Consider the following 68683-nt stretch of genomic DNA (forward strand, 5'->3'; position numbering starts at 1 on the left):
GAGTGAGCACAGCCTTTTATTGCGACAAGTGCACTGATACTTGATGTAGAGAAGATGGTACTTACTGTCCACATCGTTTACCACTCGTTGCTTGTATTCCTTCAGCTGAAATGTGCACATGGGGCCAGTCGCTACACAGAAGGGCTTTTTTATAGGGGCTGATGCACTCCGCAACCCAGACGACGATTGGCCACGTATACAGAGTAGACAGGAGAAACTCTCCGAGCTTGGATTCTGGATACTGAACTCCCTGGCGTGGCTTCATTTGTGAGACGCTTCACTTCTTTCTGAGCTAAATACTCTCCATACGGTTGTTCAAGCTGTATCCTACTTCCTCCTTTAGCCGCCGTTTGGCAAGAAGCGTTGGCTCTGGGTGCTGGACACTCTGAGAGACTTCAAAATTAGTACATGCAATCGGAGCATCGGAGGTCGGAGATCGGTATCCTATAAACTTCAAAACTTTGTTGAAAAAAATAGGTCATGCGTCTTACGTATGCTCACAAACGGGCAGTTTGGTCTTACTAAAGTGGCTAAATCTGTCGCTGATTAGGAATCCAAGATACCGTGTAGACACACCTGTAGGCCAGCATTAGGAGATGTCTGCATTTGATGCCTTTACTTCCTTCTTGCCCCGGGCCATTTAGTGGTCGTTGTCCTCGTTGTCCCAGATGGGACCATTTTTGTCGAGATTTTTAGGTGGTATTACATGCAATAGTCCAGTGATATAGTACTACTAGTTTAATATTACTTCTCCCCATTACGCAAATAGCACTTGGGTACAGGTTATGTAATCGGTAATACTATTTTATTAAAATAGTCTAACGAAAAATCATTCTACTTAACGTTATTCCTGTTGGAGAATAAGAACTGATATGTTTTCTTACAGTAAAAGAGACTCTCAAACTATTTACACGATAATATATTTTGGCAAATTCGGATTATTGGTTAGATATTCCTTACTCCAACTACTATTCCCCCAAAGAACCCGTAATGGAGTCGTTCGAGAGTTGGGTGCAGGACACCTTTGCGCCAGTGGTGCTCACATGCACTACGTCAGAAGCCGAGCGTATCGCACAGAAGAACAATCTCTCTGTGGCCAATCTACTCAACGGTTTCGCACGCCTGGAGGACGCCGACACACCGCTGCGCTCCGTAACGCATCCGATCCAGCTCGCGCGCTTCAACTTCCGCTTCCTGACAGCTTCTCAGTTCCATACTCTTGGAGTCAATGAAGCCACTGAACAGCTCAACGCTACTATCAAGCGCCACCCGCCACAACACGACGCAGCCTCTGCTGTGGAGCTGGACATCCCACGCGTCACCAACGTCGACGATGTCCCCACGTACTTACGCGTCATCGGAGCAGACGCTGACGCAGAAGGCAGCAACGACCCCATGCCCTGGTACCGCTCGTTCAAGCACACACTGATGGATACATTCCGCTGTGAAGAGTACAGTCTTTTGTGTCATCCAGTAGCTATGCTAATGGTTGTTAGCTCCACCGACCCGAACCCACGCCACAGTTTCGAAGAACTGACCTCGCCCAGAAACCTCCCAGCCCCGTTTCAAATGGGTCTATATGATGCCACACTGGTCCCCAAGTTCTTTGTGGTTTTACACGATGTGCTGGAGACAGAAGGCACATCTATTGATCCTGACGCGATCTTAAGAAGCATGAACATTTCCACAGTCAACGGAGCCGTATTGAAGATTAATTCGTTACCAGTTGAAAGTGCTCCAGTACCGTCACAGTTCTCGACAGTGTGGACGGACAATCCGTACGTGAGGCCTCCTCTTTTTCCTCATCTATCGGAAACGTTCCCTCAAGTAACTGAGGGAATGGGTACATTATTGTCAAGAGATGATGTGGCACAAATCAAGACATTTGTACGTGATTTTGGACTGCGGTTCATGTTGTCGTCGCTTGAGGGACGTATCTTCCAGTTGAATGAGGTGGTTTCAGCCATGAAGAAAGGTGTGAAGAACGTGTTCAAGTCGTGGCTGCGTAAACCAAAGGACTTGCGCCCTTCGAACACTTCTTCGTCAGGTGGAGTTCTTTATAAAAGTGATTCAATTGAGTCGCAGACGCGTCTTCTGGCCGATACAGCGTTCCTCGTGCGAGATTACGAGCTGGCGTTGCAAATGTATCGCTTAGTACGTGACGACTTTAAATCAGACAAGTCAGTATTTCATTGCGCCAATGTGAACGAGATGATTGCGGTCTGTCTACTTCTCACGAAGGGATCACCTATGCAGATGACCAACGCTTTAGACGCGGCCAATGCGATCTATGCCAAGACACCTTCTCCTCTAACGCAACGCATGGCTATTCGTACTGCGGTGATTGCTGGCGAGATCTACCACGCGTTGAGCAAGTCAGGTCTGTTCACGGATTACATGGACAACGCGTCTGCTGCTTTGATCCGTGGCTCGACAATGGAACAAGGGATATGTGCGGCTGTGCTTATGGAGCGTGCAGCGTTGTGTGATCTCCGCGCGCGACTGCCGAAATTCCGCAAATACGGGTTTCGAATGGTTATGGCTGGCCATGTATACGACTCTCTGGGTCATGAACAGCACTCTGCGAGGTGCTACTCTTTGGCTCGTGCTATCTACGACTGCAGCGGCTGGTTCCTGGTCGAAGACCATATCAACTTCATGCTTGCCCAACAAGCGAACAAATTGGACGATCGCATGGCTTCGATTAACCTTTTCTTGAAGCTTATTGGCACTGGTCGTAACTCGGCTAGTCAGCAAGAAGCGATGCTGTACGATTTCGGTCTGATGGTCAAGGACTTCTTGGCGACAGAACGTGCTGACGCGTCTCCGTCTTCATTCTCTCGAGGTGGACCTGTCTTGATTAAGGATGGATACGGTAGCGCCCAGAAACTACTGGTGAGGGACTTGTGCATGCCTGAGCTGGATGACAAGTCCACTGTTGTGTTTGCAGCGACTAATGCGTTCGGGATTGATCGATCTATCGATGGAAATGCTTCAGAAGCGGAGACGTGGCAAGAGCTTAGCGACATGATTGACAAGCAGAACCGACTGCATCAATATGTTACGACTGGAAACAACGTGGAAGTCAAGAGCTGGTTTGCGCCTTCACATCTGTACGCTGGTTATCGCAGTAAAAAGAATGCTGCAGTTCAGAAACCCGACAACTACGTCTTAGGGGAACAGATCTATGTCGAGTTTGTGATGAAGAACGCGCTTTCTTGTGCTGTGGATGTCGAAGAGATTCACTTGTTCGGCAAGTTCGAGACCTCTGATGAGTCCTTTGATGTCCCCGAGAGTAGAGACACTGGAGAACAGCGTATTGTGATCGATAGTGTGAACCTACAGCTCCTTCCGTGCAGTGAAGAACGAGTTCGACTTGCGGTGTGTCCGAAGATATGTGGGAAGTTAAGCTTGACGGGCGTTCGCTGGTCGATATGTGGTGGCGATGTCCAAGGCGAGCACGCGTTCGATATCCCTGGACCTCTCTTGCAAGATACTCGAGCAAACCGAGAAGCTCGAGCTCGAGCGCCGAACATGAGTCTAATAGCCAATGTTGTCGAGTCCATGCCGTGGCTTGGAGTCAAAGTCGACGGCGTTCCTGTCGAATCTTTTGTCGGTGAGCTGATGGAGCTGAAGGTTTCTCTCGTCAACTCTGGCACTGCACCTCTTAGTGGATTGCAAGTCTGCTGTACCGATTTGCAGCTTTGTGCTTCTGGTACAGGCAACGTGAAAGATCTTTGTGGCTACGTTGGTGCGAATGGGCACGTTGTAAACTTGAGTGACGTCATTCTCGCCCCTGGAGAAAGCAAAGAAGTGGCAATATGGGCTCGTGGGGCAGTTCCGGGACGACGTCATGCGGCGCTGTTATTCAAATACGTAACCTCAACGGAGAACACCAAGTCTTCACTCTCGCGCACGGTGAAAATCAAGCTGGACCTGGACTTACTGCCGTGCATTGACGTGTCGTACTCTATTGAGCCAAGTTTTGGTGCCAGTGGAGAGTATACGCTTGGCCTTACAGTATCAAACCAGCGAGGTGACCATCACAACATGACGAATGCTCTAGACGGTATGGTTCGTCTGGAGGAGCTCCTATGTCTTAGCAATACTTGGACGGTTGAGAGATTGACCCGAACGCAGTCACATAATTCGACCAGTGTGCGGGATTCGCTGCGTCTCGGTTTCTTTGAAGCAAGCACGAGTTACTTCCGCGTGGTCCGACGACGCGATGTTTCTGCGACGGAATCGTGCAAGTTGGCTCTTAACTCGGAACAGAATGGAGCGGAGTTGTCAGCAAGCTTGCCGATCGAACAGTTTTTGTGCTTGGAAAACGCTGCAGAGCTCGTTCGAGCTGGTGGTGCTGGATCTGGCGATGGAAACGACAGCAAACGTGGCGGCTTCCGTACGATCCAAAGTGTGCGACGAGAGAACAAGGCGTTGAAAAATGCTGCAGGTGAAAACAGCAACGACCAGAAACCTCAACAAGAACCGCAGCCTATGTCGAAAGACGCGCTGCTCTCGCACTTAGATACCGACGGCCATCTTGTACTCGTATGGTCGACAGATTGCCATGTATCGTACGGCGGTCACGTGTCAATGCATCGAGCAATTGGCCAAGCGAATCTCACATCGGTGAAGATTCGTCCAGTGACGCAGGAAGCCTCGTGTCCTCTGACTGTAGCACTCAGTTACAGTGACTCTGTTGAGCTGCAGAGATCCACGTATCCTGGATCTAAATCAGGACTGAGTATTGCGGAGTTGGATATCTCGATGGAAGTCTGCAACGACTCGGTGCCTAGTTCCACACCTCTTGATGTCACAGTCGAGATGCTTCATCCAGAGGAGGCACAGGCTTCGCTTCCGTCTTCTGCTCCGTTGACTAAGCTGCAGTCTGTGTCTCATTCCGGCGCCTCTCCTCCGCTTGGGTCACCGCCACGTTTCCTTTGGACTGGAGTTACCAAGAAGAAGATTGCTCGATTCTCACCGAACAGCAGCGTGACAATCAATCTCAAGGCGTGCTTCATGACGTCGGGTATCTACAACTTGAACCGCTTCCGGTTCGTAGTGCATGCTGCCACTCCTGGACACCCCGCAAGTGTGTTCATGCTTCCTGCTGAATACCTCGTGTATGTGAAAGATTCACACGCCGGTGGATCATCATTACAGACAGAAACCAAGCACGCTATAAACGAGTTGCTTGTCCCGGTGCCGTAGATGCCAGGAGCTACTAAAGTAAACGGTTAATCTTAGTGTACCTACTGGACAAAGGTGTGCTACCTACGTGTTGGCAGGTTCAATCGTAGGCTCATGCTGCCATTAATCGCTTGTACTTCTGCTCGATCAAGCGGATCTCCTCGTCTTCTGAATCGGACATGGAGCACTCAGGCGTCTCCGTCGAAAACTTGATGCGAGGCACGCAAAAGCTGTGGAAATCGAGAGGTGGCGTCGTGAAGCACCCACCATGATGGTCGACAAAGCCTCCAACTTTCCGAAGGTAAGCGTCCGGTGACAGCAGCTTTTCGATTGCCAGCAGACCATCGCTTCCACGTTCATCATCACCCGCATCATTGCTGGCTGCTCTGTCTGGCTCGCTGTTGACTTCTTCTAGTGAAAAACTCAACTGTCCAATGGATAAGTTGAATGCACTGGGGTTCTTCTCCGCATCGTCAGACTCTTGGCCACTAGCAGACTCTACGTCAGCACCTGCACAAGCCTCAGCGGCAGGCTGTTGCATCGTCATCAGACTTCTCTTCGACACTTGGGATAGGCTTAAATTTTTCAGTATCTGATCAGCTTCTTTGACGTCGACCTGGTCTTTCTCGATTCGAGAAGAGCTGAGCTTGTTTGATCGTTTGCTAACAAGAGAAGACGATAGCGATGATAAGTCAGCGCCTGAGCCACTGCTGATCGATGACAAACCCAGCGAACTTAACGATAAGTCCTTGTCGTCTTCTTCACCACCTTCGTTATCTTGATGACTGTGCATTGAGACCGCGTCAGGGAGCGGACCATCATCACTACGTAGTGGTCCTGAGACGATCGATGACGGAGAACTCGCATTTCCATTCCCCTGCCGGCTAAACGTACTAGAGACATTGGAGACATCAGCCACTGCTCCAATGCTTGAACTGCTAGCGTCCGAGTCGTATCCTTCGTCATTTGGACGACCGTGCGCTTGCTTGGTATTACTGCTTCCACTTCTTGCCGCATGTAGGAGGCGATGGAGCTGAGCGATCTGCTCTTGCATTTCATGTAACTGCCTTTGCTGATTTTCAAGGATCTGTTGATGTTGAATTGTCAGCAGCTGCTGTGTTTTGCAGCAGCTTCGATAGCTACTGGTGTTGACAGCCCCGTGTTCGGTACGACCCGTCGCTTCTTCCATCTCATTCAGCGAGGCTGGCTGTGAAGCCTCTTTTTCAGCTTGCGCATCATGTTGATCACCACTGACCGGTGTTAGCATATTCTTTTCAACTACCGCTGGATCAGTTTCTGCGGAGATTGCCGTATCGATTGCTCCTTTTCCGCTCAATACCGAGACTTCGCTCTGTGCCGAAGAGAAGCTCTTCTGAATGGCATCAACTGTGATGGTCCAGCCACTTGTTCCATCCTCCTTTTCTTCTTCACTGACAGCGACTGAACACTCCGCAGTATCATCGATCTCTGCTGTCCGCGGCGCTGTAGGAATCTTGACTTGGCGTTTCGCCTCCTCCCACTCGTTTGTCGGCGCGACACACAACGTAAGCTCCACGTCACTCGAGAATTTCGACACGCCTACTAAGCAAGACCGTCGATGGGAATATAGTTCCATTGGAAGTGGCTTCGCTGGAGGTGACAGGAACTCGGAAAAGCTGCACTCGAAGAAACGTGGCAACGAACCAACAGCACCGTTGTCAGGATCATCAGCAGGATAGATTGCCACCAAGAATGTGTTCTTCTCCGGCCCCACTCGCTCTTTAATCGCCTCCGACATAAGGTATCCAATGCATGTAAAGTACAAGAACGGATCAGCCAGTTGTCGTCGCGCGGTCTCTTCGTCCCACGCGTCGTCGATCTGAACGCCATATACCCAAACGCCAACAACTGGCTGCTGCAGGACGAGAGGATCAACTTTCAGCAGCGGCACCGCCTTACGAGTCCGGTCCAGAGTGAGATAACCCGATCGCATATTTCCAGAGCGTGTAGAAAACTCACGCTTTGCTAAACTCGCAGCGAGTGGGGTCATGAGCAACGGTAAGTTGCGCACAAGGGAGAATTTAAGCAGCACGGGCGACGCTGCGCATTCAAGTTGGAAATCCAGCGCTGCAGCGTGCGGTGACGACCGGAACACCAGCAATTTCGGCTGGAGTTTCGAGGCGACGTTGTCAGCATATTCGTCGCGGTAACTGGAATGCACAGCTTTGATTGTAGACACGTAGGTCTCTTGTGACAGCCCTTGATTGTTCGCGATCGAGTGTACAGGGATAAACCACGTCCCAGCAGTCTTTGCTTCCTCCTTCTTCATCTTGACTCCCTCCAGTAGCACCGTCTTCCCCCTCGCTGACGTCGTGTCTCCATGTAGACAACACAGCGCAGCGCCACTATCGCGCACACCGCTTTTCTCGTTGAATAGCTTGTAAATCTCCTTCAGGGCCTGTGCTGACAGGATAAAACGTGGCAGAACCTGTTCCAATGACACTCCGATCGGTGCAGCTGATAATCGACGCCGATCCCAAAGCACCGAGCGAGTTGCTGGGAACTGGATGGCGCTAACATGGAGTCTGGGCACTTGAGTTATCCCTCTCTGGCCTTCTCTCGGCCCCGCACTCATGTGAAGCGGTGCTCTATTGCTACATGTATGTGTGGGTCGAATGGATGCACTCATAGAGAGCTGGGATCGGTCGGAGGTCATCGCTGCGGGCTTCGATACGTCGTCATCCGTCGTGTCGGCAAAAAAAGCGGACGTGGGGAATCGTCGACGCTGTAGCCTCCCACTGCTACTTCCACTGGCATCTGCGACGGTGCGAAGCCGCGTACGTGGCCTCAGATGCCGCGCAGGCGTCGAGATGGTCTGGTCGCTGTCCTGTAGCTCGCCATCGAACTGCGCGAAGTGATGCCGGGCAACGGAGCTGCTCGCCCGCATCGAGTTTGAATTTTGACCAACGGCCGCGGACAAAGATTTGCGCGCAGCGATTTGAATTTCTTCAGTGGTTTACTCTTCGACAACTATGATTGGTGGAAAAGCAAAATAACAAGCAAGAATTGGACAAAAACTCAATAAAATAGTCACGCGTTGTTTTAGCTGACATCAACTGCCTGCACCATGCATCTACACGCACTCGACTCCCTTACTGCGCTGCAGTGACAACCAGTCCGATGGTTTCCTCGCCGACCTTCGAGATGCCACACACATCGCAGAGTGTGCCCTTGCTCTCCGGATGGTACGCAGCAGCGCAGTACGGACAACGCACATCTTTCTCACTCAAGTAAATGGGCGTAAAGTTGCGTGCGTCCAGCACGAACGGCTTCGAGTCTTGGTAGTCCATTGCATGTTCATTGCGAGCCTCCTTTTCGGCCTTCTGCAACACCTTACGCGCAGTCAAGCGCAGCTTCTCGTGACGTGGATGCTGCGACACCTCCGGGATCTCCAACAACCGTCTGCAGAACGACGCCGCCGTGATGAAGTTGCCAGCCTTAAACGCATTCGTCATCGCGATCTTCAACGTCAACACCAAGTGCGGCAACTGCAGCTCACAGTGCGTAAAGTACGCACTCAGCTCGATGTTACGCTTCGGGTCGCTCTCCAGAGGCACAGCAGCCACCTCCGCACGGATACGACACGCCAGCAGGTATTCGCGACAGACAGTTAGCAATCCCTTCACCTTCTCTGCTTCTTCCTTGGAGTCTACAGCCAGGAACGGGATCGCATGTAAAATAGACTCACAGTGGGTCTTCACATCGTCAAACTTGGCTCCAGTGAATGAACGGTACGCGTTTTTGAGCTCTTCGACGAGAGCAGCGAACGACACAGCTACAGCTGGTTGGTTGACATCGTTACGCTGCAGCCACGCACGCAGTGGCGGGCAGTTGCCCTGCGTTGGCAAAGAAGCTGAGCCACCTGAAAACACCTGAAGGAATACAGGCTTAAGCGGCTCGAAGTTAATTACACCAATCTGGCGATGCAGTAGCTGCATGGCGGTCTGGAACGAGCCAGCAGCCACGTGATCAGCAGCCAACGACGAGTTGCGCACCCACTGCACAGCAAGACTCGTACCAGCCGTAGGAGCCGCCACAAAGCCAGCATCCGTACTAAGACCAGCGAAGTCGTTCTCCAAAGCAGTCGAGTCCATTCCCAGCGATTGATCATCGATCGTAAGCGAGTCGTCCAGGTCCAAATCGCCGTCCATACCCCAGGCATCTCCAGCGGCGTCCAGAGCCAGATCCATTGATGACTTACGTGCCGGACGCTCCTCAATGGAGCGACGGCCGGTTTCCTGCTGAGGCTGTAGACTACGTTCAGCTTCGCGCTTCTCAGCAGCAACAGCGTGGTCCTGGATTGTCGGCTCGTTGATCTCCACCAGCGCCCAGTTCTCGTTCTCAAGACGGCTCACGCACGGCGGAGGGGACAACAGCGTCGGGTTCGGAAGCATCTCACGCGCCAGGAAAGCATCCACATCGAAGTCAGGGTTCGTCTCCTGAAGCAGAGCACTCAGACGCTCCACGTGCTCGCTGAGACCGTGAGTGGCAGCTGTCAGGAGTGCTAGACCGAACTGACCGGCAGCTTCCAATGTCATGACGCGGACTTCGACGTCTCCCAGGTACAGTGCATTGTGGAAGCGAGCCATGATATCATTGCGTACTTCCGAGATCTTGAGCATCTTTTTCAGCTTGTCACGGTTGCCAGTAACCAGGTACAAGAAGCTCAGACGCTCAAAGTTCTTGGTACGTTGATATGCCATCTCCACGACTTGGATGTTACCTTGACGAAGAGCTTCGACACCCAATTGGTACCAGCACTTGCTGTCATCCAGTTCGTACGCCGAGTTCAGCGCCACTTCAAGGTTACCACACGAGATAGCGAGCTTGAAGCGCGTCTTTTCGTCATTAACGAAGTGCAACGCCACCTCCGGATAGCCCTTCTTCGTCAAGTAAGAGATAATGGCCTGGCCACACAGTCTCGAGTGACGAACCATCCGCATCACCTCAGTGTAGTTCTTCTTGTTCAGGGCAATCTTGAACTCGCACTCGGTAAGATCCACGGCCATTGTACGCATCTTGGCCTCACGGTCAAGACAGTAGAGCTTTGAGCCTTCCAAATGCGTTAAGTACACGGGTACATCCAATGTTCGAATAATACCAGCGTCACCATTTGTCAACGAGTACTTGATGTGGTTTAACGTCGTGTACACGAAGATCTCGGCAGGAGCGTTGGCCCAGATGCCGCTCTTAATACGTACTGACTCAGTAATAGTGCTCAGATGGTTCAGCTGCTTATCAGCTAATACGATAGAGTGCTTACTGATCAGAGCCACGTACTCGTAGTTAGGACTCCAGACAACGTACTTCACACGAGGGGCCTGTACGTCAGCCAATACACGACGACTCTGCGTCTCGTATAGCACCATCTTGTCGTCAATGTGAAGTAACACACGTCCCACCACTCCACCGAAGAACAGACCGTCGGCTGTACCGTTAGGTGGCGTGATCTTCTTAGTCACTTCATTCTGAAAGTTCTTGATCACAATGTGACGCGATTTGTCCAACACAGCGAAGCGGTTGCGGGCCACAAACACAGCGAAGAGACCAGGACCACGACTTGACTCAGAGGTGTCACCACTCGAGCCATGAGTGAACGTCACCAGCTCGTACGAACCTCCTTCAGCGTCACTAGTCATCAACACACTGTTGGTACCGGAGGTCTGGTCGTACGGGTTGTAGTTCAAGTGACGTGGGAAGTTGCCCATGCCCGTACCAGCAGTACCCGTACGACGTACAGCAGCGACAGGGACGTCACTGCCGTCAACGAACGAATACATGCGCACATAGCGCTCCTTGGCATAATAAGCGCGGCCTTCGTGGATGTCCATGGCGGGACGTTCACGTTCCAGCTTGAACACAATCATACCGGAGTCATGGCCGGCAGCGAGAAGGTTCTGCGTCGGATGCGCAGCGAGCATCCAGAAGCGGTCGTTCTCGCGACGGAAGGTCTGTAGCCCCATGCGCTTGGAGATATCCCACACGCGAATGGAACGGTCTTCACTGTTAGAAATAATGAGCTCATGGCGTGGGTGGAACAGCACACACGAGATGTTGTTGGTGTGTCCACGCATTGTGTCTACTTCCCAGGCCTTGGTCTCGTTCATACGCCAGAGCTTGACTTGACGGTCATCGGCACCGGAGACGATAAGAGGCAAGGTCGGGTGGAAGCTGGCCCAGTTGACACCGCGGTCGTGGCCTTCCAGAACGTACTTAACGATGGCGTCACTAGCGCCGAAGATGTCGTGGTTGTTGGAACGGGAAGAAGGAGGACCCACCATGTCGTCCATGGAGCTGGGAGCTCCACGCACCGTCTTCTTACGGAGACCCGTGGTGTCCCAGACTCTGACCGTCTGATCTAGTGAGGCCGAGACGATAAGGTCGTCCTTGGGATGGAACTGCGCGCACATGACGTAGTGGTTGTGGCCCGTGAGGATGGACACGCAGGAGCGCGACTGCCAGTTCCAGATGCGGATGGTCTGGTCGTCACTACAACTGAGGATCCACGGGTATTCGTGGTGGAACTGCACCGTACGGATGTAATCCAGGTGGCCCAGGAGAGTGAACAGGCAGCGGCGTAGCTTATAGTCCCATACTTTCAGCTTGTAGTCGTCACCACCAGAAACGAACAGCGGCTGTGTACGGTGGAAGTCCACGCCGCGCACGGGGCCGTCGTGCTCGTCGAAGCGGTCCAACAGGGTGCCCATGCGGTAGTCCCATAGCTGAATGACGCCGTTGTGTAGTGACGTGAGGATCCAAGGCCGGCTCACATGGAACGCCAGACCTTTGACGCGGTTGCTCTTGGACTCGAACTTGGTCAGCATGGCCGTCTGGGAGATGCAGCGCCTCCAGCTTCCGAGCTTTAGAATGAGGGGGCCGATCTACGTGGCATGTGTGTTTGAAGCGTATAAGGATTGGATGAAAAGATCTTGTTTTTAACGAATGAGGTACCTTATCGAAACTCGACTGAAAGAAAGGTGTGGTGCACATCGTACTGACTTATCGAAATTAGTCAGGATCACGAAATTGGTGTGGTGCACACCGAGCGTTCTCATTGGAGCCAGCGCAGCCGTCCAATCATTGCGTACGCCTTGAAGTTCCTGCGACGTGTGCACGCGGGTAGCTCACCTTCGTGTTGTGTCTACAGCAAGAAAAAACAATCTCGCAATAATGGAATCCGTCGAGCTGCACACTGAAGGTCAGGAACTGTCCGAGTCTCGGGCACCGACACAAGCCTTGGTCGACGTGCAGGCCGCGCAGATCGCTCTGTACCAGTCCCAGCAGTTGCAGTTTCTCCAGCAAATGGTTAGATGCTGATACTGAGAATTGTGCGTGAGTGAGAGTTGCGCTAATATTTTGTTTGCGACCGCGTCAACAGCAACAGCAACAGCCAAACAATGAACAGCTCCGGCAGCTGTACAGTAACCAAATGATGATGATGCCGCAGTTCCTGGTACGTGCAAATGGTGTAGACGTTGCTGTGTCTCGGCACACTAATCGATCGGCTCGAGCGGTCGCTTGCTTGCTGGCTTGCTTTATTGATTGGTCTGAACTCGCCCTTGTTGAATATTTTGACTACTTAGGGAGCGACAGCCCCCGCTGTGTCGGACGCGGTAGAGGCGGAGCCCGTCTACGTGAACGCCAAGCAATACCACCGCATTATGATCCGTCGCCAGCAGCGGGCAAAGCTGGAGGCCAAGCTAGGAAGCAACCGCCAACGCAAGGCATACTTGCACGACTCGCGGCACAAGCATGCCATGCGGCGACCGCGTGGACCTGGTGGTCGCTTCTTGACCCGTGCCGAGATCGCGATGATCAAGGAAGGTACGCTGCGCCTGGAAGATCTGCCTGCCAAAGCTGTCAAGTAGAGAAGCGAGCAACCTCCAGTGCCATCGTTCTGTAGTATAGTACTTCTTCATTCGTAAATGTCAAACACCTACCACCTAGAGCTTACTGCCGTGGAACGACATGTAAAGTTGTTGTTGCCACACTCGTGGATCGCTACCCTCGTAATCGCGTAAGGTGCTTGATTCTCGCTGAACTGCCTTCACATCGTTGTACGGTAACAGCAGCAAGTGCGTGGCTGTCTCGGCGCGTACAGTGAAGGCCACGGGCTCGTCATTCAGCGACTCACGTTCGCCAAACGTTTGACCCTCGCAAAGTGTGTACGGGTGAGCGGAATGCACGCGTACTCTTCCAGACCTATTATAGAGATATATACTCAGTAAGCTCTTCTTACTACAACCAGGATCCAGGCAAAGCAACATACGCAATAAAGTAGATAGCTGTGGGTAGAGATCCTCGCGCACTAATCACGTCGCCAGCCTGGAAAACTTTAGCAAACAGCGGCGTGTTACGCGTGTCCTTCAATCTCTCAAGCTCTTCAGAACATCAACACAATGGTAATAAGTAACCTCACAAACAACTAACCACCAGTTGCACTTACCGTCAAGAATGACGCTGTCTGCCGGCCAGACAAGTCGAGCTGTTGCAGGAGAAACTGCTGCCAGAGACTTGCGCTTGTATGAGATTGAAGTCACGTCAATCGATGTCATACAGTAGCGGTAGTTGATCATCATGCCCAACGCTGACATCAGCGCAGACGGCGTGGTGTCTGCCATGAAGTTGATTTGCTCGACCTGAGCTCCATTCTGCAGGTGAAAGTTTGCCACAGGGTCCAGGATCTTGTCCTTCTTTCGCTCAAAAAGGATGTAGCGCGCACATGCGGCTGTGATAATGTCACGAATGTTATCCACGAGCTCAGCATCTTGGTACCATGCAGGATCGCTAAGCTTTTTCAGAAGCCACTTGTGGAGCACCAGTTGGTTCACACCATATTTCATGTTAAGTCGCTGTGCTTGCTCCGAACTGAAGAAGCTTCGTTGTAGCGGCTCCAAGCGATGTAGTTTGAGGTCCTTCTTTTGCAAAACACTCTTCGCATCCGAAGTGGTTTGCGACTGCTGATCTCCACTAGCAAGAGCTGCCTTGAACCACCGAGCGAAACCAGGTACAGGAGAGAGCGTCGCCGCCGTCTTACACTGTGGAAACATGCTGCTCATGCGCTGAATGGTGAGAAAGAGTAAATGACTCGCTATGTTCAGTCCCCGGAGCCCGGTGTTAGACGTAGAGACCGAATAGAAGATGACGTGTGACGGGGTTTTCACCACTGGTGTGTCTTGTTCCAATATCGGTGTGATGTGGCTGCACAAGTGGTCCGTCACCACTGTCTGTACAAACACCAATGGAGCGTGCGGCATGTGCATGTGGAAAAGTCCGAAGCAGTAGCGTTGCCATCCTCCCAAGCGGCGCTGTAGATCGCCCCAGCCTCGAACTTGATGCACACGCTCATGTTTCAGCACGAAAGCAGCCAGAGCTTCAGAAGTCAGATCAATACGACGAAAACGCATGCTGCCTTGCGTTGCAAACAGGTCTCGCATGATCAAATCCAGGAGTCCCAGTGCCTCGACGCTGGATTTTGGTAGTTTCTCTCGATGACGCTCTATGAGGACACCCAAATCCACTCTCAAATTGAGCAGAAATAGTGGACCAGGCTGGATCGTGCCAACAAGAAGGAAGAACTGCTCTGCGAGTGGTACAAGCCCTCGCTTGACGCTCTTGGAGAGTTTAGGGTCGTTCTTTCGACTGAAACCCAGAGCGGCTGCTGCCACGTTCAATACCAGACCCGAGCGCTTGATAGAAGGCAGTGTCCTCATCATCACTGCCAGATCTCGTACTCCCAGATCCACAGCTAACGCTAGAACCAGCTCCAGCCTCTGCGCTTCCGTGAACTTCTTGTAGTCTTCACACAACTGCAGCGCGAGCTCTCGGCGGCGCTTCAGACCAATCACGAAGCCGTCGCTCACGTCTGCGTCCAGGAACTCCTAAGCAAGCATTTGACCGTAGGTTTAGATCAGACAATCGCTCAGACTATAACTATCTGGTCACGGCACGTCTTTTCACCTGGATCTGCTTCGTGAACTCTGCCCGGTTAAAGCGCACGGTCTCCACAGCAGAGAACCCGCCGTCGGGGGCATAGCGGCATGCGCGCTCGGCATCTCGGTCTTTCAGACGCTTACGAACCCACTCGTCGTCGCCGCAGAACGCTGGCAACGATTCCGTCAGTGCCATCACCGCAGGGATTGACATCTGCTGAGTCGCCACCTTCACTTGAAGTGTGACGTGTGAATTTGATCTTTTTTCAAGTATTGTCAATTTCGCACTCAGAACTGTGATTTTTAACTTTGCTTGCCATTTGGAGGAGGATATTGGAGGTGGTAAGAATGGGTGAGCGCAAGGGCATCTACTTTGGCGCTATCGACGCCAGCGCTGGCGACATGGTGTCTAGCAGTGTACGCAATGCGAGCGGAAATGGACACATGATCCGCAACTTGGAGGCGGCCATCCGCGCTGGTAATGTGAACGTATCGGACAACGTGGAGACAGAGGTGCTGCAACTGTCCGAGAGCAGTCGCGCCGCCCAGGAGAAGCACGCACAGCTGCTGCGTCGTATTGAAGCAGAGAAGCGAGCGCGTAACATTGCAGTGCCTACTATTGTCGAGGAAGTGATACTGCGACTACGGCAACTTGGCGAGCCCATCACACTGTTCGGAGAGCGTCCAGCGGATCGACGCGAAAGACTGCGTGAGATTCTGTCACGTCTGGAGCTGGAGGCTGAGGAGACAGGTTTTGTACACCAGGTTCTTGCAGATATTCAAAAACAGGATGTCGGTGCAGGTGCGGTAGCTGCAACAGGCGCAGAGGGTGGTGCTCGAAAGGCGACGAAGCCCCAGCAGGACCAACTGTTCTACGTGCCCATTAAAAACGAGGCACTTAAGAGTGTGCGTGCCACAATATTTGCACACACTACGAGTGCTGTGGGTGCACGACTGAAGAGAGAGCGACAGGAGCAGGTCATGAGCTTGGAGGAACGAGCTCGGAAACTAGATCACCACGCAGCGGAGCTATACGCGACGGCTTTGAAAATGGCCAATGTAGCGAGTCAGAATGGCGACGTGCGTCCTCTGGCTAGTGTACGGTATTCGGCAGATGGTGCTCATGTGGCCACGGGCTCGTGGAGTAGCCTGGTAAAGGTTTGGGACGCCACGAACGCTAATGAGGTCAAATTGTTCCGTGGACACGAAGACCGTGTAACTGGAGTCGCGTGGCATCCGACCAACGCATTTTCCGAGATGACGGATGGAGCTGCCTCCGTGTGTCTTTGTAGTGGTTCTGCTGACGGCACCGCACGGCTCTGGGGTGCATCTCGCAATGAGCCTCTTGCTGTGCTACGTGGCCACAAGGCGAGACTGGGAAAGGTTGCTTTCCACCCACTGGGAAATTACATTGGTACAACAAGTTTCGACCACACATGGCGGCTTTGGGACGTTGCAACAGCGCAGGAGCTGCTGCTGCAGGAAGGCCATTACAAGGAGGTATATGCCATCGCGTTTCAGAAGGACGGTGCGCTCGCAGCGACAGGCGACTTGAACGGTAATGGGCGAGTTTGGGACCTCCGTTCGGGCAAGGCTATACTGCCATTGCAGGGCCACTCGAAGCAGATTTTGTCCATGGACTTTGCTGCTAATGGCGTACAGTTGGCGTCGGGTAGTGATGACCGCAGTGTTCGGATCTGGGATTTGCGACAGCAAAAGTGCTCGTACATGATTCCAGCGCATAGTAACTTGGTGAGCGACGTGCGCTTTTCGCCTGGATCTGGTGAGCTGCTGCTCAGTGCCTCGTACGACTCGTCCATCAAGCTTTGGAGAACTCGAGACTGGAAGCTGATGACCACTTTGCGTGGTCATGACGGCAAGGTGATGTCAGCCGACTTTGCTCCAGACGAGAAGCACGTAGTTTCCTGCGGCTTTGATCGCACATTTAAGCTTTGGGCCCACGAGAACGAATTCTAACCTGCCAAACGCCCACCCTACTAGAAAATAAACGTGTTGTTTATTGTGCGCCGTTTCGCCAATCGACACTTGGTTTTTGTATTGGGCACTTCAACTTTGAAAAGGATTTAATGATCTCCTTGTGCAGACTCGTATTGTTTGTCGTTGTGCACGCGTCGATCCTTGCCCATGTAAGCATCGTCGACACTGCTGTCGCTTCCTCAGCATCTGCGGCTAAGTGCTCGCTGGAAGCACAGCAGTTCTCGGTGGTGGTGGCGACCAGCGCACCTCTTGGATTGCGTCTGAGCGAGAAGTTGGAGGTGCTGGAGTTTGTAGCAGATTCAGAGGGTCGTGGTCGAGCTGTGGAAGCTTCGGGGTTGGCAGAGATTGGGGATCGGCTTGTTGCCGTTAACGATGTCTCACTTGAGGGTCACACGCTACAGAAGGCAGTAGGGGAGCTGCAAGCGGCTCAACTGCCACGAAAACTGCGCTTCCAGACCCATGATGGTCGCTGTATCCAGCCTCCACCAGCAGCGATAAAGGAGGCCGTCGTTGAAGCAGATACTGCGTCAACCGTCACGTATGAGCCACCCAGTGAAGAGATCTTCGACTATGTGGTGCGAGAACCAGGTTGGGGGTTTAAGTGGTAAGGACTGACTTATCGCTATGAGCAGGTGTCAAGCGTCGGTGATAAGACAAGTGAGCTTCAGCTATATGCTGTACTATCTTCTGATGGCTCGCCACCGAGCTGTGCGTTTCGAGAACTGGTTCTCGCGCGGCCTTTTGACGCATGCGCTCCACTCTCAATCAACGTCACCGACAAGTATGTTCTCGTCCCGGTAGGTGACCACTTTGCTTCGTTTGATGTGGGATCAAACCTCACGAATGTCTATTGCTATGTGAGCAGAGCATGCTCGGATGTCCAATGCATCAGAAGGCAGCATTGGCGGATGAAGCTGGGGCCAAGGGTGTAGTCTTCGTCCAGCGTGTGGGTGAGAAGCCCATGCGTGTGCGAATTCCACCTCCTTCGTCATTACCACACCCCATCAACATCCCGTTAGTCATGGTATCCGCGGATTCAGGAGGGCGCTTGCTGGAGCAGATGGTTGGTGCACGTCCGGGCGAACGTCAGCAACTTCGCTTCGTATTCAGCTCAACATGTGTAGTCGATCGCTTTGCAGTGCACCCGGATGATAATGACCCGTTGCGTCGCTCTGCAGTCTTCCTCATCGAAGATGCTAGTGCTGGATTTCTATCCATATCCGTGGCAACGTCAGCAGAAACGGAGCTAATAGCTGACACGTATGAGTTCCTCAAGCCAGCGGATTATAGTTCGTCGGGCAGCAGCACCGGAGTGAACCTTCCTATTGGCAGACACGACCTCATCTTTCCAGTCCCCAAGGTATTTAACCCATGCGAAACAGACCCGATGCGAGTCTCACCGCTCTCACGTCACAGTAATATGGCGGGTTCGTTTATTGCCATCCGATTGCGAGATCCTGGGAGTCCTCGTGGATGCTCGCTAATGCAGCAACTCGCCTTCTTTGAAGCCAGACGTGCAGCAGGAATCATCCTGGGAGATCAACGGTTCCCACATGCAGCTAGCTCTCTCACTGCTGCCGTTGCTGTTCAGCAGACTTCTATACCTGTCGTATTCATCTCGATCAACTCGTTTCGAACTATCCGGTACGTCTTCTTACCACTTTTTCGTTTTTTTCTATCGAATGAGAGGTTTGAGCAAGCTGGATTTGCAGTCGGAAGTTGCGAGAGCTGGAAGCTAAAGACGAAATAGGCTCCGGGGAGGATACGAATACGCACATCCACGTCGAGTTCAGTGGCGAAAGTACGTTGCCTCTCGCTTTTCAACCCCCCTAGTTGATCGGATACCACTTACGTGCGGTGTTAGACGCGCTGGAACACCAATGGAAGGAGCTTGCGAGTCTGGCAATGGCGTCAAACTGGCCGGCAACCGAGACTGCACGAGACCGACTATTTCATCGCATGCTGAAGGACCAGGCCACTCTGGACGACCACGATATGCAGCTCTCTCTCGTCAAGAATGAGCGATACGAAGCCTTAGTTGCAGCGTATTGGAATGCTCAGCGTCACTATAGCGTACGTGCAGACGATGCTGCTAAAGCTGTACTGGAGCGTGATACTGATTCAGAAGACGATCGATAGGCTGATGGATATTTAGCATATATCTCAAGGTAGTAAAGAGTTCGCGGCCCAGCGGTTTTGGCTCAGTCTGCTGCTTGTTGGTGCTGTAGGTTCAGGTCACTGTCTCTATTTCTCTTGAGGCTTGGTGGCGCACAGGATGTAGTTGATATCCGTACACGTAGGGTGAATACGCCAGCTGCGGAATATCGGATCACCTACAATACCCGACACGTCCTTCACAGTAAATCCGTTTTTCCTCAACTCGGTCTCGATCTCATCAGGCCGCACAAACTTATTCCAATCGTGCGTTCCTGGAGGGACAATTCGCATCACGTACTCTGCAGCGCCAATAGCAAGCGCAGCAGACAGTGCTGTGCGGTTAATCGATGACAGAAACAGCAAACCACCCGGCTGCAGTAAATAGGAATACAAGATATGAATCTATCTTGTCGTCACTTCAAGTATAGCACAAGGCAGCTTCTCACCTTCACCAGAGGCGTGAGCGAGTGCAGGAAAGCAGACACGTCGGACACGTGCTCAATAACTTCTAGCGAGCAGACCACATCGAATTGTTCTCCCTGGACCACCAAGTCATCTAGAATAACCAAGTCATAATTGTAAGTATCATATGAACCGAAACCCAGAGCAGATAGCTGAACCAACCAGATGTGCACTGACGGTAGTCGATAGTGTTAGTGTGACGGCTCATAGCGGCGTGTTTCTTCGCTGCTGCGATATTGTCCTCACCAGGGTCAGCAGACACCATGGTGCCTCCAATGCGACACAACGCCTCGGACAGAATTCCGCCACCGCAGCCCACATCCGCCACTCGCAGACCGCGTAGGGGCATGGGGTCTTCGTCCGTCGTATGACCAAAGTGCTCGATCACATGGCTACGAATGTACTTGACACGCACAGGATTGATCTGATGCAGAGGTCCTACGCCCGTCGTGCTCTTGGGAGTCCACCAATCACTGCAACAAGAGGATATTAGAGCTCAACACATTGGGGATCCGAGTGACATGGAGGGCGTACGAAGATGCAGCATTAAACTTGCGTACTTCGTCCTCCACCACAGTAGAGAACATGGCGCAAGCATTGAAGCCACGCGCAGTCAGCCGTGCGGTGCGAGTCAGCATCTTGAGTGATGATCTTCGCTTAGCAGAGCGTCGTAAAAAATAAAAGCTATTATAATTGATGTGTACCACCGCACTCTTCCATTTGCACACACCAAGATGAACGGAGGCATCGGGGATGACGCCATGCAGCACAAGCGCGCGGCTGGGGAGAGCGAAGAGGAACGGATGGCCAAGCAAATGCGCACAGAGACAGCAAACGCTTTGGATATGACACAGACGAACGCGCAGGCCATGGATGGCAGTCCACAGCAACAAAGCAACCTCTTCCTCATGGGCTCTCAGCCCATGGTACCGCAACCGCTCCAGCTACCGGTGCAGCAGCCCATGACATCGATGGCTTCAAGTGTGGCACAGTCACAGGCTCAGCACATGCATATGCAGATGCAGCAACGCCAGCAGCAGCAACAATTTGCAGCCGCAATGGCAGGTACGACAAAAGTTCGATAGATTTTGCTCGCATATCATTTTGAATCTTATTAAATTGTTCTGCATTACACGGTAGCTCGACGAAACGCTCAGCAACAGCAACAAGCTGTCACAATGGCGGCGATGATGGGGCAGCAGGGAGTCCCAGCATCAGCAACTCATGCTGTGCACCAATCGCCGCAGATGAATGCGAATCCTGGCACGAATATCCATGTAGCTTCGTTAATTGGAAACCAAGGGGTGAACCTCCAGGCCAACACACCTAGTGGAGTGTCTACACAACCACATCAGCTTCATCAACAAATGCTTCCTGACGCCAACGGTGCAACTCCTCCGCATTCGTCACAAACGCCAGTTGTGCTAGCAGCATCTGCGACTTCCAATCCCTCGGAAGAGCCCTGCGTTGTATGCAGGAAGAAGGGCGATATCTTCACGTGTAACGGTGGCTGCGGTCTCCATGCACACCCAGCCTGTATTGGTGAAGATGCAATCTTCCCATTTGTGGGTACGGTACTATTGATGTCTGCATTGTGATTAAGTGACTAATACTTGGTGGTAAATGCGTACATGTAGTCGGACAGCTCTGCGGAAGCTGCTTCATTGTGCAACAGAACCGAGCATCACCTGAAGATCTAACTAAAGGTGGACCACATGCGTTATCGGTATGCTGCAAACACATTACGAAACTTGGAGGACATAACATTAACGTCTGACTGTTTCTTGTAATTTTTGTGGGTGACAGGTGCGACGAGCGATCTTGTGCTTAAACTTGGAGACCAACAGCAACTCAAGTTTCGACAAGTTTGGTCATTTGGCGTCGTTGCGTCTGGGAGAAATAGGATCGGTGCGTGATAACTACCGGATCTTTGCTAATTGGAGGCAAATCAATTGTAAGCGCTGTACTATCCGTTGTAGATTGCAGGCTACCCGATTAAGCCCTTTGCGGAAAAGTTTGTCGAGCCGTATCTACAGCGCTGGATACGGGAGAAGCTCGCAACTACTGATAAATGGATGTTGAACGTCCGCGATATATTCACCGTGATGATTGGCTTGTACAGGTACTACAAACTTCTCACTTTGCTAACAGATTTTGAGGTATGCTCACTTGACGATGTGTGTATGGATCGATATGCATAGTTTAAAGAGAGCTTGCATCGCCCATGGTCTGCACGGCAAAGTAATCGAGCTCATGAAAGCTCGAAAATTCTCCGTAATGGATTTTTTTGGATGGCATCCTGCCATCGAAGGCCCCAATGTGCGATGCTCCAGTTTGTGCGCTATCTGCGGGATTCGTAACCCACCTGAGTTGGACATGTGCTCGCGCTGTCACCACAAGCTCGTGTTCCCGTCCGCATTCACGAAGTATGTTAGCACCCTCCTTGCTGCCTTCTATGCAGGTAAATGCTGCTGTATCTTCTTTATGCGTTGCTCCCTACCCGTCACTAACACATAGTCATGTGCTTTACAGAACAAGTGGGGATTCCGCTTGGGGCCTCCACATTGGACGTTTTTGCGCACACAAATACCATCCGAGGAATGTACAAGGGACTTCGGCCATTTGACGCTGATGGTGTCGTTTGGGATGTGTTCACAGACCAGTAAGTTTCTCTGTATTGAACTTGTGTGTGTGTGCCAACTGGTATCTTCTAACCACGCCTGCATGTACAGGCTACGAATGATATTCGGCTTTTTAGATATTATGAGCAATTTCGGAACGTTGCAGCTCAACCCCGATCTGTTCGTGCCCGAGATGAACATTATCTTCAATCCTGCCTACGTGAACCAAGCGATGATAACCAACGAATTCGAAGTCGTCGGGAAATTTCTTCAATGCATGAAGCTGTTCGGTGACGCGAAAAGCAAGGAGAACGAAAACATGATCGGATCTTGTGAGCGGTACCTGCTATTCAAGCACCTTCCTAATGGAAGTTGGTGTAAGATAAATGGATCAACGGTGGAACAGTACAAGGCTACGGTCACGTGCTCGAAGTGAGTTACATCTCAGATGATAAATGGCGCGCATGATCCTGACTCACCCTTACGTGCGATTTGTATTAGAGCACTACTCACTCCCACCTTCCGCGGATATGGCCCTATATCGCACGAATTCCAACGCCTCCTAGAGAAATGGGCCCGCAACGCAGCGCCAAAGCTTCCCTCTGCTGCCATGACTGGGGGGAAACAGCCAGCGGATAGCAACAAAGTGAAGCTGCTTGCATCCGGAGCTACTGTAAAAACGAACACCCAGGCGAGACTTAAGCGTCTCGAGGCAATGTATAAGGTATGTGGGGTTCTTGTGCTTGAAAGCAAGGGGGCATTGAGCTAACACTTCCTTTTTGTGGTAACCTCAGCGGCAAATCGCACCGAAGGGAGGCAATTCCACGCTGGAATGCCTGATGGCTGACAGGATGAAACAACTTCTGAAAGCGAAGGTACTTGTCCGTTCAGTTGAGCTTCATAGATGTCTACTATTCTGCTAACCCGTATCCGTTAATTTTTTTAGAAACTTGAAGCGGAGTCGAAAGCAGCAGCAGCAGAAGGCAAGTCAGTTAAGACTAAGGATAAAATCTCGGTTAAGGTGGAGGTTGGCAGCAAGGAAAAGACCCAACCTGCCGAGAACGAGGCGGGTTCAGAACAAGAGGCAACGCCGGTTAAGAAAGAGGAGGGGGCTGCTGAAAGCACGACCGATTCAGAGGACGTTAAATCCGAACATCATGAGGAAAGTGGCTCAGTAGCTTCTGCAGCAAAGGATCAGGATGATGATGACATGCTTACAAGCATGAGTCTCCACGAGGACCTAGAAATATTTGACGGTCTTCAGTTTGAGGATGGCGGGGGCATCATTGACATGAATTTCTCCTCGCTGGGACCGCAAGGAGACACGGAAGAGCATGCCATCGAGGATGCTGACGGCACGGATGCACCCGGGCAAAATGACGATGCGGACGAAACTATGGACGAGCATGTTGTCGACGATGATGATGATGATAATGAAGATGACGGCGGTCATGCTGCTGGAGAAATGCCTCAGCAGGAGACGTCGACTGACGAGGCCATGGAAACAGCCGACAATGGTGAAGCTACCACAGATTTCCCAGAAATGTAAACGGGCTGAGTGGAGAATTTCCTAGTGTCTTCGTGCTATTCGAGAAGTCGAGCCGCTTACAGCAACCCGATGATTTGACCAAGATCTTTTTCTCCTGGTTTCCTATACGTAATCGAAGTCTGGGCTCTGTGTCGACTCTCAGCGACTTCTTCATCGCTCAGCTCCAGAAATGACCGCAATCCTTCCCACGCTGCCCGAGACTGCACCACAGCAAAACAACGTGAGTGTTGGTGCTCAGATATTGACGGAAGCTATGATAATCATACTTGAACATGATAATCCAGCTCCAGGTTCGCCAAAGACAGCAACGCCGTTTTGAAGTTCGCAGTCTTCCCGGTGTCCATCCTCTTTGTTTCCACCTTCAAACTGTTGGCTATAAACTGAACTTGTTCCTTGGCGTGGTTCATGCGATCTTCCGCCTGCCGACGAACGAGTCTTAGTATCGAACTTGCACTATTACGCCAAGCTTCAACGCACCGACGCCATTTTCTGCTCCGCTCGCATGGCAGATGCTGCCGCACCGCTACTTGCCCTTGCGGCGGCAAAACGCTCTTTATTGCGCTGCATACTTGCATTCGCTTGCTGGACTTCGTGGATCGCAGACTCGCGGTTGTGCATCACGGCCTACAAGCGAAGAAATGCACACAGCACTAAGGACAAGGAGTTCAGCAAATGAATTCTTAATACCTCGCACCTTAACGGCATCAACCTTGCCCGCCTGGTATCTAACGATCGAAACGTACATAGACAACAGCTTGTCCAGCTACGATGACAATTGTCTTGTTAGTCTAGATGCCGACCGTCAGATACTGAATTTACTCACCTGATCTTGATAAATGTTTGACACGGTCTCAAAGTGATCGCCAGCGACCTGTTGTATCATCAAACCATAACTCATCAATACTGCGTACTCAATATTTACTAGCATGCAAAGAATGCGCACCTCAGCAAGCTGCTTCATGTCCGGATCTCTCTTTTCTTGCTCCGACAGAGCCGACAAATAGCTCCCGAAACGTGACATCTCGTACCCTTCACCGCGTTGGGCAGCATAAACAATGTCTGAGCAGCGAGTCACCTCTCGAATTCTCTTCTCATATTCGTCGATGTGCTGGCCAATCTGTGTACATGAATGCACTGATCAGTTACATCATATACCAAAACAAACCACGACCTTGTTTTGCCAACCCTCGCATAGTCATCATCGGTCTTGATCTCGACTTGCTGAACATTCGATGACATGAACACACCGTCTTTCAGAGTACTCCATAACGAGCTCACTGAAGCTGGAGTTGGAACATACGCGGCAGCAATAGATGCCACCTTCAAAAGCTCTTTTCCCGCAATCAGACCCTAGTAATCAAAGCGTTTTATATATCGAATACAGGACAATTTACTAATCCAACACCTTAAAATCCCACACGAACCTCAGTACTTGCTGTGAGAACGATCTGCAGTTCTAGCGTCCGCGATAGCTTCTCATGACTGCACACTTCATTCTGCACTCGAAAAATGCGTCAGGTATACGAAGCTAACACATGAAAGAAACCGTTAATACGTACGATAAAGTGTTCCAAGGCTTGGCGACGCTCTTCAACGAAGGTAGCATCCATGTTGCCCGTCCAGCGCTTCTCCGGGAGTGGAGGTATGATAGTTCCTGCCAAATCGATGCGTTAGCTGCATAGTCTTCTTCAATGTTGCGACACGAATACAGTCGTTACCTCGAAAATGCACTAACAACCGCTGCTGGAGCCATTCGAAGTCACTAAACCTTCGTTTGACTTGCGCAGTGGTGCACGGGAAGTGTGAGCAGTTCGTCTGCACCCGATCAAACAGCATTTGTTCAGCAGCAGTTCATAACTCGGTATAGCAATCCTATTGTCTCACCTTGGTGGAAATGACGTATTGCGTATAACGTGAGTACCCTGATCCAACGACGACTGGCGTGCTTACCGACACCACAAATGATCGCTCATAGTCCGGTGCTGTTTCTTCTGGTAGCTGAATAGCCACACAGATAGAAAATATTTCATTAGATTGAGCCGCCTTCCTCACCGACGAACCTTCATTTCTATCGCCCAGCTTACCACGTTGTCAACTGGTTGCTCCATCTGAAAGTCCGCCAGCGGAAGCGGGTCTCCAGAGTAGAGACTCTGCATCTGGCACTTACCAGTGCTCTGTACCAGCGCCACGAGTTTCATCGCCACGAACCAGCAGTCTTTGTTTAGCTTCTCTTGCGACTTTCCTCCGCTTGCCAATCGCCAAATCTGTCGGTAACATTCGGTTATACTCAGCCCAATTCCATTCTTCTCCTTTCATAACCCCCACACACCTCTCGGTTGGCATCGTTCATCAATCTTGCGCGACGAATGAAAGCTGCTCCCTCTGTGCCTCCAATGTAGCCATCGGCGTTCGTGTCCACCTGCAGTAGCGTATTTTCGCAATTAGACAATACATTTAATACTCTGGTATTGAAGCATAACGACGTACAATGTGGAAAAGTCTGGAGTACAGCACGCCCTCTTCGCTGTGGAACTTGATGGGTCCATTGACGAACGCAATATTGAACTCGCCACCGCTGGCGCCGCTTGTCGAGGAGCGCCCCAAGCTCAGCATCCGAATCGAAGTTTTCCTGGCCGTTTTTCTGAGTATCAGAATTTTGGTGTGCACCACAAGCCCCTTTTTAATTGGTTGAAATCTTTGTACCCTACCCTCTAAGTGCTGGAAGAAAAAAAAGAGCGCGACCCCAGTTCGGATTTCGCGCCCACAGCTTCAAGCTCGCAATTGCTCACTATGCAGCGCGACATCACGCTCGGCAGCTCCAACCACCAGCTCGGCGCGGCAGCGGACGTGGGTTTTGACGGTACACCGACCAACGAGCGTCGCTTTCACAAGAAACGCAGCTCTCGCCGGCGTATGCGGATCTCCAAGGAGTGCGTCCCGCTCTTCAACTCTCTCGAGCTTTTCCGTTGCACTGACGTTAAAATATACATTTGCCAGATCCATGAACCGTCTGGTGATGGACTATCTCGTCGGCAAAGGATATCGAGAAGTGGCCGAAGCATTCTGGCGCGATTCCGGCACTAAACGTGAGTGGTTTTCGACTTTTTCCGGTGGTTTGGTAACTTCAACTTGGACTAACTTATTAATTCGATGTTGAGAAGCCCACGTGGACTTGCAGTCGGTGCAGGAGCGAATGAGCATCCAGCAACTGCTACTGAAGGGTCAGATCCAGAAGGCACGTGGCAAACTGGCCAATATGGACCCCGAGTTCCTCGAGAAAAATAGCGGCATGGACTTCTTGCTGGCTAAGCAGGAGCTCATCGAGTTGATCAAGGTCCACGACATTGAAGAGGCTCTGCAGTTTGCCATTAAGAACCTCGCACCGTTCGGACAAAAGAGTGTGAGTGAATGAACATAGTGGCGTCTGTGTGGAATGATGGCGACTAACGCTGTGATGTGTGCAGCCCCAATTCCTTCACGAGATCGAACGGACGATGTCCGTCATCGCGTTCAAAAACCCGTCCGAGTCGCCTCTCGGCCATCTGTTGGAACAGGCCCAACGCCGTCGTGTGGCTGACGAAGTGAACTCGGCAATCTTGCGCAGTCAAAAGCAGGAGCTTGGTAGGTGTTCGCTTTGCTTGATCGGATTTTCTGGTGTACTCACATGAATCTCATCGGCTTCATATCATTTCAGAGCCCTTGCTGCCTTCGATGGTCCAGCAATTCCACTACATGGAGGACCAACTGGAAGCCAAGCTCAGTCGCCGCTCGCAAGGTATTCGACGGCCGCGTTGATCGCTCGTGCGGCTACAGCGCCAAGACGCGACACATTAAGATGCAACGCAGTGGTATCTCTGGTCCAGGTTCTCCTGATGGCTGCTTCCTTGCGGCTCCTGCACTCGCTGCGTGCACCTCTCCATTATCGTTCGTTTCCAGTACCTTTTGCATTTGCCTAACTCGTTACGTGCCGAGCTTCCTCGAAGCCGCGCAGAAAATCTCTAACAAACAAATAAATTATAATTGCTCTGCATCCTCATGACCCAATTCTTCGTAAAGCTGTTCGACTGCCAGCAATCGCCTTGTCAGTGGCCCTGCACCGTATGGAAATAGGTCCGCGCCCACGAGTCGATCGATCTCTAGTCGCAATCGGATGAGTACGCTCATCACGCCTTCCAGTCTGTCTTCAGTCTGCAGTTTTCGCTTGCTGGTGTTCCAGTGCGTGCTAAAATGCCGCAAATATCGCATCAAGTACTCGAGCATTTGTGTTTCTGCAGTAGCAAAGTCGTTAGTAAGAGCTCGGTTACTGATCGTGTACAAGCTGCAGTCTTACCGTTTGAGGTGAGAAGGTCTAGAAGCACCAAGTGGTCCCGCCCAAGCGTGTCCACCAGATCAGCAAAAAGCAAGTCCGGGTCATAGTCGGTAGTCAGGGGCGTAATGAATGACGAGTGTCGGTGAGTAAGGGTATCGTCGGCGTCACTGACAAGCGATGCCATCTGAGTGAGGCCATTAAGTACTTCGATCATCACATCGTCTTGCTCAGCGAGCACTGTCAAAAGCTGCTGTCGAGTTGGCAACTTCTGCTGCGTCCACGATGTCATCAGAGCGGGTACTTTTAACGTTTCTCTGTCCGGTCTCTTTGTTTGAGTCAGTGATGCCTCAATAAAGGCGACCCCCACTCGACTCAGATAGAGTAACCATTGCTGGAGAAATGAGTATTGACTTACACTTGCAACGAATGCCTTCTGACTTGCCATGCTTAAAGACTCGATGTCATTGAAGAGCTGCAACGCCGTTGACACACACGAGGACTGTTTCAGCCAAACCAAACACCATTCCAGCCACTTCAAGTACACAACTTCCAAGTGATTGTCTGTATCAACTTGTGTCTGATGATTCCAATACGTCATCAGCTCTTGGAAATCACCCAGAAGACTCAGGACCGCACTCGATACAAATGTCGGCTGTGAACTGTAGTCCATTGTCACAAAGACATCCTCCATGAGTCCAATCATCAGCTCGCTTAGTTCCTTCTCGGACGCACTCTTCGTAATATTCAATCCATGAAGTCGTTTCACAAAGTCGCTCATAAACACTAAAGCCTCAAGCTGAATCGAGTGAGATGATGTCGTTAGCATGCACTCCGCAGGTACGAAAACACCTCTCACCATAGCTCTCATCTGCTGTAAATTCTTCAGAATTTCATGCAGATACGAATACTCCACAGGGTGCTCCTCCTCCTCGTCACTGCTCCCATTTTCACTTCCGTCTTCCCCAGCCACTGCTCCATTCTTTGTCTTAATGAGCTGCCGCAATAATTGAAATCGAAAGCCACCAGACTCTCTTCTCCAAGCCGTAGGTGGCGGTACTAAAAGAACTCTAAAAACATAAGTAAAGATGGATACAATGCCATTAGTGATCTTGAATTAATAAACACCGTCAATATTTCAGGATTAAATCTCACTTCACGAGCTTATTGACACGCCCGATTCTATCGCTAATTAGGATCTTCCAAAGCTCCTCCTTAGCAGCGTACGACACCAGTACATCCTCATGATCCAGGAAACCCAGCAACGTCTTCAGCTCATCGTCAGCGCCCTCGTCAGTGCTTTGAATCGCAGCTGAGCTCGCTGCAATTCGGCGGATCGCCACGCACCAGTCCATCGTTAAGGACTCCATTTTCCGCCAATCATTTCCCGCGATCTTGAAAGGGTGCAGATCTTAGCCTGGTTGTCAATCATGATGAACATGATGGAGGCGACGGACGCAGATCCTGACGCAGAGCTCGCGCCCAGGGGCGTCAAAGTGCCGCTCTGGTCGGGTGCAGCATACTCCAACGCTATTAGCAAGTCCATGCGAGCCATGATGACGAGTAGCAGACTACGAGCTGGCAGACAACAAACTGTTGCCAGCTCTGACCCGGGTGCGGATCTTTTCACCGATGCGGTGGCTCGGAAGGATAAGGAGAAAATGCTGGATGCGCTGGCGAAAGACCCCAGTGTACTGCGACGAAGTGACACTGTGCGTAGAACTGAGGTGGACGTTTGATGAAAAGATGTGTGGACTGATAGATCTTTGTCGTGTGGGGAAGGATGGATGGCTGCCACTGCATCATGTGTGCAACTTGCGGCCAACTTATCGATATGTTGACATGATGACCATGATGACAAATACGTACCCGGAGTCAGTCCACTGTGTTGACAAGGTAGAAGATCACGATGGACAAGTGTTTTTTTACGCTGTCTAACTTCTGGAATATCTCTTACAGAACGGACGAACGCCATTGCATATTCTTTGTGACAATTCATGTGTGACGGTGCAAGCGCTTGGGGTATTCGCAAAATCACTCGGAGCTCTTTCGCTCATGCAAGACAACAGTGAAGATCTGCCACTTCATTGCTTGTGTCGCAATTCATCGTGCGAAATTGGCTTAATTAAGAAGCTGGTCTCTGACGTTTCTGTCTACACGACATTGAACAAGGTATGATGAATGACTCCTCAACAAGCCGCGTTGGTGGCTCTGACTGTTAAGTCTACTGCTACTTTTGTAGGAAGGACAAACCCCACTGCATTGTTTGGTGACTGCTGATGGTCCTCTAAATAAGACCGTACTTCAGTATCTGATTGAGTCTTTCCCTTCCACTGCATTAATGAGGGACTTGGTGAGAACTTGTTTGACTATTCGTGTCTTTTCCAACAAATAATCATTCTGTTCTTTCGAACAGATGGGGCGTACTATTCTACATTGGATTTGTGAAGATCACGAATTGGACCCGAGCATAAATCGATTGCTGCTCACGTCGGTTGCTGATGCAGCTTCTCTATCTGATGTCGTACGAGTATATACTATAAATCTTCTGTTGCCTAGTGACTGTATCCTGACATTTCTTGCTTGTTTTGAGCAGAATGGGGACTTGCCTCTTCACATTTTGTGTCAGAACGAAAGTGTTACGTGTGAATTACTCCATCTGGCACTTGAGACATACCCCGAAGGCATACACGCTCTTGCAAAGGTTTGTTGCAGCCTCTTATTATATGAATTATTACATCTAATGAAGCCTGACTGTTCTGCTACGGCAGAATGATCTATCCCCGCTCCACTTCCTCTGCTCGAACGAAAGCTGCAATGTTGATTTGCTGACGGAACTTTTCTCGTTCGACAACGACAATTCCTCCTGTGCCAGAGCTGACAAGGTAACAAGTATGCTTTGTGGCGATTGTCGGTTGAACATCTAATTATCTTTTTCTCTTCACATGCTTCAGTTCGGAGCTACAGCCTTGCATTTACTCTGTATGAACGAGGCAATCTCTACCGAGCTGTTGCGAACAATGCTGCTTATGTGTAGTGAAGATTCGTTCATTATAGATGTGGTAGGTTTTGTTCTGCTACCTCATTAAGCACAGTCAGTATCAAAACAAATCAAATGTTCTCCTTCGTAGCACGGGCGATCACCACTGCATTACTTGTGCATGAATCACGCAGTATCGTCGGAACTGCTTTGGCTTCTGTTCGATCGAGTTCATGACCTTCCTCGTCAAGCTGACAAGGTACCGTATTCTGCAAAGACAGCTTTACTGATCGACATGCACTAATCTTCCATACAGGATGACAGAACACCCCTGCATTATCTTTGCAGCAACACCAAAGTAACATCACGCTTGATCGAAATCCTCTTCGACAGCTGGCCAAGTGCAGCGCTGGTGGCAGACCGGGTACGTCTTCTACTGTAGATCTCGTATAATCGATTCATGCGCTTATTACTGGTGTATTTTCTTGCAGGATTTTAAGCTACCTGTTCAGTATTTGGTGGACAATCCGTCTTCAACACCTGAAATCACGCTACTACTAATTTGTGGACCAGCATCCTATCGCCACCGATACGAGTTCCTGAATGTCAATGGAGAGTGCGTCTGCTTTACTCAAGGTGGTGAGCTGGTGTATGCCCAAACCAATGTGGCTATGGACTCCAACACGGGCACCAATGTGCTCGTAAACTTCTACTCATTGGAAGCCTCTGTCGAGCATGAACAAAAGCTGATTTGTCGACTGAAAACAGCGGTACGTTTGTTATTGCAGCAAGAAACCTTTCTTGGTCGCTCAATTATGTATTCGTGCCGTCTACGTTAGGCTGAGATACGAGCCGATCATGTGGATTACGCACCGATCGTGCACGAGACATTCGAAAACGCTAAGAGGCGACTAACGCTTTGCAGGACGAATACTGCACCTGAAGATCACAACGGGTAGGTTTAAAGCCGTTCGCTTGTACCTGAGGTATTTGTGACCAAATCGACCATGTTATGCTAACACGTAGCGCTACTGTGAATACGAGAAGCGATGCAACTATTATGTTAGACTACGCCCTTGTGACGGCAGCTCCATTATATACTTTGGACGGCTTGAAAGCAGAAAAACTTTGCGACACAGAGGCAGTCCGAGCTATTACTACGGAACTTGCCAACTGCCTACACTTCTGGCACTGTGATGCACGCATAGTTCACGGAAATATTGTACGTTGTCGTCTTCTAATCTATTTCACTAATTTACTGACATTTATGTTTTCCAGACGCTGCAAAATGTTGGACAGTTTGACGATCGGGGGCTTTGTCTGTACAATATGAGCACCAGCCGAGAGCTCTACCAGGAACGCCCAATTGGTTTCCGAGCCATTGCTTTAAATTCGTGCCCACCAGAAGCCGCCAAAGCTTTTGTTGCTAAGGAGGAGTTTTCACCGACTCAAGCCTCGGATATGTGGCAATTTGGCTGCCTTGTGTACGTGCGAATGAATTGACCATTCGCTGAATGATCGATAACGTATTGTTTTTTTTGCGCGTTGCTAGTTATCAACTGCTGACAGGAAGCACTCTACTCGAGCGATTGGCTCCGTGGAGCTCGTCTATCGGTCATGAGCAAGGACAACATTTGATATGCTCGCTTACGGACGCTGTACTTGAGCCTCTCATTGACGAGATCGCACCAGAATTTCGTCTATTTCTGCAGCGAATACTTGTCGTAAACCCAATCTATCGTTGGGAGATTGATCGACTTCTGGTTCGTTTGCATTTACTCAAACGGGTGTGGGTCTAACTTCACTTACCGAATTTGCATTTTGTCATCGTAGCACGTCAAAGACGGATCTCAATTACCTCCATTTACAACAATTGAAGCGTCATCACACACCTTCGTTGGAAAAGCGCTACAACAGAAGACTGAGGCTGCTCTCGCTGATGGATCAAAGGGGTCGCGATCCGAGAAGCACGCCCAAGAGCAACTTGAGTTTATGAAGAAGGAACACTCATTGCTGCGTCACACGCTTCTGTCAACAAAGTCTCAGCTTCGAGACACTGATCAGGATCGAACCGACTTGCAATTGAAGATGGAGGAGCTGCGAGCTCAGATGACGAACGAGGTGCAGCAAAGGAAGGAGGCTCAACTCGAAGCGCAGTTGTTGGCTCGCAACCACCAATCCATGACACTTCAACTCCATACAACGGTGCAGATGCTGCTCAATCTCGTCCCTTTATCTCGCAAGGTAAGACTCTTCAGCAAAGTCACCCCTAACACAGCCCACACTAACATGAATATGCTCTTTTGTCATGCTCTACCCAGGTGTATGGGGCTGCAGCGGACGATTTCTTGTCGAATGCGCTCGCACGTGCCACAGGAGACACTTCTTCGCCCTCTGTCGTATCAGACCCAGTGAATCTCGGACAGAAAAGTGGCCCGGTGCAGCTTCTAAAGACCCAGTTGCAGCATTCCGTGCTGGCACACGGATGCGTCCAAAAGTGGGCCAACAGCACTCCGTCCAGCGCCTTGGCAGCGACCGAGTTCGCCTCTTTCGATGCAACAAGCAGCACCAATACTCCACCAAACAGTGATCCCAACGACAAAGAAAAGGAACCTAGTAGTCATACGGAAGACCCAGACAGCTCTGCTGCAGCTGTGACATAATGCCATGCAACTTCAACAAAATGACATTTTCAAGTTTTTGCAAGCTTAAAAAAATGTCATTCCATGATTTTCCTTTTCAATTCAAGATTTTTAGGTAACAGTTGTATTTTATGGAGTAAAAACGAAACAATCACAAAACCTTGATTTTTGATTTTGAATTGCAATGGCGCGAGCTGTGATCGGCTCGCGGGCTGTGGAAACGTTCTTACGCAACTTTGAGGGCGAGAAGAGTCGCTACCAGGAAATCCTCGAGATCACGCTCTGCTATGGAGTGCAATGTCTAGCACATACGTTCTCGCTCAAAGGCATCAGCTGCAACGAGCTGCGCGCGATCACAAGCTATGACACAGCCAAAACCCGGGACTTCTACGTGCGCAATGCGTCTCAGCCCATTGAAAAGGAAACTGGTACCTTGCAGCGCTTACCAATGGAAGTGCGGACGAAACCGTCGCACTCATGGCGAGATGGAGAAGAAGAGATACTAGACTTTCCAGATCCGTTGGCAGTAACTGAGGCAAAGGAGAAGACGGTGAAATACTCCGAGACAGGAACAGCAACCGGTGGCAGCGCGTTATATTCGCTGCCACCACCATTCGATGAAATTGACTTCCACACGCAATTATTGGGCAAGCAGTTCGTGGACCTGGCGTGGAAACTTTACACAGGGAGAGAAGGAGCGCAGATTAATACGAGGCAAGAACTGGAGGAAAAATTTATTTCTGTTGACCAGAGGAAGGTACCTACAGCGATTCCAGCGTTAGCGTTGCCTGTGACGTCTTTTGCTGAGTTTTTGGCTGCCTATATCGCGGAATGCGTACGGCGATCGCATCGAACGGGACATGCTGGGGATGAGGACAAAGGTGGCAGTGATGAAGCGTTGGCTGTGAACGAGAAGGAGAGCATTTATGGCCTTAAGGCTTCAGTGTCGGAACCTCGAAGGCGAAGTGTTAGCACCCCGCGTGCTGCAATGGGCAACACGAAGTCACAGGGTCCTTCACGCATGGACGCAGAGAGGAAGCAGCGACCTTTGCACCCACAACCTCAGCAGCGACAGATGCCGCGTTCGCTTCAGCATGTACAATCTAAGATCCAACCTGAGCTGGAAGCTAGACGCCAAAAGGTTCTGCGAGTGAAGAAGACACAATCGCAAAGAATGGCAGAGACCTTGGCAAGAGCTCGGTTGGCTGAGTACGATGCGCGACGAGAGCTACAGGATGTTCGTGAGAGGCGACTTGGCCCCAAGAAGATGCCTATCAGTGAAATTACAAAAGGTATGCTCTCTAAAACGTTGTATACGTGTGAGGGTATTAGTTTGTCCGTGCTAACCCATACCTTTATACTGTCGAAGGTGCTGCTGCGTTGGAAATTGTGGACGACTTCATGAAGAGTCCTCTAATGGACAAGTTTGGTCGTGAAAACCAGCCAAACTCGTGAGTTCAAAGTATGTTACACTATAACATTTAATGTGTCTAACTGCGCAATATTTTGGTACACATTAGTGAATCCGACCAGCATTTAGCGCAGAAGGACCCACTGAAAGTGGAACTGTACGGAACAGCAGCATTAGACAGCTCTTTTTTAGGATGCAAGCCCGCACCTGAAACTCGACGTCGATCCGAGAGTCGACTAAAGCAACCGAGGCGAAGTATGAAACTGCATGTAGAGGAGATTTTCGCATGTGCACTAACTGTTCACTGTACTACGCAGACTACAATGGCTGGCTAGGTGACTATGGTCCACTTCACACAAAGACTGTTCGGCCTGAGTGGGATGAAACTGAAGATGATGCTCCAGATCCTGAACCGCGTACGTCATAACCGAAGTCAATCAACTGCGTTGATAGGAGATAGCAGCTGATAATGGTGGTTGTTGTAAATGTTCAGGCGCCAAAGGATCCAAGTTCGAGTGGAATTTCAAACAGTAAGTGCCGAAATGGAATATATGAGTGGAATCGTGTGTTGACGATTGACTGTATACCTTCATAGCCTTCCTGGTGGACGCCACGAGACTGTAGACCGACCGACGAACAATAACAAGACGACCTTCGAGAGTTACGATGGCGTTAGGCGGAGACATGACGACTTCGACGACGGCCTAAGTGATGGACCGAGTGCAAACTCCGACCCTGTATTCCGATGGCTTAAAGATGCCGTTTGACTTTCTTTCACCAAGTTAAAATGAACCGCAAATTAGATCTTACGTCAGCCTCACTTGCAAAGCAACAAGAACATTGACAAGAGAGTAGATGACGTAGTAAACCATGAGAACTTTGCCATACCATGCCGGGCAATGATACTTGTAGTGTCGAAACACAAGCAACGACGCCACGAGAGAAACAGAAAGGAAGCCCATGGATATCCAAGCATGAACGTCCAAAGAGAGATCTTCACTACGTCCAGACACGAACGCGAAAGCCATAGGCAGCCCCAATCCGAGCAAAAGATTGAACACTGGACCACCAAAGCAACCAGCGATAGCCATTTGCGGAAAGCCAGCTCGAGCCACTGATACGTCAGTAATGAAGTCTCCCACAGAGTTCCCCCACGCAAGTACAGTTAGCCCCAACAAGCTGTTACTAGCGTGAGTGATGTAGCCCACAGCCACCAGTAGCGCCATCAACTCGTTCGCCACAGCGTAAATCCAGCAAACGCAACCAATGAAAGCCAGCGAGAGTAACAGAGCTGACGACTTAAGCGACCGTGGAGCATGAGATCGATGAGTGAAGAACGAGACGACACCGCATGCGCAGCTACCCATAACTACAAGAGCTTGCCACAACGGGACACGGTGTGGATACCTCCCACTGGAGATATCAACATCAGCATACCCGCTTGTCAGCGCAACCAAGAGCGGAACAGTTAGCGGTGATAAGCACGCCATGGGACGTGACCACGACTCATCGTCGAAGAGAGGTACAGTGATATCTCGAAGGAAAAGAAGCGTCGCTTGTGGGAGGTAGAGAACCTTAACCAGAAGTGGCTTGTCACTTTTAAATATCCGGATAACACGACGCTTAAGTCGCCATCTCCAGCGAAGATGCTGCTGCCATTCCGGAATAATCCGCTCGTCATCATCTGTATCTCGTTCATCGTCGGCAATCAGAGGAGAAGACAGGGAATCCTCTTCCTCAACATCAAAATGATCGTCAAACACTCGACTCGAAAACCTTAACCCGGCCACTTCACCGGGCGCAGACATCTCAATCTCCTTGAGTTCCGTTGACTTGCCGACACCGTCTTGTTCTACTCTGCTCTCAGCGTTCATCCCAGTTTCATTTCTCGTAATAAAGTCATAGTGATGTTCCTGTTGCTCCGGCCTCCTGTCTCTCTTTGTAGCATCCTTTCCTCTCGGTGATAGAGCATGCCAAAAGGCTGAGATCATCAACGACGTCTTCTCCAGTAGTTTTGAGTCGTGAAATTCATCTTGCGTTGCTCTGTACCTCCCTATACACGCTGGGAGCACCACACTACCGACATAAATCCCATACATCACGAGGAACACCAATGCAGCTACTGCCGTTTCCCCCAAATCTCCACCACTATTGCTCATAGCGAGCAGAAGAAAAAGAATCAGAGAAGCGATCAAAGCTCCAACGTCTCGTAGAAACGCCCAACGTTGCACTTTTACTGCGCTGGCAACTGCTACACCTCCCACGACCACAGTAGAGATGAACATGGCTCCACCCAGTAGCTCGTTGACCCCAGTTTCCCCCACTCCGGAGCTGTACGCTGCAATAGCCGAGAAGACGTCAGGAGCTCCATTACCGAAGGCCAAGAAGGTGACACCCGCCACGTCGTGAGGAACTCGAAGCCGGTCGCTGAGACTCGCCAGGGTCGGCGAGAAATAGCCGTCTGCTGTGCTACCAACTGCATACAGGATGACATGTGCGTTAAGAGCGAGAAAGAGATTGGGAAATATCTTGTTGACGTACGGAAGTAGAAAAGACCACCAAGCCAGAGGATTAACAGCGAAAACGAGAGAAACGGAAGCTCAGCAAGCGAACAATAGTGGATGTGTACGTAGTCGATGCTGAGAGGACCCAACGTCATGTTCGCGACGAACGGGGAGGCGTCACACGCTGCTGGCAATGGTAGCGCCATTAACCCCTAATTTCGCTTAGCTTGAAGAACAATACTGTGCAGACGAATAAGATGAATAGAAAAAATGCATCTCAAACTTGGTTTAAAACAAATCACTTAGATTTTTGATAATGAGATTCATATATTTTTAATTTGATTTTTCATCATTATTGTTTAATTGGTAACCCTAGTGGTTCACCGATCTTACATCGATATCGATGGCGGGAGGCGAGCAGCAGCAGCTGTTACCTAAGTGCGACGACGTTGACGTGCAGCTATCTGTACGAGATGCGATCCTGTCAACACCCAAGCGGCGGGTCACGCAAGTACATCGCGGTCGCTCCTGCGCTATATTGCGCGCCGATGTCTGGACACTGCTGCATTATCGCACGTCGCTCAAGCAGCGCTCGGGACTGCAACGGGCATCGTATGTCTTCGAGGTGTGCGTACTGGTGCTCATCACACTCAATGTAGTGCTGGCCATGTACGTGTCAGCCTCGCCGCTTGGCCCAGAGCGTACGTTGAAGCTACATAGAGGATTTGGGACAGGATTTGGCGATTGACTGTACTGTAATTTGGGATGTAATCCCAGCGGTGACAAAGTCGGATTGGTACGAAGTGTTCCTGTACGTATCAACGGCGCTGTTCACAGTGGAGTACATGATGCGGCTCTGGTCGTGCGTGGAAGACAAGCGATACACTCATCCATTCTGCGGAAGGTGGGGATAGATATTGAAGGATACATGTTGACATTTGCGAAAAGTGAAAATAATGCTATTACGTGGGGGTTATAGGTTGAAATGGATGCTTCGGCCGATGTCGGTGATTGACCTCGTGGTGCTTATTCCGTTCTACTTAGAGATCTTGCTGGAGCATCAGTACGGTGATGCTAAGTAATGGAGATATATAATTTCTAACGATGTGGTGCCGTTTGTGTAGATTGGCTGTGTCGTCGCGAGGTGTTATGACACTGAGAGGGTTTCGATTGTTGCGGATTATGTCGTTCCTGCATTTAGAACGCTCTTATCAAGCGATGAAGAATCTGCGAGAGATTTTTGCACTAAAGAAGGAAGAACTCGCGGTCGTGAGCTACTTGACGATCGTCATTGTGCTAACGTCCTCTACTACCATGTACGTTATTTCTCAATCTATAGAGGAACTTTGAAGTACTGTGAAAGCTTCTTAATTAATCATGCATGGTGATGATATTTAACTTGGATGTGTTTGTATGAGTATAGTTTTTTCCTCGAGAATCCGGCGCAACCGGAAGTATTCACAAGCATCGGCACATGCTCGTGGTGGGCTATCGAGACCATAACGTCTCTCGGATATGGCGATATCGTACCCATTACTGCTGCGGGCCGCGCATTCTCGTCGCTACTGGCGCTGTGGGGCATCATTCTTTTCACAATTCCTGGTAAAGAGGATCATCCTAAGGTTTTCACGTGTGTCGAATATCTAATTTACGCACCAATTTGATTCTCGTATTGTTAGGTGCTATCCTCGGCAGTGGGTTCGTTGAGGTAATGCTCAAGAAGCAGGAACAGAAGAATGAGCTAGCAATGGAGGAGTCAATTCGAACGTCTCTGACACGAGAGCTACGTACACTGAGCTCCAGCAATATATTATATACAGGTAAGTTCGCTGAGTCTCACAACGTTGACTACGGATGCTTACGTATGCTACACAGGCAATCCGGACTCCCCATTGGACTCTCCAGTAGGAGCAACCCAGTCGTTTTCAGCTCGAGCTTCAAGCTTCTCAACACCGCACAACTTCTCATCATTTATAGCTCCTGCGCCCCCTGTTGTGCGTCTTCAAGAGCAAGTTGACAGGCTCAATGCAACACAGGTTCGCTCCTTATTATTTCTCTTGATTCATGCCACGAAAGCTGACATCTTTCATCGTGCAGCTTCAGCTCCAAGCGCAATTAAGTCGTCAAGAAATCCAGCTACAGACAATTTTGACATTACTAGAGAAGTCTCTGGCCCAGCCAAAGCCATTGGAAAATGCTGCGCCACCATTTAGCGCCATCGTTCCGCCTGAGTAATCAGACAAGAAGTATACAACTGTGTATACACGTACAAAATGTGTAGCCATCTGGATAAAAATGTTTTTAGCCAATCCGTGTTATCCTTGGCATTTTTGAACTGACCCGCCGTCATGCAGAGTACGCACTCCAGCGTCTCCGTCCATATGGGCCAACACGACTAACAAGTGCATGCACACTGCACAGATCCTCACGAAGAGAAGCAGAAGGCGCTGTTGCAGCGTATTACCGGGTCTGTGGCTCGCCTCCACGAGGTTATCAAGGAAATAAACACGCAAATCGAGGTGCGTAGGCGTTTTTTTAACGGCCTTTCGGTTGATATTCTGTTTGTCGTTTTCAATTTTGCTGATAAAGCGCAATGTGCTGCAATATAGAAAAGCGACTCTTTTCGGGAAGAGCTAGCGTTCACTTGCCAAGTGTGGAAGGGCTACGAGAGTCGTGTGCAGTCACATTGCGACACTGCAATTGTTGCAGCTGCTCAACAGCAGCGACAGCAAGAGCAGCGGTTGCAGCGTTAGAAGAACTCAATGGAAATTGCCTATTGAAACAGATTGTTTTGCATCACTGAGCTGGCGAAGTAGCTCAATCGCTTTTGGCGAGGAACCAACGCAACCACGGCGACGACGATTTTCCATCTTCTATGAGCATACATGACGATAGCAGAAAACGATGAGCCAAAGCGACCAGCACGACACTAATTCTATAGGACCTGAGAGCTCTTTAGCTCAACACGCAAGACCGCGGATTCCTTTATCAGTCAATCTTTTCAGTAAAAATGGATCACAAGTTGCTCCAGCACCCGAAGATGCAATACATCGCTCAGACAGTCCCAGCTTTCGAGTTCCCCCGCTAGCTGGTTTAGACCGAGGGTCAACTCGGAGAGGATCATTGTCAGGCTCGATTCCAGTACCCAGCCACAGTCCCACGCGTCTCGGATCGGTTGATCGCTTTTCGTCGATGTCTTCGATGACGATAAACAACCGAGACTCAAGAGGACGTAATTCACAGCAAGATGGAAGACCTCTTCCACCTCTTCGCAAGCAGCGCTCAGCTTTGGCTACTCAACCAGGACCCCCGACCAGACGTGTTCGAGCTCTCATCTGGATGGCGCAATTATATCACAGTTATAAGCGACCTCTACGATTCATCTTGGATCCACCTCTGCTCGATCCACGCAGCAACGAAAAGCTGAGATGGGACGCCCTTGTCATGTTTGTTGTTCTGTACAGTGCCATCGTCGTGCCCTTGCAAATGGGCTTTCCGGAGGTACAGCTAGGCACCACTATACGAACGATTGGGATTTCTACTGATGTATTATTTTTCTGGACGTCCTGCACAACTTCTTCGTGGGATACTATCCAGACGACGATGAGAACATGATTCGAGATCGTCGGTTGATTGCGAAGCGCTATCTCACGTCGTGGTTTATTCCAGATGTACTGGCTGTTTGTCCTCTCGACTATTTTTTTGTCCAAAGCAGCGGAAATACTGCAGATACTACCGATGATGGTAACAGCATCTCGAACGCGCAGGCTCTCTCACTGCGACTCACACGACTCGTCCGCCTCTTACGTATTACAAAGCTAACACGGTTGATCAAGCTACGTCACTTTGTTGCCAAAGTCGAGGAGGCTTTTGATCTTGACGCTGTACTAGCTCGACTAACCAGACTCATTGGCCAGGTGTTGTTAGTAACACACATCTTCTCATGCTTTTGGCACCTCATAGGCTTTACGACAGAAGACGAAGGGACCACTTGGATGATCGAGACTGATGTACGTAACAAGAGCGTCCGGGATCGCTACATTTGCAGCTTCTACTGGGTCGTGGCGACGCTGTGTGGAGTAGGCTATGGAGATGTTCACGCATCCAATAGAACCGAAAGACTCTTCCCGATGGCAGTATCAATCGTGGGCGCCAGTGGCTATGGCCTGATTATTGGCAGTCTAACCAAAATATTAGAAAACTGGTATCGCGAAACTACGACTCGTGCGCGCAAGCTCAGCATGATTCAAGCGTTTGTGCGCAAAAAGCGATTACCTCGCAACCTCAAAGGCAGACTCATGCGGTACTTTCGTCACTACATTGCAAAGACTAGTGCTTTTGACGAATGCGAGCTTTTGTATGAGTTCTCACTATCTCTTCGAGGCGAGATTCTGCACGAGACGTACAGGAATACCTTTTTTCGCATTCCAGCTTTCCAGCAGCTAAGGTCGCTTTTTGTTTTGGACATGGCGATGTTTATCAAGCCCCTTATTGTGATAAAAGGAGATATTCTAGCTCGAGAAGGGTGCGTTGGCACCGAGATGTTCATCCTCAACACTGGTATCATTGAAGTCCGACGAACATCCCCCGATCATGCTGATTGGATCATTGTGCTGGAAGTTCTGACCGAAAGGGGCGTTTTCGGCGAAGCGTCCTTGCTTCAGTATGCCCCACATGCTAATTCTTACACTGCTAAGGCCACGAGTGACCTTTTCACGCTACCGAAAGAAGATTTTGACCAACTAATTGAAGAATTCCCTGACGCGGAGCAGACTTTGCTTGAGTATCACCAAGAACGCAGCAAAATGTACGATTTCGTGTTTGAACAGACGCTGGCTCGCTATCGTGTGTACATCGCCTCTCTCAATAGCGATCCAGTCTCGGAAGTTTCTGGACTCGAAAACCTGTTTCCGACAGTTTTGCTTGATGATGTACTGAAAAGTTATCGGTCGTTGCCTCTTCCAGTACTCCAAGCGCTCGAGCTTCAGTTATCGATGGGGATCTCCGTCTTCAATTCGGCCACGGAGAAAATGAATATGATCTGGCTGCTCTCTCAGGATACCAAGACTGGCGACGTATTGTCTGCTTGGCAGCAAATAAAGTGGAAACTACTCACGCCGATCAACCTTTTCCATTGGTCGAAGCTCATGTGGGACGTCCTTACAAGCACACTTCTTCTATACTGCGCTATTGCTGTCCCATATGAAGCTGCGTTTCTAGGTGTTGATGGAGAAACACTGAGTCCCGGGATGGACATCTTGGTCGAGATAATGCTCACTCTGGACATCATCATTAATTTTCGTACCGCCGTGGCTGTGGATATTCGTGGTGACGTTCACACTGTCCTAGAGCGACGCACGAGGTGGCGCGAGTATCTGCGAGGTTGGTTCTGGATGGATTTCTTGTCGGCACTGCCAGTATCGGTGGCTGTTGCTATCTCCCATGAGTCGATAAAACTTTCTGGAGCGTCTGGGTCTTGGGTTCTCGCATTGATAAATTCTTTTCGGCTGCTCCGATTAACGCGAGTTTTTAAGTTCATTCACACGCTTCAACGTGAAGAAAGCTCAACAGCATTAGGAGCGGCGATTGCAGCTCACCACAATAGTGCACGCGTTGTGCGTCTTATCTTTCGCGTGGGTTTTATCGCACATCTATTAACCTGCGGGTATTTCTTAGTTGCACGTATTGCACGTAGTGCTGACGGAGGTTCAGGTATCCAGTCGGATTTTCCTGCAGAGCAAAGCTCAAACGGCGATATGTACATTTTTTTCTCTATTGGGCTATAACCACGATGACAACCGTGGGTTACGGTGATACTATCCCGCGCAACATTGCTGAAGTTGCCTATGTTTCTATCGGAGTTCTCATCGGAGCGTCAACCTTCACATACGTGGTTGGTACCTTGTCCAGTGTTGTTGAAGAGCTGAATGAATCCTCGGATAATTTCCGAACTCGAATGGACCATCTCAAGGCTTATCTTCGCGAACGGAGAATCTCCCAGCCACTAGCGGAGCGACTTCGCCGATACTACGAATAATTTTTATTGCAGCGCGACGATGAGAACGAAGAAACCATTTTAGCTGCACTCTCCGATGATCTTCGAAGCCGACTGGTATTGCATTTAAACCGAGATGTGGTAAGTAAGATCAGCTTCTTCGCGACGCAGGATGATGCATGTGTGAGTTACCTTATGGGTATATTAGATCCCGAGTTCTGCACACCAGGCGAGTACGTCTTTAAGGAAGGACAAGTTGGTCGTCACATGTACTTCCTTGTCAGAGGTGCAGCCGAGGTCGTCTTCAAGGCCGGTACCAATGAGGAGCAGGTGGTGGCGACATTGCTCGAAGGAAACTATTTTGGCGAAATCGCAATGCTCACACGCTCCAAGCGAGCTGCAAGTATTCGTGCCAAGACGTACATGAGTCTCTTTGTACTCAGCTTGCCTGGACTTGACCGGATTTCGATGCATTATCCAGAGATGGCTCACAGTATCATTTACGAGTTCCGCAACAATATTATGCACATCAAAAACACGTCGGTGAAGCAGTTGGGATCTCTAGTTCAAGAAGATATCAAGCAGGCGCGCGAACGGAGCGGCTTACTTGCAGCTTCGACTATGGGCGCATCGGGTAACATGAACGGAGGGAACAGCGGAGACGGTACGGAACTGCACAACACTCTTGGTGAGCTCGAGAGCATTTTAGGTCGAATTGTCGACATGTATGGAGGAGGCGACCGCGGCAAACGCAAAGCGCTCACGTGTGTGATGCAGTATTTGCACAAGTATCAGTTCTCCATTGACGATTTCCTTCAAGCCGCAGAAGAGCTCAACTACGGGTCCGTCCAACCTTCAGCCACGAAGAATACTGGCTACCCTACCGCGCCGAAGGAGGTGCTCAACAGCTTGCAGATGCGGGTGCGACGACGATCATCCTTCTCGTCACAATGAACACTCTACATAGGACAAAATACACCGTTCCTCGCACAATGTTCTAAGCTTAACGTCTAGCTCCACTGAAGATCAGAAGAGATCTAGGCCGTTAAAGTTTGTAGGAGCTCTGCGTCGTGCTGCTGAAGTTGCTGGCCTGTTCCTGATAATGGTCTAGTACAACCGTGTTGAGCGTTGTCATGCTGTAACGGGGTACGTAGCACTAAGTGTACCCTGGTTATATGAAGTGTGACACGTCATACTTCGGGATATTTGGTACAAGGTACCAAGGTCGTCCAAAGCCAACCATTGGTTGATGACATTGCATTTCTATATGTGACTTATAGTTTGTACTAAACCCAAGCTTTATCTACCTATAAATATGCTCAGTGTACATTCTACCTTAAAAAGGCCACTTCGCTCTCTTTAGATAAAGAGGGGACCTGTGAACTGCCGTTCTCTGAGAGTTTGTATACTCTCGGAAGCTAACTTCCTCTAGCGCAACGTGCTGTGTGACCCCGTCACCATTGGTAGCACTTGTAGTCAATCCACGCCACCGCGGGTAGACTACCTGAACCTCTCCGAAGTTCGTTGCCATGGATAGGAACGACTTCTCCCATATGAACGCCTCTCAGTTCGAGTCGGTTCAGAAGATGACAGACATCTTCGGGATGGAGGCTTTGCAGAGTCTGGTGGTGTCAGCACCGGCCGAGCAGCTCGAGCGCGTCAATGCGTTTGACGCGTACGAGCAGGGGCTCATCGCACATGTGCGGGAGAACCTGCAGGCTCCGGCGGCGGAAGCAAATCTGCCTCACCCGAAGCCAATACGGCTGAAGGTTAAGCCGTATGAAGGGAAGGAAGGCGATAACCTTCACTTCTGGGTCCGAGAAGTGGAGCTCGCGATGGACGCGGCTCTGATCTCGACCGAGCAACTTCGTGTTGCTCTTGCACTCTCCAACCTTAGCAGCCGTGCCAAGAGTTGGGTGTACACACGGGAGGCAACATCCCCTGGATGTTTCACATCCTGGGCTTAGCTGTATGAACAGCTCCGAGCCGCGTTCCTCCCGGCGAACTACGAGTACCGCCAGCGTTCGCGCTTCCTCTCGTGCAAACAAGAGAGGCGTGAGCTGCACGAGTACGTGCAAGAGATACGGGAGCTCACGGCGTTCCTAGTGGGAAACCCACTCAACGAACACATCAAGATAACTGTGTTCATGGACGGCCTTCGGGTGGGTCCCGCACGCACTCAGCTGTTCCGGTGCAGTCAAACACCCTTGAAGAGGCGATTCAAGTGACTCTCCAAGAAGAGTACAGTCATCGCCAGGCGCGTACGCCGGCCTCAGCGTGGCCTGGGAGTTCCTTGTCGACTCCCGGTCGAACGAGCCCCAACGAACCAGTTCTCATGGAACTTGGGTCCGCCGAACAGCGTGACATCCGCTGCTTCGGCTGCGGGAAGATGGGCCACTTCAAGCGCGACTGTCCCGTGGAAAGACTCCGCAGACGGTCCTTCCCCAAGCCCGTCCTCAAGGGTCGCTGGCAGAAGCCAGGATCCCGGGGATAGGGGAAAGCCGGGAACCAGTAGGGGCGGGGCGCCCTACTGGGGAAGAACTAAGTCTTCGTGAAGGGTGCGCGGGTGGCGCGTACCACGGGGACTTAGTCTCTGAGAGTCTTCGCACTTTCGAATCGGCGAAGATCAGCGGCGGGTTGCTCATAGTACACTGATGTGTACGAGGATACGATCACCCCTTCAGAATCTTGATCGATTCTGGGGCGTCGAAAAATTTCGCACGCCGCCAGATAGCTGCTCGGAATAGCAACAAGCTGTCCGATGCTGTGAGAGAAAGCAAGGGCAACGGGACGGTGTCAGTGCGACGGGCCGACGGGAAGGTCGTCACTGTCCCCAACGTCCAAGTGGATCTGGCCGTCAAGATGGTGTTAGTGAGTCAAAACAGCATGTATATGGGCAATAGACGTTGCGTTTCCGTGTAGTGCTAGATAAACAACAATAACAGAAGGACACAGGGCAGAAAATAAAATGGCAGAGATATTAGGTTTTGACCCTTGAAGACAGAAGACTTTGACAGCCTCGAACAGTTCACTGTTCTCGATATGGATTCATATGATATGATCCTGGGCATGCCCTGGCTTGAGAAGCACGAGCCCTGGCTCGACTGGCGAGGCAAGGCAATCGGTACCAGCCGCCCTGCGCAGTCCGACAGATCTTTGGTGAGTCATGTTCCCACCTTCGTCAGGACCCGGGGCCCCCGCAAGGGTTGCCAGGGTACCAAAGCATCCGGCAGATGCGTAGGCGTCGTCGACGTATATGACGACTCCGAGGATGTTTTGATGGTGGCAGCGCCCATAGGAGGCGCTGGCCAAGTGGGTAACTTAGGTCCACAAGCGGGTAACATAGTTCCGCAGACAGCTGTAGCTGTCACGAACACTGAGAACAGTGTGTTCGGAGTGGGTAACAGAGCTCCACACACGGTCGCCCAGACCTTAACTGAAGAGGACGACGATGGATACGCTTCCTGTGTGGATAACAGAGTTCCACACACGGTCGCCAAGACCTTAACTGAAGAGGAAGGCGTCGAGCATTCTTCCTGTGTGGGTAACAGAGTTCCACACGCGGTCGCCCAGACCTTAACTGAAGAGGAAGGCGTCGGACACGCTTCCTGTGTGGGTAACAGAGTTCCGCACACGGTCGCCCAGACCTTAGCTGAAGAGGAAGGTGTCGGACACACTTCCTTCGTGGGTACCACCGTACCACACGAGGCCACGAGTGCCTCGGATGTCGGAGCGCCGACATCCCCAGACGCAGGCAGCAAAGCTCCACGTAACGGTCGCCGTCGACGACGACGCCGCCACCTCAAGTCGGATCCGAACTTTGTTCAGATCGACGTCGCTTCAAGCGACTCGGAGGCCAGGGCCCGGGCTCTTTCGACAAGGCCGGTGGAAGAGTGCTATCACATCTTCGATGGCGAGACTGGTTTACCCGTCAAGGCATCTGGTGTCCACTTGGAACCGTTGCCAGAGGTTGCAGAGATACTGAACCTCGAGGAAATGACGGTCGAGTCTTTCCCGGCCAGCCTCAAGGCTGGAAAGGTTGCCGAGATGGTGCTCATGAGACCTGAGACCACTCGAGAGGAGCTGAACTCCTCCTCTGTCTTGGACGAGAGCGTCCTGGAAGACCTGAATAAGCAGCGTCAGACGCGCTTGGGTTCTGAGATCCTTAAGAACCCCAAAGATCCGGTGTATCCTTTGGTGACGGAGTATGCGGACGTGGTGAACAAACATCCACCGACCCAACTCCCACCAGATCGAGGCGTACGGTATGAGATTGATCTCGTGCCTGGCACAAAGTACTGTGTCACGAGGCAATGGCCTCTTTCGCGCGAACAGTGCGAGGTCATTGATGCCTTCTTCGCTGCGAAAGCGAAGGCAGGCATGGTGCGGGGGTCGAAATTCCCGCATTCGACGCCAGCTTTCTGCGTTAGGAAGCCGAACAGAAAATGGCGTCCAGCTCACGCTTATAACAAGCTGAACAACGCAACGGTGCCGGCCTAAACACCAATCTCACGAAAGGATGTGTTGTTAAACAACATGGCCTGTACTGTGCGCTGGATTTGGTAGACGGATACTACCAGATCCTGATGCGAGAGAGTGACATCCCGCTCACCGCGGTAAGCACTCCAAGCGACATGCTTTGGGAGTGGCTCGTCATGCCGCAGGGCTTGTCTAACCCGGCGACGTTCAATCGCCTGGTGACGCAGCTGTTCCGCCCTTCGCGTACCTTCGTACAGACGTACTTCGACGACATATTCGTCCATTGCCGAGGGAGGCAAGACGGCCATGGAGGTGCATTTAGGACACCTCCGTCTAGTGTTGGACGTTATGCGAGCGAACCAGCTCTACGCCAACATCGACAAGTGCGTTTTCGCGTCACCAGAGATTAAAGTTCTCGGTTGTTTCGTAAGCAACGTGGGCGTTCGGTCTGACCCAGACAAGGTCAAGGCCATTGCAGCATGGCAACGCCCCGATCCCAGACGGATCTCCGAAAGTGGTTGGGCTTGGCCAACTACCTTCACAAGTACAGTGCAGGGTACGCGGGCTTTGCTAAGCCCTTGTCGGGCCTCCTTCAGAAGGACGTCGACCGGCACTGGGAGCGAGAACACCAGGATGCCTTTGACAGCATCAAGGCCAGTCTCCAAGAGATCCCTGTTCTGGCCCTGCCGGACGAGATGAAGCCGTTTAGCGTCGTCTGCGATGCGTCCGACTACGCCATCAGGTGTGCATTGCTGCAGACCGACACGGCTGGATATGAACGAGTCATCTCGTTCCAGTCCAGGCAGCTCAAAGCCGCCGAGCGGAACTACCCTGTCCACGACAAGGACCTCCTGGCAATGAAATATGCCCTTGTGAAGTTTCGTGCTCACCTTCTGGGCTCCCGGCCCTTCGTGATCTACACAGACCACCTCTTCCAAAAGATGGCGAGGAGGCTGCCCTTCTTCGCGGAGTACAACTTCCGCGTCGAATACAAGCCGGGCAAGCCCAACGTGCTTGCGGACGGCGTCCTGACTATGAGTTGGACCACATCACACGGGTATATATGATCGGATACGCACGGCGTATCGGAATGATGAGGCTGTCGCGCCTATCGTCAAGTTCCTCACGGCAGGAACGAGCACGAAGTCCGACTGGATCTCGTCGCGACAGCGCTCACGGCTCCACCGATATGAGCTGAAGGATGGCCTCCTCTATTACCGGGTGGAGCCCAATGATCCTTCACGGGTGGTCGTGCCCAACGAAGAGGATCTGAAGTTCGATATCCTCGCGGAGGCGCACGACGCGCCCTCCAGCGGCCACTCGGGCCGCGAGAAGACCTTTTTGTCGGTTTCTCAAGTCTTCTGGTAGACCCACATGTACAAGTGGGTCGCCCGATATGTGAAGACATGTATAACATGTCAGCGGGTCAAACTCGCAGGGCACTCTTCGGCTCCACACCTTACCGGCGGACTGTTGAAAGTCGACGAGGCTTGACTTCATCTTTGGGCTTTCCGCTGACGGACACGACGACACCGGAATTTTGGTGTTCGTGTGTCGGGTGAGCAAGATGGTACATCGTGCTCCGGTTCCCGTCACTGTTACGGGCGAACAAACCGCAAGGTTGTTCGTCGATGGCGTGTTCCGCTATCACGGTCTCCCGGAGACGATTGTCTCGGACCGAGACCCGCGGTTCACGGCTGCGTTTTGGATAACGCTGTTTCCTTTACTGGGAACTCGTCTGCAGATGTCCACTGCGGACCATGCGCAGACAGACAACCAGACAGAGCGCGTCAATCGAGTGCTCGAGGACACTCTGCGCAGTGTGTGCGCGGCAACACCACGTACGTGGTCGACGCAGCTTCCAGTTGTTGAGTTTGCGCTCAACAACGCGGTGCACGCGTCCAGGGGTTCACGCCGTTCTACTTGAACGGCTTCCGTCTCCCCCAGAGTGCCTCTCACTCGTCGAGGAGATACTGACTCCTCTATGCTAAGTGGGGGAGAGGCTCGAAAAGCCCTTTCCGCCCAGGTCTCGGATGTGATACCAGTTTCGCTGCGGAAACAAGTGGAGTCCTTTATGGATACCAAGCTGAGCGCTGTCAGCAGGGTCCGCGATGCCATGACCGCGGCCCAGGATAGACAAAAGGAGTACTCTGACAAACATGGAAGAGGAAACTCAGGTGTATTTAAAGTGGGGGACTTAGTGTTACTAGACACGAGGAACCTACCTCTTGACACTGTCAGCTAGGTCAGCAGCAACAAGCTGAAGCACCGCTTCATCGAACCATTTGCAGTCCTGGCCAGACATGGTGCGTAGTACACCATCGACCTGCCTAAGTCAATGACGACGCATCCGACGTTCTATGTTGGACGTCTTAAGCGGTACTTTGATCCGCAGGGGGTTGCTGACTCGCAGACCCACCTTGGCCCAGCTCCTCAAAACGAGGGCGGGTCACAGTCGACGAGGGCGTCGGAGCAGGCGACCAAGCCTCGGTCTGGACAGCAAAGCTGCGGTCAAGACCGTACGCGGGAGGAGCTCCATTCTAACGAGCCCCGGAGCCATACGCCGAGTACGCAGAGTACACCGGGTACGCACCATACGCGTACGTCTAAGAGTGCGTCGAAGGCGGCTCCGGACATGGCAACAGAGCCTCGATCCGTCGACTCATGCGGAAGGCCTCGTCCAGATCGGTCGAAGAGGCCCGGCGATCCACCCGCGGATGCAGGCTCGCGACCTAACTCTCCAACAGGTCCAGGCGGCTCGCATGACGAGCGAGCTCACCCTGATTCCCGGCCTGGGCGGCAGCATCACCGCCAGTCCCAAGGCCAAGTGCGATCTCAAGCACGAGAACTCTTTGACGGAGGCGGTCAACCTCAAGGACCTGTGTCGGACCCCCAGGAGAAGGACTCGGACGAGAGTGGCGTTCAAAAGGCGCCGATTACTCGTACTCGTACGTGGGCACCTCCGCCCCTGCTTGACCGGAATGGAGAAGTCCACTTCCACGTGGAGCGGAGCCTCCAGGAGGAACGGCGTCGCGGTAAGCGACAGCTTCTCGTAAAGTGGCGGAGTTATGCCCACTCCGCGAACTCGTGGGAGCCGATTGAACGGATCCTGACTGACCGCCCGAAGGCTGTCGCAATCTGGGAACAGAAGCGGCGGCAGCTTCATAAGTAGTCCGCGGCTTCTTGCCCGAACGGGGTACGGACGTTGAAGATACTCCGTACCCGCGCTCATCATGGGCGCGTGAAGCCGCGCGCTTCAGGATGTCCCTTGGCAGCATGTGCTTGCTGACCATGTGGGTAAAGCGAACACGAAGATCGCGCTGGTTTAGCATGCGGGACAGCAGCCGATCTTCATGGATTTTCCGTAACTCCGTGGGTGAGTACTTGAGAGACTCCACCCATGCCCAGAACATGTCCTCACAAGAACTCCAGGTAGGACAGTTCTCGAGCAGAACCCAGGGGTATCCCCAAAGAGGATAGAGACCACCCCGGTTCTCAGGCTTCTTACGACAGGACGCAAAGTCCTTAAGGGGGATGCGGTGTGGCGCGAGAAGCACACACCGAGCAGCCTCCAAGCTGTCAACGAACAACTGTTCCTTCTGAACAAGGGCACGCTCGTAAATGCCCCTAGAAGTGTGTCCACCCACAAGACCACGAGGAGCGACGAGAAGCTCTAGGAAGAGGTCAGCCCCAGAGCTCTCCTCGGGAGGCCAATACCCTCTTAAGCTGATGGCAGCTCCCTGGCTGACGAACCCCCCCCGCACACGCTGGGCCGCTTGAACGTACTCCTGCTGCTGGTCGAGGTCATTCATGACCTCCCGGGGCTCAGAGATAGCACCCTCCTCCTCTTCTTCCTCCTCCTTCTCGTCCTCTTCATCCGAGGAGTCGAAAAGGCCCCGATGGGAGTGCCGAGTCTCCTTCTCCTCGCGAAATGGCGACTTCGAAGCCGTACGCTTCTTAGAGGGCTTCGCGCCTTCGGCTTTAGAGACCTTAGCACGCGCAAGACCCTCGGCAAGCGAGAGACGTTTGCGAGGTTTCTCTTCCTCATCGCCATCAGCATTGGGAATGCCCTTATTCTTGACGGCCGGACTCTCAGAGCGCACAGACGTCCTCGGACTGTGATCACCTTGATCACTAGCGTGCGACTGCACGCTGTCGTCCTTGTGTTCACTGGGCACTGGGCTGTGCCCTCCCGCAGAGCCCGCAGGAGCATCGTGCGTGCTCTTGGCTTCGGCTTCGTCTCACTGCCAGAGTCGAACTAACGTTCCACGAACGAGTGTCGATGATGTCTGAGGCGAAGCGAACGGCTGCGGTACTGCTGCTCGCTTGCCCACAGCAGCGTCACCGAGGAATCGATCGCCTTCTGAGGCCACCTGAGTAACCCTCCTTTAAATGCCGAGCCTTTCCGTGAGGCTCTGCTCTTGGCTTGCGCCTTCCCGGCAGCAGCCTTGGAGCGTGTCTTTGCACCGCTCTTTGCAGTCCCCCGAGGCATGGTAAACGGTCAAAGTGGAGACCTAGAAGAAGAGCGCACAGACTGCTGCTCGCGGCTCTAACTGTGAAGTGAGCCTCCGCCGCGCTCGCGCGGCCAAGTTGATGGTTTCGACTTTGAGAATGAAAGTTTGTGACGACCACTTCTTCATTCTGATTGGTCGGTAAACCGGAAATACTTCATAACTGTCACAACTCGATCGAAGGAGGGCATCAAGGCATTGTCAGAACGTATCACCGAGTCAAATCCGACTACTACTGGATTGGTCCTTACGCCGACGTGGTGAAACATGTTAGGGCCTGCGAGGACTGCAATACCAGTAAGAGCAAGCCACAGTTGAGAGGTTACTCGCCGGGAAATGTGGTGTCAGACCATCCATTCCAAGTCGTGTCAATGGATTTTGTGATTCCCCTTCCTCGAACTCAGCGGGGCAATACTGCACTGCTGCTGTTCCGGGACCACTTCACGGGATTCGTTATCGCTAAGGCTATGAATGACACCGGAGCACTCGAAGTGGCCAAGGTATTTGAGGAATGCGTCTTCAGGCAGTTCGGGGCTCCGTCTGTGATACGGCACGACCGAGATCCAAGGTTTATGAGTGAAGTATTCCAAAAGTTCTCCGAGATGATGCAGTCGAGATCAAGAGCTACGCTGAGTTACCGACCACAAGCCAACGGTCAACAAGAGAGGTCAGTCAAGACAATGGCTCAGACTATACGGGTCTACGTGGAAGACCCACTTCAAGCCGACTGGGATGACATCGCCGAGAAGATGGTACACGCTATCAACAACTCAAGAGATTCGACTCGGCGAGAAACCCCTTTTTATCTGGTGCATGGTTGGGACGCCAAGTCTACACTCAAGGCTATGACGAGTTCAATACGACGTGGACAGGGACGCCCAGTCAACTCGGCGGACGCAGTCGAGTGGCGCCGAGAAGACAACGAGAAGTGGCACTTCGATTAGCAGCTGAGTTCCAAGTGCGAGAGAAAGCACGACGAGCTCGAGAGCACAACGAAGCGTTGAGCAAGAAGGAGAAAAGATCCATTCCCAACACAGCAGATGACGAAGATGAAGTTGCAGAACCAGGCGATGAATCCACCAAATCCTTGTTCAAAGAAGGAGATCAAGTCTGGTTGTTTATGGAGCGAGTCAAGTCGGGCCTGACCAAGAAGTTAGCCCACCGATGGCATGGACCATTCAGGGTGAAGAAGAAGGTGGAAGAATTCGCCTATGAATTGGAATTGCCCGACAAGAGCGGATATAGGTTCTACCCAGTAGTCCATGTATCACGTCTGGAGGCAGTCACCGAACTCGGCGAAAGACCAAAGACGAGACTAATCGCCGACCTCGAAGAGACTCAGCGATTTGACTTTGACGAAGAATTACTGCCTGAAGACAGCTGGGAGCCAGACACAAGTACGAACCAGTATGAAGTCGAAGCAATTCTCGACGATGAGCTACCATTATCCACGAGTACGTCACGATCACAACGGAAGTTTAAAGTTAAGTGGGTCGGCTACGATGAGCCTACTTGGGAACCACTGTCGAATTTGTCATGTGGAGGTCTCCTGTTTGACTATCTACGACAGAAGAAGCGTGAAAACCGTCTGCAAATGGTGCAAGTTGCAGATGAGGATTAACAGCTATTGCACCAAAAGTTACCCCAACTCAGCGGACGACACAGGCCGAGTTGAGATGGAATGCTACAGTGTCGAAACTACATATACTGAATAATTACGAAATGAAGTCCTGAACGATACCTACGGGACGCCCAGTCAAAAGAAGAAAACTAAAAAGCTGGCGATCCGGAATTCAAGTGAGCTGAGCCCGACGGAGACAGCTGGGAAGAGCTCAGCGGACTCGACGATTGGAGGCGTGGCGTCGTAGCAGACGTCATCCCTTGGGAAACTGCGGAAGGAGATGCAACATCCGCAGCCGTGGCAAGAAGTATCATCGCCGAGCTAGCCAACGGAGCTGAAGCTGAACCAGATGCCTCAGGACCCGAATCGGCTGAAGTGGGTTGAGGCGGATCCGTTCCACTGGGGAGAGAAGTGCCGAACAGAGACATACTCGGAGACGCGCCTCGGAGATTGGGAGAACCCAACCCATCGTCCGCCGAGTCGTCATCAGACGCACTCTCGTCATCTGAGCCGAGCTCATCGATTGAAGACCCAGTGAAGATATGGATGTCTTGACGATTCAGCCGAGTTGGAGCACCCGGGGCATAGGCAGGAGGCGCTTGTTCGGCAAGATCAAAGTCTTCTTCAATCGCGTCGTCAACAACCTGAGGATCCATACCGCGCGGAGCGAAGACCAAGAAGTCCACGTTTCGAGCGCGGAAGCAGGTGTTATACGGGTGGACCGCCGGGTTAGTTAGCCACCAAGCCCGCCAGGGCTCGGCTAGATCCACATCATGAAAACATTGGACCCAGTCTCTCCCGGAAGGAACCCACGAAAGGCTAACAGGAGAATAATGGGGGACGGACGGGTCGAAATAAACCTCTGCGTCCACCAGAGGAGCAGGTTCATCGCCGAGTTTCTGAGTGACCGCCGAGTAAAGCTGGTCGTAGACAGCAACAACCAAAGATCGCAGAGTGTCACTACGACGTTTGCGCTCGCGCTTGTACACCAGCCACAAGTTCGTATACCTCAGCAAGCTGGGCGGGCGTGGCAGCCGGGTTGACGTCAGGATGGAGACCCATCAACACACTCGACTCGACGATCCAATGACGGCGCTCATAGAGAGCTACGAAGTAACGGGTGATTTGGCCATCTGTCTGGATGGGCCTTCCCGCCGAGTCCAAGGGACTGTCGCCACGAAGCTTCTGTGGTGTAGGGATTTCCAGATTCGACCATACGCCGACCTACTTTAGGTCAAGAATCGGTTCGGTCTGATAACCCAGAGCTTAGGAGCCAAGGATCACGGTATGTACTCGGCGATCTGTCCGGATATGCTATCCGGACAGCCGCTGAGCTCAACGGTCGCCGGAACTCAGCTGAAGGGTCGGTAGAGATCCGAAACGACTACATTTCATTAGATATTTGTATGAGAAGCATAGGATTAAATAGGGGGAGCCGAAAGGGCTCCCAGAAGATAACAGAGCAGAATTTTCCTAGTCCAAGACACGTGTACACTCTTCCGGTAAGTCCCTGCATAGGGCTGGATTATGCCTGCCGTCAATACTCGAGAGACATAGCTTGTAGGGTATTGACTGGTAGCGCCAAGAGATTAGGTCGGTCCGGGTAGGACAAAGTCTCGCTACGCGCGAAAGAAAGTCCCGCATACTCAGCGGGCCGGTACGTCGGATAGCCCGGGTGCCGTAACACTTCTAGCTGAGCTGCCTCTGCGCTCGGTGACCTGTAAAAGCGCTCGCGCGCCGTCGTCCATCCTTTGGTGGAGGGCACAGGGTTGTGAACGAGCTCAGCCGAACCAAACTCGGCGGAGCCTCGGAAGTGATCTGACTTGGTTAGTCGGAACCGGGTGGAAGCGAGCCACTCGTCTGTCCCGGAAGGGCCGGACCGCGAGGGGACCACCCTCTGCGCAGGCCATACAAACCGCCGACCTAACTCGGCGATTCGTTGCGGTTTGTGTAAGGAATCCACATCTGACGATATTTGTGTGTTCTACTACACCACAACTGGTGCCGCGACCCGGAAACAGGAGTGTGTGCTTGTTTTTATAGGTGCCAGCTAACCAAGTTAAGAGGAAGAGAAGAGAAAGAGAAGAGTGAAGATGGTCAAGGGATCAGCAACTCCGAGCGACGGAAGCCCAGCGACGGCTGGAGGATCGCCTCTCGCGGGGTCGGACCCGGCGGATCAACGACTCATCGCCATGACGATGGAGGTGGGACGAACCGTCCAGCTCAATGAGGATGGCCAAGACCAGGAGAGCGAGAACGGAGATGCAAGTGAAGGAGAGTATGAAGAGTAGGCCGAGACCGCTGAGCTCGGAGAAACGAAGACTACCGCCGAGCTACTTGGCGAGGTGGAAGAGTTGACGCTGCAGGTGGGACGCATGGGAGTCCCACGTCCTGTCGAGCGCAGCTTATCCGCCGAGCTCGACGAAGGTGCGGACGATGAAGAAGATGAAGAAGAACACGGCGTTGCTCAAGGGGACCGTCCGCCCCCTTATCCCGAAAGTGACGAGGAGCGCCGATACGCCGAGCGCCAATAAAGTGTTGGCTCGACTCGGCGAGGAGATGAGAACGAGATCGGAATGGATGATGATGTTCGCGCCTGTGGCGATGGCGCAGGCGAAGTGGCCGATGTTGGGTTCCGAGTTAACTCAACCGGTGCGTGCAGCCAACATCAATCAGTTGGTGGAAGAAACTGTGTTGCTGTTGAAGGCGATGGGCTATCGGTGCAACAGCCGACCAAACAGCCTCATCCTGTCCGGCTGGAGTCTGACTTGTGGCGGAGCTGAGCTCTGGCGATGGAAGAAGAAGTTGAGAGTGGCGTTTGGATTGGAGAAGGCCCCTGGTGGAACGAAGAAGGTGTACAGCCGAGTAGCCGAGTTCAAACCACTCGGCGAGGACCCGAGCAAGATTCCTTTGCCGAAGACCCCGGAGACGAAGAGACGTGAAGTGTTCCGCGCTACGCAAGGAACCCCGTACTTCGAAGACTCTCACATGCTGACTCCACTGAAGCTAAACCCGACTCAGCGAGCGCCGAGTCGTGGGCAGCGAAATGTAGGTCGTTACCGTGAATTGTATGACGCTGCAGATGAGGCTGAGGCTTACGAGGAGGATGAAGAAGACGACGACGCCTTCAACGTGAGAGGTAACCGTGAAGAAACCGTGAAGGACTACATCCGAAACTTGAGCTTTGACGCGACTGAAGAAGACTCGACGCAGTACCTAGAAGTCCGAACCCACGCCTCGCTCGACAAAATCGCCGAGTTCGAAGGAAAGCGCTACCGCTCTGACGCGTCGCTCCAGTGGCTCAAGCGTTTCATCTACGAGATGAAGAGCACCAGGATGCCCCAAAGTGCATGGTGCGAGCCTTTCTCGCTATGCTTGGGACGCCCGGCGAAGAGTTGGTACAGGCAGCTGCCGAAGAAGACTCAGCGACGTTGGAAACTACTCAGCGAGGCGTTCCTGGATTATTATTGCTCACAGTTCGACCAATCCGCCCGCACTCGTTACTACTCGGCGAGACGTTAAGTCAACGAACCGATCTGCGACTTCCTGATCCGACTCAACGGGTATGCTCGGACGGCCAAGATCCAGTACGAGAAGGGTGGCGCCGACGCAGCTGACCATGTCGAACACTTCTTGCTGCATTGTGGTGATGACGATGTGATGGATTTGATGTACCCCTTGCAGTTGGAAGACATCAGTAAGGTGGAACAGATAATCAATCGTCGGATCCTCGGTGAAAAGCGCAAGAAGCAACGCGACCGACTCGTGATCGCACGAGACAGAGACGATAAGCGAAAGGATCACCGCCGGGGAGATCGCAAGCGAGAGTGACGTCGAGATGAGAAGCGAAGTCGCAAGGAAGAAAACCGCGACCGCCGAGTCACTGTCGTTGACGCTGACTCCGACGGAGAGGAACTCATCGATCAGAACCCGCCGAGTCCATACAACTCCGAAGACGAATGGGATGATGAGGACCAGTCCGGAGGACACGACTCAGCGGAAGACGAAGACTACATTGACGCCGGCGTTTCCAATGATAAAGGAAATACACCGGACCGCCGAGAGAACTCGGCGGGAGACCAGAATGGCTAGAACCGAAGCTGGGGAAACTCAGCGAACCGACCTCCGCGACCGTACAACCAACGAGAACAGTCGAACCGTGGCGATGGATCACGCGACAACACCCAACGAGGATCTTGTGCAGCTTGTGGAAGAATGGGGCACTCGGCTCACTACTGTCGACGACGCTGCAAATTCTGCAGACAAGTCCATGAAGGCGGCCAGTGCGAGCTGTTTCGTCAATATGAGAAGCTGGCTGCGTTCGTGAAGAACTCTGTCGACAAGTCGCAAGTGCCAGAAAACCTGCAAAACCTTTACGCGTTAGAGTGATTTAAACTCGGCGGCCCGCCAACACTGACTGGGTTGGAATATGCCGGGCTGCCACAGTCAGCTGAACCTGCAGTTGAGGCGAACTTCTTGTTTGCCTTCGTAGGCGAAGCAGGACGGCCCGAGGGAAGAAGCGGGGATGGCAATTGGATGTGTGAAATCGACGGAATTGAACGTGAGCTCGGTGAGTTAGATGATAACAACCGAGCGATTGCAAGTGTAACTCGGCAGTCAGACCAAGCTGTGCATCGTACCAGGATAATGAAGCTGCTTCCGGGAGAACGGCTGGGATGGTGGTCAGCACAGACGTTTGATCGTCGAGTTAGAATGAGAGCCCTCGTATTGGGTGCAGTGAACGACCGAAGGACCAAGATATTATTGGATACCGGAGCAAATGTCTCGGCGATAAGTGAGTACTTCGCGAGGAAACTGCGTCTCAAGAGAGTGGCCAGCAGAGATAAGCGAATTGACATACAAGGAATAAGTAAAGACAGGATGGTGACAGCGTCAAGAGCAGTGGTGAAGGTGACACTCGGCTGGGAAGTGGCATACGAGTTTGAAGTATGGATAATGCCTCATCATGCCGGAGTCGATTTGATTCTCGGCACCGACTTCATGATCCCAGCTGGAATCCGTCTGGATCTGTACAACTCGGCGGTAAAGCTACCCGATGAGATGGTGATCCCACTCATCCGATCAAGTAATGCACCGACCAAGACCGAGTTCGGACCAAATGTCCCATGCGGGCCACCAGACGGGTTGACGATCGAAAGTCGAATGACCGCTGAGCTCAAATTGCCCAGGCGACAACCCAGTGAGTTGATGCATGACTTGTGGGTGCGACGGACGAAGGGTTGGATTCCGACGGTTGTTTTTAATCGCCGAGGAAGACCAACCCATGTCCTGATTACGAACGTACGACAGACGTCAGTCTGGTGCCCACCTCACTTTTATGTGATAAAATGGCAGCCACATGGAGTACTGGCCAATGAGGGATATGTCCGCGTGAACTCGGCGAAGTACCGTGACTGGCAGATATTGGCCTTTGAGTCGGCGATGGATAAAGATTTGCTGCAGAAAGAACAACGACTGTACGACGACTGGTTGTCACACCAGCCGCCAGCTGTGGAAAGACGAAAATACCCAACTCCGACGGCGGTGGAAAGACGACCTCCTCCAGTGGAAAGTGGACCAGAATTAACATGCGCCGAACGCTGGAGAAGGATCGAAGCCGACACTGAAGCCGGCGACTACGAGAAGCGTCGCAGTAACGCAGACGTCATATCGACTTTAGGGGTGACAAGGGGTGACCCGGCTATAAACTCAGCGTTCAAGCTGGAAGACGTCCGAGCGGACCGTACGTCGGTGCTACACGATGGCCAAGATGTCTCCTATCATCTGTCCAAGTTTGAAGACGATGGCGCCATTTCTGACGTCAACACGAACTCAGCGATTGAAGGAACAAGTGAAGTAAGGGCCACGGAAGACGTGTCGGCGACTGAAGACTCAGCTATAACGGAAGGAGACCTTGAAGAACGCTCGGAACACGCCCTATGTGACGCTCAACCCGTTGCTGACAGCCGAGCCAAGTTTGGAATAATTAGACCAAGTTCTGCAGCCGCGGTGAACTCAGCGATGGGTACACCGAAAGCCTGCATTACCCAGTCGGCGGCGGTGGACTCGGCGTCAAGAGATCTAAACACTGAGAGCGCCTCGGACGTGGGCACAGCATGCGGTGAGGATGCCAGCTATACCGAAGACGCGTTTGCATGCACAGAAGTTAGTTCTGCCGTCACAACCAACTCAGCGGTTGATCACTCCAACGCGACCAAGGACTATGATAATCGGGAGGTATTACTGCCTGAAGGAATAAAGCCGAACGACGACCCAGCTACGACGGACTCAGCGTTGGAGACTATGGAAACTACGACCTGTCCGAAAGTGGTTAGACAATATGACGATGATACCATCTACCTCGGAGCCAAGTTTGAGAACGCAGGAGTCAGATCGACCATCGCAGTGAACTCAGCGAATACGGACCCTGACACAGCCGACAACTATGAATTACCAGAGGTATTACTGGTGGAAGGTACTATAGCTGAGATCGGAGTGACGAACTCAGCGGCGACGGTGTTCGACCCCGGCGGAATTGACTACGATTTAGGACACGATGAAGGTGACGAGTGCAACTCGACGAGAGACGCAACGGAAACTCTAAGACAACACTACTTGGCTATCGCTACGACCGACGAGCAAGAGGATGATGTTGTCGATAGTACAACCAACGCCTTTGAGCGTAGTGGAACAGATTTGGAATTGACGGACTACGCTCACGAGCTGGCCTTCCTTCCCGATCTTACTGAAGTTGAACCTACCGAACTCGACTATGGCGCTGCAAACGTCAAGTCGAGTAGTCATACGCCAGCACCGTCGGCTAAATTGGTGGCAGAGCTACAAAAGCACGAAGGGATAATGATTTCAAGTGGTAATGCCCTGCCGCCTCCAGCGTACGGAGCATTGTGCGACATCGACGTTCAAGGACACGCACCCATTAAGCAGAGATCTCGGCGGATACCTCTCCGCCACTTGAGCAAACTTTACGAGTTGTTGAAGGGGCTGCTTCGAGCTGGGTTGATATCATTCTCGAGCAGCCCTTGGGCCTCACCAGTGGTGATAGTGCTAAAGAAAAATGGTGTGGATATTCGACTATGCATTGACTATAAACTGGTTAATGCGGTTACGACACCGATGGAATACGCTATGCCACTGGTTGATGACCTGCTTACCGAATTGGAGAGCTACTTGTGGTTTTGCTCGCTCGATGCTGCGAGTGGGTTCTGGGCAGTCTTGATGACACGCCGAGCTCGGCAGATCTCAGCGTTCGTATGTGCACTTGGACACTTTGAATGGTTACGAATGCCGTTTGGATTGAAGAATGCGCCTATGATTTACCAGCGACTAATCGACAACGCTCTATGGGGATACGTTCAACCAAAGGGAGGATGGCAGCTGTTTGCCGAACGAATGGCTGTTGCTGAAGCCAGTCGGGAACTCGGCGAGTTGAGCTCGACGGAATCAGCGATTCAACGCAGAGTCAGCTGACGAAGTTTGAAGCTGACCACCAATCACAAGCTGACTGCGATCCGGTCCAAGACCTGGTCAATGGACCGGACGGCGACATGTTTGCTGATGGAGAACCTGACCAGTCTTCCTTGATTCCGGTGTTCAAGCGGAGGTCGTTTGTCGATGATATCTGTTTTGGAGGGGAGACGTTCGACGCCTGCTTGGAGACACTCGACCGATTACTAGCCCGGTTCACAGAATGTCGAATTAGCATCAGCTTTACCAAGAGTACCTTTATCCAACCCAAGGTTGATTTCCTATCGCACGAGATTACGCCGAGTGGCATACGCGCTGATGCGAAGAAGATAGCCGCGATCGCCGAGCTCGCCTTCCCGAAATCGAAGAAGGGGATGCAAGCGTTCCTCGGTGCCCTCAACTATTACGGCCGATTCATCCAGAACTTGGCTGTTTACGGAGCAGTACTCTATCAGCTAAAGGATACGGACTTTGGCCCTGGGGGTGACCTGGCGTCAGCAAAAGCATCATTCGCCGAGCTCAAAAGACGGGTAGCAGAAGCTCCAATTCTGCGTCATTTCGACTCGGCAAAAGAAGTCCACATAATGTTGTACGCCAATGAATGGGCGCTGAGCAGTACGTTGATGCAACCACACGACGACAAGCTGCACCCAGTTCGCTTCTGCGGACGCGTACTAAAGGAGAACGAACTCGGCTATCATCCCGCTGAGAAAGAAGTAGTCGCGCTGTTGCAATTGCTGTAAGTGTGCTACACTCTCTTGGCGGGAAAGACGCTTCACGTCTACACCCGTTTCTCCACGGTGGAGTGGGTGTTTAAGTCAAAGTCGCTGTACGGTCGCGCAGTCAGTTTCGCAGTTATGTTGTCGCCCTACGATTTGAAGGTGAAACGAGTACGTGAGCGAGATGTAGACTTCGCCCAGTTGCTCCAGGCGTCGATAACCCCGTTTATCGGACTCGACGATTCCTTGAAGCACCTGGCACCTCCCTCCAAGAACTCGGCGACAGTTCGAATGGACCCAGCGCTGCTATATGCCCGAATACCAGCTGACTTTGCAGGATGCGTGCTGTCATTTGATGGCTCAGCGAAGACGGCTAAATACGGCGGGTATGGCAGTTCTTCGTGGATACTGTGGCGCCTTCCGAATTGGGACATTGAGATCGCTGCGAGTGCGTACCTGTCGTCCACCACAGTCAACATCGCCGAGTACACCGGCATGAACAATGGAGTCTTGGCGGCGATTGACCGAGGGATAACCGATCTGATTATCGTGGGTGACTCCCGGCTTGCAATCCAGCAATCCATGGGGGTGATAGCATGCAAGAAGGAAACGTTGCAAGTGGAACTAGCTCGGCACAAGGATCTCACGAAACAACTCAACTCGGTCCGGTATCGACACATAGCGCGACACTATAACGCAGCGGCTGATTCTCTCGCTACAGAAGCACTGGAAGCTAAAGCTGGACGAGTAATTCTTGGGACGGATAGGAAAGCAGAGCTGAGAATGATTAACCGCGTAGCCGAAGAACTGTACGCCACAGACAACCCAGCGAAAACACCGATTGTCACGGCAGTCACTCGTAGCCGAGTACGCCGAGTTCACTTTGAGGACGAGCTGGATGAAGACTCGGCTAGAGCAAGAGGAGGAAGTCAGGATCATGAAGCCATGTCTACCAATCCTGAAGAATCCGCGTTTGAAAGCAGTGGAGATGAATTCGAACAAGTCAGCAGGGCGTCGACTCGGCGGATTAACCACACGACCCCGAATGTCGAAACAGGGTCGCAGATGGAGTCAGCCCAGACAGCTCAGAATGCCAACGACATTGATCCAGTGAGGGTACAGACTGAGCGGAGACGACGAATCGCGAAGGCACAAGATGAAGAACTCAGGTGGGCCGATCTGAAGGCGTACCTGAGAGGTGGAGTGGAGAACCTTACACACCGTCGAGCTCAGAATGGCGGACAAGATTCGCAGAGATTCTTGTTATTCCAGCGAGAGCGCCGTATATTACCGCCGGAGATGAAAGCCCGCCGGACTGGGCCGAATCTTCAGAAGCATGACACGTCATACTTCGGGAATATTTGTACAAGGCATCAAGCGTCGTCCAAAGCAAACCATTGGTTGCTGCCACAACTTGATCGATAGGAGGGCTATCAAGTGCATCGAACTCAAGCTTAACGTATCTACCGAGTCAATTAGCCGACTACCTACCTGGAATTGGTCTTTACGCCGACGTTCGGTGAAACGGGACTTGTTAGGTGCCGTGCACTGAGAGACTGCATATACTAGTAAGAGCAAGTCCACTAGTTGAGAGTGATATGTGACGCCGGGAAATGTGGTGTCAGACCATCCATTCCAAGTCGTGTCAATGGATTTTGTGATTCCCCTTCCTCGAACTCAGCGGGGCAATACTGCACTGCTGCTGTTCCGGGACCACTTCACGGGATTCGTTATCGCTAAGGCTATGAATGACACCGGAGCACTCGAAGTGGCCAAGGCATTTGAGGAATGCGTCTTCAGGCAGTTCGGGGCTCCGTCTCTGATACGGCACGACCGAGATCCAAGGTTTATGAGTGAAGTATTCCAAAAGTTCTCCGAGATGATGCAGTCGAGATCAAGAGCTACGCTGAGTTACCGACCACAAGCCAACGGTCAACAAGAGAGGTCAGTCAAGACAATGGTTCAGACTATACGGGTCTACGTAGAAGACCCACTTCAAGCCGACTGGGATGACATCGCCGAGAAGATGGTACACGCTATCGACAACTCAAGATATTAGACTCGGCGAGAAACCCCTTTCTATCTGGTGCATGGTTGGGACGGCAAGTCTACACTCAAGGCTATGACGAGTTCAATACGACGTGGACAGGGACGCCCAGTCAACTCGGCGGACGCAGTAGAGTGGCGCCGAGAAGCGAACAGACAACGAGAAGTGGCACTTCGATTAGCAGCTGAGTTCCAAGTGCGAGAGAAAGCACGACGAGCTCGAGAGCACAACGAAGCGTTGAGCAAGAAGGAGAAAAGATCCATTCCCAACACAGCAGATGACGAAGATGAAGTTGCAGAACCAGGCGATGAATCCACCAAATCCTTGTTCAAAGAAGGAGATCAAGTCTGGTTGTTTATGGAGCGAGTCAAGTCGGGCCTGACCAAGAAGTTAGCCCACCGATGGCATGGACCATTCAGGGTGAAGAAGAAGGTGGAAGAATTCGCCTATGAATTGGAGTTACCCGACAAGAGTGGATATAGGTTCTACCCAGTGGTCCATGTATCACGGCTGAAGGCAGTCACCGAACTCGGCGGAAGACCAAAGACGAGGCTAATCGCCGACCTCGAAGAGACTCAGCGATTTGACTTTGATGAAGAATTACTGCCTGAAGACAGCTGGGAACCAGACACAAGTACAAACCAGTATGAAGTCGAAGCAATTCTCGACGATTAGCTACCATTATCCACAAGTACGTCACGATCACAACGGAAGTTTAAAGTTAAGTGGGTCGGCTACGATGAGCCTACTTGGGAACCACTGTCGAATTTGTCATGTGGGGGTCTCCTGTTTGACTATCTACGACAGAAGAAGCGCGAAAACCGTCTGCAAATGGTGCAAGTTGCAGATGAGGATTAACAGCTATTGCACCGAAAGTTACACCAACTTAGCGGACGACACAGGCCGAGTTGAGACGGAATGCTACTGTGTCGAAACTACATATACTGAATAATTACGAAATGAAGTCCTGAACGATACCTACGGGACGCTTAGTCAAAGGAAGGAAACTAAAAGGTCGGCGATCCGGATTCCAAGTGAGTTGAACCCGACGGAGACAACTGGGAAGAGCTCAGCGGACTCGACGATTGGGGGTGTGGCGTCGTAGCAGACGTCATCCCTTGGGAAACTGCGGAAGGAGATGCAACATCCGCAGCCGTGGCAAGAAGTATCATCGCCGAGCTAGCCAACGGAGCTGAAGCCGAACCAGATGCCTCAGGACCCGACTCGGCTGAAGTGGGTTGAGGCGGATCCGTTCCACTGGGGAGCGAAGTGCCGAACAGAGACATACTCGGAGACTCGCCTCGGAGATTGGGAGAACCCAACCCATCGTCCGCCGAGTCTTCATCAGACGCACTCTCGCCATCTGAGCCGAGCTCACCGATCGAAGACCCAGTGAAGATATGGATGCCTTGACGATTCAGCCGAGTTGGAGCACCCGGGGCATGGGCAGGAGGCGCTTGTTCAGCAAGATCGAAATCTTCTTCAATCGCGTCGTCAACAACCTGAGGATCCATACCGCGCGGAGCGAAAACCAAGAAGTCCACGTTCCGAGCGCGGAAGCAAGTATTGTACGGATGGACCGCCGGGTCAGTAAGCCACCAAGCTCGCCAGGGCTCGGCTAGATCCACATCGTGAGCACACTGGACCCAGTCTCTCCCGGAAGGAACCCACGAAAGGTTAACGGGAGAGTAATGGGGAACGGACGGATCAAAATAAACCTCTGCGTCCACCAGAGGAGCAGGTTCATCGCCGAGCTTCTGAGTGACCGCCGAGTAAAGCTGGTCGTAGACAGCAACAACCAAAGATCGCAAGGTGTCACTACGACGTTTGCGCTCGCGCTTGTATACCAGCCACAGTTCGTATACCTCAGCAAGCTGGGCGGGCGTGGCAGCCGGGTTGACGTCAGGATGGAGACCCATTAACACACTCGACTCGACAATCCAATGACGACGCTCATAGAGAGCTACGAAGTAACGAGTCATTTGGCCATCTGTCTGGATGGGCCTCCCCGCCGAGTCCAAGGGACTGTCGCCACGAAGCTTCACCCACATATCTCCAAGAACTTGCATCAAAGTTCGAGGCCGGGTTTGAGAAGCCAAACATCGCCGAGCCTCCTCCAGTATCGACGGAGAAAAGAAGAAAGGAAGCTCAGGGAGCATCCGCCGAAGACGCTGACAAGGACGGCTCGGGTCGAAAACGGCCATGAAAGCTCGAATGCCGTCAAGAGAACACGGCGTAGGTGGAACACGACTCTTGCCCCCTACGAGCTCCATCTGCACCCCTCCGCTCAGTGTATCCAATAATGCATTCCAACAACGAGTTGAGCCGAAATGCATGAATGGTACCTCGCGGAGTTGAGCCATGTGAAGAGTCAGGCGACAATCCTTGGACACCGCTTGCGAGGCCCGAGTCCGTAACGTCGCCAGCGGGAGTGTAAGAGCGCTGGGAAGTGCGACCACAGCCGGACGTGAAGCAGTCGAACTCGGCTGAGGGAGAATCGATATAACCGGGAGCCTACTCGGCGAAGGAGCAGCCTGAATGGACTGAGCCGGAGCTGGATCAGGAGTCAACGGAAGCTGTCGATGCTTGTGGTGTCGGTGCGTCTTGTGATGCTTCTTGTGCTTCTTGTGCTTCTTGGATCGCTTCGACCGATGACCGGTAGGACTCGACGAGGCACGACGTTTGCGATGCTGCTGCTTCCCCGAAGCCGGCGCAGAGGCAGAACTCGTCCCGTCACCAGAATCCTTCGATGAAGGCCGCGAGGAGTGGCGATCACTCGGCGGCAAGGACTCATCGCTCATCTCGTCGTCAGAGCCGAAGATTGCCGCATGAAGGCTCCTTGCTTTGGCAGAACGACGAGCATCTTCGGCCGCTGAGTCAGAAACTGAGGGACTGCCAGCCGAGTTCTCTGATAAGGAAATGGGATCCAAGAGCGATCCAGCGGCAGGATTCGTCGAGCCGGTGGACGGTACAGAACCATCACTAGGCCCTAACACCTCGTCGTCAGACGCGTCGAGATCCTCAAGCAGCTGAGCAGTCACAGTGCGGGCGGTCGCAGCAGATCTCCGGATAGGGCGCCCAGATGGGGACGTCAACACGGCCGTGGTCACAGGGAGAGACGGCCTGAGGACACTCACGGCCGGAGTCACTAAGTCAGTCGGCGTGGTGGATACGCTCAGACCCCGAGAGGGCGACTAGGAGCGTCCAACCACCGTTAGCACGACGCTGAGTGGTGCGCTCGACTGGGGCAACCCAGCGGAGATGGGCGAAGTCGAGCCTGGGGCACACACGCTCGTAGCCGGGACAGGCAGTGAAGCCACGACATCGGATGAAGATATCGGCGGTGGGCGAGTAGCCGCGACTGACGAAGTCACCGGAGGACCAGAAGACGAAGAACCCGCCGAGGTCGTCGAAGCAACTGCAGGAACGGTGTCGGCGGGCGGCTCAGGCAACTCAAACTCAAACTCAGCTTCGCTCGAAGCGTCATCGTCGTCTTCAGAGCGAGCAGAGACAGCGGGCTGAGTAGCAGAACTCAGCTGAAGGTGACGAACCTTCTTCCGCCGAGTCCGACGACGGGACTTTCCAGAGCGAGGCCTTCCTCCATCGGATACAGTAGCTTGAGGTGAACTTGCGTGCAAAAGGGTACTGATAGCCTCGTGTCCATCCTCTCCGGGGAGTTGACAAGCGTACGGTTGAGGTGGATGCGGCGCCGGTGCACGATGACGAGGACCTGCAGCAGTGGGAGACTTGGGGTTGGCATAACGCCGAAGCCGCTGAGTCGAGGTCAAGTTTGCCAAAGGCGTACGGTGAAGCTGAGCAAGAGTCGGCTCAGCCTGGGTTGTTACCGCCGCTGAGCTGACTGGAGCCGCAGCCGAGTCTGCCAGTGAAGTCGCCGAAGACGCTTGACTAGCTGAGGGAACCACACTAGGACCAATAATGGAACTCGCCACTGGAGCATCTCGGCGAGGATGGACAATCAACTCCAACCGCCAAGTTTCACCAGCGGGGATGTTGAGAACCTCAGGAAAGCGA

General features: G+C 52.0%; 15 protein-coding genes across 15 annotated transcripts; 9 read left to right on the forward strand and 6 right to left on the reverse strand.

Annotated features, from left to right (window-relative positions):
• Positions 1-990: 990 nt before the first annotated feature.
• On the forward strand, positions 991-5214 carry PITG_17068 (uncharacterized protein; the record flags this gene model as incomplete). Its single annotated transcript, XM_002896927.1, has 2 exons — positions 991-5130; positions 5194-5214. 2 exons carry the CDS (start codon positions 991-993, stop codon positions 5212-5214), a joined length of 4161 nt encoding a protein of 1386 aa, XP_002896973.1.
• A 3034-nt stretch (positions 5215-8248) lies between these two features.
• Positions 8249-12056, reverse strand: PITG_17069 (coatomer protein complex, putative; the record flags this gene model as incomplete). Its single annotated transcript, XM_002896928.1, has 1 exon — positions 8249-12056. One exon carries the CDS (start codon positions 12054-12056, stop codon positions 8325-8327), a length of 3732 nt encoding a protein of 1243 aa, XP_002896974.1.
• Positions 12057-12393: 337 nt separating this feature from the next.
• PITG_17070 (CCAAT-binding transcription factor, putative) lies at positions 12394-13145 on the forward strand (the record flags this gene model as incomplete). The annotated part of the gene is made up of 3 exons (XM_002896929.1): positions 12394-12537; positions 12611-12685; positions 12816-13145. 3 exons carry the CDS (start codon positions 12403-12405, stop codon positions 13098-13100), a joined length of 495 nt encoding a protein of 164 aa, XP_002896975.1.
• Positions 13146-13175: 30 nt separating this feature from the next.
• Positions 13176-15392, reverse strand: PITG_17071 (malonyl-CoA decarboxylase (MCD), putative; the record flags this gene model as incomplete). Its single annotated transcript, XM_002896930.1, has 4 exons — positions 13176-13434; positions 13502-13613; positions 13679-15113; positions 15193-15392. 4 exons carry the CDS (start codon positions 15358-15360, stop codon positions 13176-13178), a joined length of 1974 nt encoding a protein of 657 aa, XP_002896976.1.
• A 120-nt stretch (positions 15393-15512) lies between these two features.
• On the forward strand, positions 15513-17141 carry PITG_17072 (U4/U6 small nuclear ribonucleoprotein Prp4, putative; the record flags this gene model as incomplete). Its single annotated transcript, XM_002896931.1, has 2 exons — positions 15513-15956; positions 16008-17141. The coding sequence occupies 2 exons, from the start codon at positions 15513-15515 to the stop codon at positions 17139-17141; spliced, it is 1578 nt and encodes a 525-aa protein (XP_002896977.1).
• A 110-nt stretch (positions 17142-17251) lies between these two features.
• PITG_17073 (uncharacterized protein) lies at positions 17252-19301 on the forward strand (the record flags this gene model as incomplete). The annotated part of the gene is made up of 5 exons (XM_002896932.1): positions 17252-17737; positions 17795-17959; positions 18028-18806; positions 18875-18963; positions 19027-19301. The coding sequence occupies 5 exons, from the start codon at positions 17252-17254 to the stop codon at positions 19299-19301; spliced, it is 1794 nt and encodes a 597-aa protein (XP_002896978.1).
• Positions 19302-19406: 105 nt separating this feature from the next.
• Positions 19407-20424, reverse strand: PITG_17074 (3-demethylubiquinone-9 3-methyltransferase, putative; the record flags this gene model as incomplete). Its single annotated transcript, XM_002896933.1, has 4 exons — positions 19407-19691; positions 19766-19875; positions 19944-20254; positions 20316-20424. The coding sequence occupies 4 exons, from the start codon at positions 20366-20368 to the stop codon at positions 19407-19409; spliced, it is 759 nt and encodes a 252-aa protein (XP_002896979.1).
• Positions 20425-20626: 202 nt separating this feature from the next.
• PITG_17075 (uncharacterized protein) lies at positions 20627-23951 on the forward strand (the record flags this gene model as incomplete). The annotated part of the gene is made up of 9 exons (XM_002896934.1): positions 20627-20846; positions 20922-21350; positions 21419-21507; positions 21588-21689; positions 21990-22242; positions 22314-22443; positions 22514-22834; positions 22904-23126; positions 23349-23951. The coding sequence occupies 9 exons, from the start codon at positions 20627-20629 to the stop codon at positions 23949-23951; spliced, it is 2370 nt and encodes a 789-aa protein (XP_002896980.1).
• Positions 23952-24007: 56 nt separating this feature from the next.
• Positions 24008-26564, reverse strand: PITG_17076 (uncharacterized protein; the record flags this gene model as incomplete). Its single annotated transcript, XM_002896935.1, has 14 exons — positions 24008-24151; positions 24218-24370; positions 24429-24575; positions 24646-24714; positions 24775-24822; positions 24895-25068; positions 25137-25301; positions 25376-25447; positions 25511-25605; positions 25670-25766; positions 25836-25949; positions 26036-26215; positions 26281-26370; positions 26439-26564. 14 exons carry the CDS (start codon positions 26562-26564, stop codon positions 24008-24010), a joined length of 1674 nt encoding a protein of 557 aa, XP_002896981.1.
• Positions 26565-26720: 156 nt separating this feature from the next.
• On the forward strand, positions 26721-27746 carry PITG_17077 (uncharacterized protein; the record flags this gene model as incomplete). The annotated part of the gene is made up of 5 exons (XM_002896936.1): positions 26721-26881; positions 26949-27037; positions 27113-27351; positions 27416-27572; positions 27646-27746. The coding sequence occupies 5 exons, from the start codon at positions 26742-26744 to the stop codon at positions 27744-27746; spliced, it is 726 nt and encodes a 241-aa protein (XP_002896982.1).
• Positions 27747-27965: 219 nt separating this feature from the next.
• Positions 27966-28951, reverse strand: PITG_17078 (uncharacterized protein; the record flags this gene model as incomplete). The annotated part of the gene is made up of 3 exons (XM_002896937.1): positions 27966-28219; positions 28282-28507; positions 28622-28951. The coding sequence occupies 3 exons, from the start codon at positions 28949-28951 to the stop codon at positions 27966-27968; spliced, it is 810 nt and encodes a 269-aa protein (XP_002896983.1).
• Positions 28952-29687: 736 nt separating this feature from the next.
• PITG_17079 (uncharacterized protein) lies at positions 29688-36057 on the forward strand (the record flags this gene model as incomplete). The annotated part of the gene is made up of 15 exons (XM_002896938.1): positions 29688-29969; positions 30217-30429; positions 30500-30610; positions 30854-30961; positions 31631-31661; positions 31811-32007; positions 32516-32725; positions 33071-33481; positions 33559-33891; positions 34121-35171; positions 35249-35330; positions 35400-35545; positions 35608-35706; positions 35784-35820; positions 35886-36057. 15 exons carry the CDS (start codon positions 29688-29690, stop codon positions 36055-36057), a joined length of 3483 nt encoding a protein of 1160 aa, XP_002896984.1.
• Positions 36058-36096: 39 nt separating this feature from the next.
• Positions 36097-38000, reverse strand: PITG_17080 (Ca2 :Cation Antiporter (CaCA) Family; the record flags this gene model as incomplete). The annotated part of the gene is made up of 3 exons (XM_002896939.1): positions 36097-37098; positions 37147-37766; positions 37832-38000. 3 exons carry the CDS (start codon positions 37998-38000, stop codon positions 36097-36099), a joined length of 1791 nt encoding a protein of 596 aa, XP_002896985.1.
• A 197-nt stretch (positions 38001-38197) lies between these two features.
• On the forward strand, positions 38198-40882 carry PITG_17081 (Voltage-gated Ion Channel (VIC) Superfamily; the record flags this gene model as incomplete). The annotated part of the gene is made up of 7 exons (XM_002896940.1): positions 38198-38463; positions 38774-38857; positions 38919-39110; positions 39218-39396; positions 39474-39614; positions 40216-40313; positions 40754-40882. The coding sequence occupies 7 exons, from the start codon at positions 38198-38200 to the stop codon at positions 40880-40882; spliced, it is 1089 nt and encodes a 362-aa protein (XP_002896986.1).
• A 907-nt stretch (positions 40883-41789) lies between these two features.
• Positions 41790-42540, forward strand: PITG_17082 (uncharacterized protein; the record flags this gene model as incomplete). Its single annotated transcript, XM_002896941.1, has 2 exons — positions 41790-42097; positions 42492-42540. 2 exons carry the CDS (start codon positions 41790-41792, stop codon positions 42538-42540), a joined length of 357 nt encoding a protein of 118 aa, XP_002896987.1.
• Positions 42541-68683: the final 26143 nt, after the last annotated feature.

Source organism: Phytophthora infestans, genomic scaffold (assembly GCF_000142945.1).
Source record: "Phytophthora infestans T30-4 supercont1.50 genomic scaffold, whole genome shotgun sequence".
Classification (NCBI taxonomy): Eukaryota; Oomycota; class Peronosporomycetes; order Peronosporales; family Peronosporaceae; genus Phytophthora; species Phytophthora infestans.